General features: G+C 46.1%; 1 protein-coding gene across 1 annotated transcript; it reads left to right on the forward strand.

Annotated features, from left to right (window-relative positions):
• Positions 1–7,854: 7,854 nt before the first annotated feature.
• MASP1 (MBL associated serine protease 1) lies at positions 7,855–46,949 on the forward strand. The gene is made up of 10 exons (XM_061193290.1): positions 7,855–8,082; positions 25,968–26,145; positions 27,783–27,914; positions 30,089–30,285; positions 32,681–32,828; positions 34,144–34,262; positions 35,234–35,312; positions 41,553–41,690; positions 42,476–42,550; positions 46,066–46,949. Exons 1-10 carry the CDS (start codon positions 7,924–7,926, stop codon positions 46,947–46,949), a joined length of 2,109 nt encoding a protein of 702 aa, XP_061049273.1. The 5' UTR covers positions 7,855–7,923.
• Positions 46,950–64,646: the final 17,697 nt, after the last annotated feature.

Below are 64,646 nucleotides of genomic sequence, written 5' to 3' on the forward strand. Positions count from 1 at the left end.
TGTTTCTGATTCATTTGCACTTAAATCATTAAAATGTTGTGTGAGAGTTATTTGATGTTTGAGGAGCCTGTGAGTCTTCCTAATGGGACTTTTAAAGGGATTTTTTCTATCCTGCCTAACACAGAAATTTTTAGGCTGTTTTGCCAGAACGGTGCCTAGGTTCACACATATTCTCTCATCTCATATACTTGCACTCACATTATCAAACACAGCCTCTTAATAATGCCCAGATTAGCAAAGCTGACCTTTAAAAGTGATAGAATAGAGAAACTGGAGAGAAAATGGAGCCAGGAGAATTTCAGCAAGATGCAAGGCACTGTTCCCCAAAATGTGCCAAAGCAGTGTTATCAGAGGGTGGAGAATGCATGTGTTTGCCGCCTTGGTTAGAATGGGTGGGAGCCCTCTCCTGGGTACACTGAACAGCTAAAAAAAGGACAAGGGTAATTTCCTTTAAGTCTCAAAGCAACCCCCATTTTCCAGATGAGAAAACAGGATCAGAGATGTTAACAATTGGGCCCAAAGTGCACAGCCAGCTTGGATAGAAAGGGAAGATTATAGCCAACTCTGATGCTGAGTCTAATTGCTCTTTTCAAAATGCCCCAAATTGAGTTTCTTTGTGAATGTGGTGTGTATTTGAAATGCCATATGTACTATAATATTCTAGTGAGAAGCAGTACAATATTGTGGGTAAGAACTCAAATTCTTCCCCTATCACTTTCTAGCTGTGTGATCTTGGGTAACTTACTTAAACTCTCTGGGCAGTTTCCTCATCGGGAAAATGGGGATAATATTACTACCCAGATACACAAAATGTAAAGATGATCGAAAGCAATCAATACATTACTAGAACAGTACCTGACACACAGTGCTCAGTAAATGTTAACTGTTTGCGTTTACCGTGGTAGCAGTAAGGAGTAATAAAGGGCTGGATAATCCAGGCAAATTGTGTACCTCTCTATGCTTCAATTTTCTTATTTGTAAAATGAGTATAATAGTATGATCCTCACAGGTTTGTGGGAGTAACTGAGATGATGTTTGCACCTAGCCATGTGCCTAACACAGAAAAGGTTCTCAGTAAAATCTACTTTTTATACCCAGATGTCTCTCTCCCTATTCAGGACTGGTGGTCATTGTTGTGAAGAAAGGAATTTTCTTCTTATTCAGCTCGGCTTATATCTGATGCTGCTTTTCTCCACAAACTCCGGATCTAGCCACCTTTACAGGCCCAGACCTCTCTACAGCCATGGGATGAGGGGCTTTCTGTCTGTAGTGGGTCCTCCCCGGGCTGTATCAGGCCTCTGAATGCTCTGAGTTGGTAAACAGCACAAGCCTTGCTTTTAAGTGGTGAAGAACAACTAACCAACTGCAGCACTGACTGCTCCCTCACATACCGGGCCAGCCGCTCTGTTCACAGGAAAGCCTGTAGTTGTTTGCAGACAGACAAGCTTTGGGATTTGGATCTATTTTCTTGCCTAGTGTAGATGTTAGAATTGCCCTCTTAGTTGATCATCCTGTTTAATTGGTGTCCTTTACCAGTGTCCTGAACACGAGCAGAAAACTATAGCCATCTGGCAAGGGAGACGGAGAGATCAGACTTTGTCCCCCTCCACCCTCTACATACACACACACACACACACACACACACACATACACACACATATACACACACATACACACATACACACACATACACACACACACACACACGGTGATACAAATACCTATTTGAGCTGCTCAGTTATTCTCTCTCAGGAGCTGGAAGCAGCCGTATGGGATGAAGGAGGGACCTGGAGGAGCAGATCTTTTAAGGAAGAAGACAGATTCTGTTCTGTCAGGTTCCTCTGAGTGTGTGTACGAGCAAGTCAGAGAAGAGAGAGAGGAGAGAGAGAGGAAAAGGCAGAGGGAGAGAGGGGGAGAGGGGATCTGTTGCAGGCAGGGGAAGGCGTGACCTGAATGGAGAATGCCAGCCAATTCCAGAGACACACAGGGACCTCAGAACAAAGATAAGGCATCGCTGACACCACACCGGGGACGAGCTCGCAGACAAGTCAGGCCGGGGGGACCAGGCAGCCAGGAGCACCCAAGGCAGGAAAATGAGGTGAGTGCCAGGGCAGGAGTGGGCACAGGGGGTCCTTCCAGGGACCAGGTGCCAAGTAGCCCTGGAAGGTCTGACCTTGTCTCTGGGCCGACTCACCTGCGTGTCCTGCGGGTGGTTCAGGGGCTTTTCATCACTCCTTGGGGCTCTGAGAAAGGAGACAGGCTGGGGCCTTCCCTGGGACTCCGGAGACATGCAACTTGAAACGGGAGGCTGTGTGCAAATGCCCCTGACGCCGCTGGAACTCAGATTTCTCCCTCTGCCAGCGTAGGGTGCTGTCTGCTGGCCAATGTGACTTTTCATCTGGTGCCCACAAGGCTGAGTTTTTGTTTTCCTCCTTTGTAAAGAGCATTGCTTTATCTCTTCCAACACTTTGTGAGTTAGATATGTGTTTGTGTGTTTATTTGTTCTGACCGGAAAAGAAACCAGATTCCCGTAGCTCAGCTCTGTGGCTTCTTAAACCTTCAGAAGTTTGCTAGTTTAAAACCTCAATTTAGAAAACTAAAAACCTGTCCCCGTTTTACATTCCACTATAAATTTCTACATTTCTTACTGAAATCAGAGGCCGCCAGTGGCATGAATCAGGCTATGAGTTGCACCAAATGGCTCTTAAAGGAATATTACAAATTGAAAAAAAAAGAGTCTTTGGAGTTCTGAAACTAGGACTTTAAATTCTAATTGTTTCCAAGCTCTTCAATATTTCCCATTCCTCAGCCTATACTTAGAGTTACTTGATGCTTGTTACCAGACATTTCTTGTAAGTTTTTCTCTCCAAGTGTCAAAATCCGACCACCATAATTACTTTTACTACTTATAAGTGTTAATACTGTTAAAAATACAAAAAAGAAAAAAAAAAAAACACCCTGCAGATGTGTTAAGTCTCTAAACATCTTTTCCCGTTAATTTTCTTCTCATTGGAAAAGGGTTTCTATTTGTTTCTCTTCTGCAAAGTCACCTAGCAACTTTTCAGGGTCTGGGGCCAATGAGGGGCTTCGGGCTGTGTTAACTCTTTGAACTCAGATTACCTGTGGTTTAGAGAGATAATCAGGTCTTTAAGGTTAATCCAATCATTCTGTTCTTTTTAAATCCATTGTAATGTTAAACCTGCTATCTAACTTCATTTTCCTTTCTCCTAAAAGAGAGGAGATTTATGCCCATCTACATGGAATGACAGTTTGATTGATCTGTCCACTATTCAAATCTCACCCTACCACCCAGTGCCCCAGCCATACCAAACTACAAGGCCAATGATCAGTTCTGTATCTTTGTGTTTGCTGATCCCTTAAGCCAGAATAGCTCTCCCTCTTATTTCCCCTATTTCTAGAGGACCCGATTGTTCAAGCTGGCTCATACATCACCTCCTCTTCCCTGCCCAGTATCCCCAGAGTCAGCGTCTTCTCCTCTGTGATATCTCTGTCCTTGGGAGCTACCTTTCTTAATATCTCTTTGTTGAAATGCCCACCTCCTCTTCCAAGACTTGAGTGTTCCTTAAGGAATAGGATCTACGGCATGTTCATCTTTGTATGCCTAGTACCTAGCATAATGTCTGTTTCCTATTAGGCATGCAATAAATATTAGCTGAATTGAATTCAGTTGTTCAATAGCAAAACTACTACTGGAAAAGTGCTCCACTAGAAGTCTATAAAAGGTTTTCCCTCACATAGACACAACGCTTCAGAGTTTGCAAAGCCCTGTCATAGGCACTGTCTCATCTGGTCTTCAGATTTTGGATGAGGTAGGATTTATGGAGAAGTGAGGATAAAAGAGTTTAGCAACTTGCCCAAAGCCACACTGATGATCTTGAAAAAGCCCAGACCCAAATTTGGATCTTTAGGCTCCAAGTTCAGGATGTTTTTCTATTATATTTTGCCAGACTCTCAACCAAGTATATTATTCTACACCAGCGGCTCTCAATCCTAGCTGCACATTAGAACCATCTATGGTGCTTTAAAAAATGTCAGTGACCAGGCCTCACTCCAGACCAATTAAACCAAAATCTGCTGGGGAGGGGCTTTGGTATTAGTTTTTTTTTTTTTTTTAATTTTCACATAAAGCTACGGGTTTTGAAATTATTTTTCACAGGATTAATTGCTTTGGCCAGATGCCTGGGCATGATATGGGCATGGACCCAGCATCCTCTGTGAGCTTTTGTTATTCCCTTCTTCTGTTGAAGCTAATTCACCATATGGTATTGGGCATGACCTGTCACCTCTTGGGGTATCCTTTTCATCATCTGTCAAGTAAGGGTGTTGTCAAAGGGATCTATATAGTCTGTTTCAACTCTTCTACCCCAAAACAGTCTTGGTGTAGTGTAGGTTGAAGTGAGGAGTGAATGGAAAGGATAGAAAGTGCTACTCATTCCACAACCATGGATATATGCCGGCATTTTTTAAGGCATTCCTGAGAGCTTGCTCCTACAGTAGAGCTTAGGAACTCCTGGCGTTATATATTACTTTTGACATTTCAAGCAAATGTAATTAAACTTTTTGATTAGTTGGAGAATAGATAGCAGGTGTCAGAATTTGTACAGCCGGTGCCTGGTGGATAAGAAGCCAAAAACGTTCAGAGAGTGTGATGGGAAATGAAAGCCGCCACTTACATTCTTTAATTTGCAGCCCTGAAAGCAAGCAAGCAAGCATATGCTCAGGCTTATTATGTGAAAAGAGAGATTTGTTTCATATGTTTGAAACTGTTTTGAGATGCAAACAAAATAGAACAGAAAGCTTCACAGGCCTTCCTCCCACGATGACCAGTTGCCTACTACACATGGTCCTAGGCCTCTGAGGATAGATGGAGCCGTTAGCCTGGGCCAGCCCTTGACAGGAGCAGCATTAGGAAGCTCAGAGTCTCCTCCATGTGGTCTGGAAAAAGCAGATGTGGAGAAAGTTGACCATTCAGCCTTACATAATCTGGGTGTCGCTATTGCAGGGAAGTCCAGTTGGGGATCCAAAGCTCATTCCTAACCCCTGCTTTTCGGGAAGCAGCATGATGGAGTAATCATAACTAATGTTTGCCTAGGGCTGGACAGGTAACAAAGTACTTATTTTCCAATCTTCCTTCATTCTGATAGCAGCCCCGGGGGATGTCATTATTATCACCAATTAAAGAATGAAGAAACTGAGAGGGAGACCTTACGTGACTTCCCCAAGATGGGTCAGATAAATAAAGTCAAAGTCTGGACTTGAATCCAGCTCTTCCAACCTAAGACCAGTGCTCTCCCCTCCCCAAGCGGAACTGAACCAGAACTCCTAGCCCAGGTACTATCGGTATATTTCCTCACTTGAAAGTGGGGCTGCCTGAGCCCTGCAAGCCAGAGTTTCTAGACTCAAGCTTTCCTACTAGTTCGCGGGAGAGCTTGGACCTGTGCCTCCCCTTCTCTCTCCTCCACAGATTGGTTTATAAAAATATTGACCCTGGCAATTGGATTAAAACATTTTGTTTCCTTCGTTGCATCTCACATGTTGCTATTGCAGGGGCCTTGGAAAAAATTTAAATAACTCTATTTTTTTTTAATTGAAAAAATAGCACAAGGCCCTTCTAGACACATCTGAACATTTTATATACACAAAAGTAAAATTAAAAACACTCATATTACCACTTCAGAGATAACTACTGTTAATATCCTACTGACACCCTTCTAGGCCATTTTGCACTTAACGTATTTACCTTTTATGTAAATATTATATAAGACAGCTAGATAATCTCATTGTAGTTATTGTGTTTACACACTCAAAAATTCATATGTGTGCATATATAAACATATGTGCATCTGTTTACCGAGCAGGGTGGGGCGGCTTGGGGAGAAACAACTTCCTGATTAGCCAAATTGTAACTTAATCTTAAGACGTTGGTATAATTTCCCAGAAGTTACTTTTTAGGCTATATAAGACTCTGGCCCCACTTTCATGCTTCTGTTCATTCATTCATCATCTGTTATATACCAGGCTTTATATTAGGTTCTTCACATACATCATCTCCAACGTTCATGTGAGCTCTGTAAATTAGAGATTATAATCTTCATTTTACATTTGAGGAAACCTGAGCTCAGAGACTAATTACCCAAGGTTTCACAGCCAGTAAGTAAGAGAACTGGGATTTGAACCCAAATACACCTAACTTCAGGGGCTGTGCCTAAAGCAGTGCTCTACTTGGAAGCATGTACAGGGAGCTGGAATCTGGAGTGAAGGATACTCTGTGGTATCTTGGGAAGCTTTGAGCTGGATGGTGGAGGATAAATAAGACAACCAGGTGAGGAATGAGCAGGGCATGTACAATGGGACCAAGGCCTGGATGGGCATGGCATGCTCCCAGAATGATCTGCCTCAGCATGGCTGCTATGAGATGAAGCTGGACAGGTAAATCAGCACTAGATCAAAAAGGGCTTATCAGCCATCCCGGTAGCAGATGCTTTGCCCTGCAGGCACAGTGGAGCAGTGTGGACACGTCTGTGTTTTAGAAAATCAAATTTGGCGGAAGATTGCTGAATGGTATGAAATGGTGGCCAGGGAGATCAGTTAGGATGCAATAGCAACAGTCCAGATAAGAACATTTAAATTAATTGACTGGAGAGAAGCGGAGGGGTTCCCAAAACATAGGAAGCAGAACACATAGTATTTAACGGAGAAGTTGATGAGCCAGTTTTGGGATGTTTGAGTTCAAGGTCCTTGAGTCTCACAGGGGGAGCAATCTATTAGGTGCCTTGGTTGTGTTGTATACTGACCATTAGGTTTTTGACAAGCCTTGGACATTCTGCCTCATTATTGCATCAGCCACTTTGGGTGTATTCTGCAAGTTTTTTGTTGAATTTCCCGTGCCCCTTATGCAACTCTTTTCACAGTCCATCATCTCTCATTCCTGCAGCTGGAAATAAACTGTATGTTTTTGATCCTTTTATAAAAACACTTTTGCCAAAAAGAAAAAACTTGTTTTGCTCATTCCTTCTTAATTCAAAATTTTGCCTTTCTTGATTGATTTTGTTAAATTTGTTTTAGGTACTACAGATCCCATCATTAGGTATAAGTCTTATCTCAATATTACCATGTTACTATTACTTACTTTTTAGAAAATTGAATCAAAAGTTTATGATTCTTAAATGAAGCTGAGCTAAAGAAATGATATCAGCTTTTACCTAACTATGAAATTTATATTTTCAACCAAAAAATGATATGCCTCAGAGTCCCAAATATGGTATTTTCTGGGAAAGTTTAATACTATTATCAAATCTTTAAAAAGAGCACAACTGGAAGCAACCTTTATTTTTTTATTTTTTTTTTAATTAATTAATTTATTTTTATTTTTGGCTGTGTTGGGTCTTCGTTTCTGTGTGAGGGCTTTCTCTTGTTGCGGCAAGCGGGGGCCACTCTTCATCGCAGTGCGCGGGCCTCTCACTATCGCGGCCTCTCCTGTTGCGGAGCACAGGCTCCAGACGCGCAGGCTCAGTAGTTGTGGCTCACGGGCCTAGTTGCTCTGCGGCATGTGGGATCTTCCCAGACCAGGGCTCGAACCCGTGTCCCCTGCATTGGCAGGCAGATTCTCAACCACTGCGCCACCAGGGAAGCCCCCTGGAAGCAACCTTTAAAATCAAGTTACCACCCTCCAGTATTATAGGTTGGGTAAGCAAGACCCAAAAGGACAAAGTAATTACAGCAGGTCAGTGGCAGAGACATGCTGGGAACTTGGTCTCCTGGCTGTTGATTTAGCTAAATGGCAAGGACCAGTGTCTGTGAATGTAAATGAATCCATTCATGTCTTTCAGGTGGCTCCTTCTCTCTCATGCTCTGTGCTTCTCCTTGTTGAAGGCTTTGGCCCACATAGTGGAGCTTAACAATATGTTTGGCCAGATTCAGTCGCCTGGCTATCCAGACTCTTATCCAAGTGATTCAGAGGTGACGTGGAATATCACTGTCCCAGAGGGATTTCGGATCAAGCTTTACTTCATGCACTTCAACTTGGAATCCTCTTACCTTTGTGAATACGACTATGTGAAGGTGAGACCCCTGATGTTCCCTAACTGGGCCAGATTCTCTACGGGAGAATCTGCTGGGAGTTAGAGGAGCTTAGATGAATTAGATGCTGTGTTTACCACCCAGGCTGGCAGTCCAGTGAGGGAGACATACAATGTTATAACATTATGAAGGAGGGTTGGGGGTGGCATGCTAGGTGCAGGCTGAGTAGGAAGACCTAGAAAAGACCTTGAGGGAAACTGAAACTGGCAAAGTGTGACTCAGCCAGACACAACCTTGCCTTTTCCTTTCTGATCTCAAAGTCTTTAACGTTTCCACTAACCTCTACTTCCAATGTCACCTTTAATTCAACAAGCAGAAAAGGGCAGAGACCCCAGAGTCAGCATAAATCAGAGTTAGCTAGCATTATATCCAAAGCTGAGGCATTAGAAAGCATTGCCCTGTTCCCTAGGTAATGATCAAGTGTTTGGGAAGTGTAGAGTATGCCGCAGCGGAGAGTAGGAGGTGAAGTTGGAAGGTTGGATTGGGGTGAGATTCTGAAGCGCCTTGAATATGATGCTAAAGAGTTTGGATTTTATCAACAAAGAGTATGGGCAACAGTGGGGGGGTCACTACACAGATGGATGTAAAAAACAAATGAAAGAGGAGCAGAAAATGATTACAACATCAAAACAACATTTCCCAGAATTTAAGGAGAGCCCACAAACAATGCCATGGGTGGGAAGCTGTTCTCTTTTAAAAGTGGAGCTAAGAAATGTTAAAGTACTTCTGAGAGATGACACTTATTAAGGTTGTATCTGGTTCAAAAAGATGGGAGACCTAAGAACCTACTTTATAAGCTCTCTCTGGCTTCCTGGAGGAAGTTCTCATCAAACCACTCTAGAGTAGGCTTTCTATATTTTTGGTATTAGTATAGTCTCATTTTTCCACAGCCTGTAATTTAACAAGAGTTAACCTTGTATTTACCAGAATGTTTGATCAACAGCAAAGAAGTGAGTTGACAAGGTGATTTACACTTAAAATCTCATTCAACCTTTAAAACAATCCTATGAGACAGGTACTGCTATCCCATTTACAGGCAAAGAAACAACCCCAAGAAGGTGAAGCAACTCACCCAACGTTGTACAGCTAGTAAGTGATGGATCAAGATTCCAAACCCATGTCTTGTGACTTTCAATACCATGTTCTTTTGGCTCCACCAAACTGCTCACAAGCTGTACTCCACTGAGCCCTAGGATACTGCAAGGGCTGAAAAGAACAGTGGGATGGGGTGGGGTGGAGGCCTGGTAAGTGGGGCTGTGAACCCCTACCCTGATTAACTCATTTTAAATGGTGGGTGTTGCTAATTATATATGTTGGATATGCATCAAGTATCCCATTTAAAGCACATTTTCTGTGACTGAAAATTTTCTAAAATTGGTGCTCCATGACACAGTTTTTCAATTTTAGCACTATTGACGTTTTGAGCCAGACAATTATTTGCTGAAGAAAGCTGTTTTGCGAATTATAGGATCTTTAACAGCATCCCTGGCTTCTACTCATTAGATGCCAATAGCACTCCCACTCCAGTTGTGACAACCAAAAATGTCTCCAGCAGTTATCAATATCCCCAAGGGAGCAAAATCTCCCCACTTGAGAACCATTGCTCTCTCTATGTGATGCTGCCCATCTTTGAATGTCTTGTGCTAGAAACTGTGAGAATTTAAGGACACAAAAATCTAGTCCTGCTACATTTTTGTAGCGGAAAAAAATGATACTTTTCAAGGGCAACAATAGACTGTGAAGACCTCTTCTGACCCTGAATTAAGGACACTGAAATACATTTCTACCCAAAGTTTGGCCTTTCTGGTTGGAGAATATTTTGGAAATTGATTGATGGTTTCTATCTAGGGTGGTGAGATACCTTCCTGAAAGCCCAAGGAGATGGGACTGGGCCCTCTGGAAGGGCAACATCATCCTGGTTTCTTGACTGGGATTCAGGAAATGCCTGTTCTAGTCCCAGATCTGCCACTAACTCCCAAATGATCTGGAGTAGAAAAGACAATCTTTTAGCACTCTCTCTGCTCCAAAATTAGACTTGTGACCTCTGAGCATAGCAAAGAAACAGTCTGTGTGAGGCAACACGGAGACTGAGCTGCCTACCTGAAGTGCCCAACAGTCCTTGCTTCTCTGTTTCCAACACATTTTTCCAGTTCCTTTAGAAGAGGAGATTAACATATTGGACAGAGAGGTATTACTTTGCTTGGGCTTGCACAGCTCACTTCCTTCCAGAATGCCATCCCAGCACTAGCATTGGCCTCCCTGCAGAGGTTCTAGCAGCCATGGGGCCTGAGCAGGCCTTCCTTCACAGGATGCTGCACCCTGGTCAGCTGATGACTAGTGCTCACATGGAGACCGGCCCTGTGTCCTTGCCCACACGTGCCCGGCAGAGTTCCCCTCCTGGACTCAAGAACTCACAAGATGTCAGGCCACAGGGGCCCTCTGGAGACCCACCTAGTCCCATGTCATTGTTGTTTTTCAAATATTTTCTCCCTAGTGGACATTTTCTTCTTACAAATCTTCTAGTAGTCCTGATATAGGAAACAGAAGTGAGGCTGCTAGGGTTGAAGGTGGCTCAGAAGCTCACTCTGCTCACTCAACCTTCTTGGTCCCCCTGAAGGTCACACCTTGCAGGAATTACAGCTTGAATACTCCTTAAGTTCCCAATTCAGGGACAAGACTAGTACTCTCGCCTGTGAACCCTAAAACCCAGAAGCCTTCAACATATAGTCGAAACCCGTTGACTTTTTCTAATTGTGTTCTCTCCCTAACCCTCCACCCCCAGAATATGTGGCTTTCCTGGCTATGAATGAGAAGGAGGCTCTTCCCTTTTCATCTGAATGAAGCATGAGCATGCCAGCCATGTCACCCTTGGATAAGTCAATACCCCTCTACAAAATTCTGTCTTTTCATCTGTTCCATGAGGAGTAGAATGAGATGATCCCTAAGGTCCCTTAAATTCCAGAATTTTAATCTTCATTCTCCTTGCCAGAGCTTTCCAGATGACCCCCCCAAACCCTCATTATCCTAGTTAGGATAATGCCAGAAAATGGTAATAATATGTTACAGCGGCCACTTCTTGAAGTTCCATGGCCATAAGCACTCCATTAAGAGACTATAGTCTGCTGGAGTTGCCTTAGTGACATGTCATTTGAAGAAAACTTGTAAATATGTCATGCCAGTGCTGTCCTTTTCCAAGGAACTTGGAATACCACTCATTTCCGTCTGATGGGATAATATCCCCTGTTTTGAGGCTCTTTCATTCTGTGACTGAATTCCCCTGGCAGGCCTGGGACTGGGTTTAGAGGACTGTCCAGTTCACAGGAATCCTTTCAGCCCAGCCCCAGTCCACAGACTGCCCTTCCCACCCTGGCCCATCAGGGTGATGATGACAGAATTGCTGACACTGCACATCAGCAGCTTGAAGAAGGGCAGGACCCCAAGGCTGTGGTCTGGATGCTCTCATTTTATGAAAATTCCTCTCCAGCCTGACTTCCCGCAGTCTTTGGTCTTCAAGGCACATGCACATCTGCACGACAGGATTTGCTTCCTTGGAATGTGGCTGCAATGTGTGGATTCCTACAGTGCACAGATGAGACATACGAATCACAGCTGGTTAATGCTGTAGGCGAGGGGCAGAGCACAGACACTGGCCAGGAAACTGGAGGCCTAGATTCTTGTGGCCATTCTCTACTAACTAAGTAACCCTGGGCAAGTGATTGCTTTTAGAGTGGACTCTTTCCTCCTCTCTCAAATACAGGGAGTTGAACCAGATGTTCTCTAAGGTCCACCTAGCCCTGATATTCTATGTATCTAAGACCTCAGGAATCATGGTTCAACTTCATGGTCATCATGCTCAAGCCCTGGAAAGGGCAATCCATTGGCCAAGGTCACACTGGGACCAGAATTTATATCTCAAAACTCTCAGCCTTTTCTTTTCTTCTTTTAAAAATATTAAGTGACAGTGGAGTCCCCCATCTTATGGATGCTTAGGTTTTTAAGTGTAATGTAAGGCAAATATTGTCTATAGTCAAACTTACTGTCTTAAATATAGTAGAGCACTGTCTTTTAGAATGTCCAGAAGAGACTTTTTTCCCAGAAATGCAACAAATTATATAGTTCCTTTAGTTGAGCATCAGATGAAGTAGTTTGACTTGTGCTGAGAAATGAGCCCTGGAGCTATAGTTACTGAAAAAGGTACTCAGAAACCAGAACCACCAAGGGAACAGCAGATTCACACATCTTATTTTCAAGTTCACTTCATGGTATCTCTTCACTGGAAAAGGAGATAATAAAAACCTGCATTTGGCTTTTTTCTCTTTCTCTCTTTTCCCTTCTTTTATTGAGTGCATATAGTTCAACTGGCATCTGTTAAATGCTCATATGACATAACACCACTTTTCTCCTCTTAACTCTATATTCTTGATACATTCAACGTTTCTTCCATTCCCTCCACTTTAGCCCTTTAGTTCCAGTTCTTATTCCTCTCACCTAGTTTATTGCAATACCATCCTAAATGTCTACCAGCTGTGGGTCTCTCCCCAACCAGTCCACCCTCTACATGTGTCCAGAGAGATCTTCTTAAACATTGCTTTGATTGTGCAACTCTCAAAACCTTTCAATGGTTCTCCACTGTCTATGGAATGAAGTCCAATAATTTTATTGAATATCTACCATAAGCTGGGCACTGCACCAAAGACAGGCCCCATGAAGATGGGTAAGACAGTACCTGCCCTCCAAGAACTCATGATTTCATAGTGTGTCATAAGACAAGTATATAATTAATAAGCTAAAGCTGGTCAGAGTAACACAAGAGTATGGGGCAGTATGTAAGTTGTGGAGTGATCCTTTCTGTGTGTTCAAGAAAAGCTTTGGAAATAGTTAATGTTTGAGATAAGTCTTGAAGGGTAAAGAGGAATTTAACAGTGTAATTCCCTAAACTTCTTGATCTCCCTAAGCATCGGTTTTGTGATTGGTACCAAAAAAAAAAAAAAGACTCAATGATACAGTACCTTCCTTGCAGTTTATGCAAGGGTTTAAATGAAATGATGGCTATGAGTGGAATCAGTACTGCAAAAGGCAAACATGTTCAATGGTTTGGAGTTCAGGCTCTAGAGCCACTCAAACCTAGAGTCAGGTCCTGCCTCCACTATTTATTGTAAAATAGGGATAACAGTAATGCCCGTCTCTTGAGCTTATTGTGAATGTCAAGTGAGGTAAATGCTATATTGACATATGTCCAACACCTATGTAATTAGTTCAGTAAGCATTATTATAGTGGTAATGATGGCAAGGGTGTGAGCACTAAAGTGCCTGCTGGTATCACCAGATGCTCAATGAGTGTCAGTTTTCTCATCTGCTCTGACTTTACCACTAACTGGCTGTCTGTGACCTTGCACATATCACTCAGTTTTTGAGGCAATTTATGGAAAAGTACTCTGAAAGGACTAATCAAATGCAAGAGGTTGTTTATTTCTCCTGTGTATTCATTTGTCGTAACCCAAGGTCGTGGCACTTTCTGATCTATTGCCTCCTTTGATTCTCGTGGACTAGGGAGAGCCGGGATTACTGCACCTAATTTACAGGAAAGGACGCTGAGCATCAAGAGTTTAAGTGCATTTGTCCAGGGCTTTAGAGCAAATCCAAGTCTCAATCCTTGGTCTCCTTACTCCTAAGTCATGATTGTGTTTCTCCATTTGGCCCTTCTCAGAACAAGTTTTATCCTGGTAGGGATTTCAGGATTTTGATATGCTTCCTGGCTATAAGAGAAATTTAGTAAAATCTTGTAAAACTGAAGGACCTTGAGGGTCCCTGTGTTGTCTAGATTTTGTTAAAGAACTTTCTCTTTTATTCTGACTTTGAGAGGAAAAAAAAATTTTACAAAAATAATAAAAATGGAGTGTGAGCTATGAAGGTTGGGAAAGTGCTCAATTTATCTGTTTGTGGTACACAAGTCTAATGGTGAACTCAAGGACGTTGCACTAGACTGTCAGCCCCATGAGTTCAGGGCCTATGTCTGTGTTTATTTCTAGTAGTGAGCACAGCCCTGGGGGCAGAACAGGAAAAAGCAAAAATCTCCTGGTGGTAAGCATAAAGGAAAGGGCTCTGGTCTAGAGATCAGCCACTCCACTGACTCCTGTTGAGACATTGGGCAAGTCACCTGTCTGCTCTGGGCCTCAGTTTCTCCATCTGCCCCATGAGGAAATTGGACTGGCTGGCCTCTCTAAGCCCTTCCAGCCCTGATGCTCCCTTCCCAGGCCTTGCTGGGTCAGTCTGCATCCTGCTGTGTAATTGACAGATAAGTCCCTCCCATGGCCCTGCTCCAAGACTGACTCCTCTGACCCCCGGCTCCTAATTTCTGTGCAGTGCTCTGTGTTTACTCTGAACGTGCCCTCGACCTTCAACTACTGCCGAAGCTCTGTTCATTCTCTGGGAGTAGACAGGAGGCCTTGCCCCTGAAGGAAAAGAGGAATGGGTAAATGTTTCTCATGAATTTCAATTGTATTCCCTAGTGGAATTCTTCACTCCAGAGATACCAGGTTTCCAAATCCATTCTAGCTGATTCAGAAGAATCAGAAAGTGAAAATGAGCTTCAGAAAAAGTGTGACAAAATCTTATTTTATGAAGGAAGTACAAACAGCACAGGCTCTGGGGTGATGGAAAACAGAAGGAGGTCCCCAGCGCTGGGGCAGAGCACAGGCTCTGGGGCAAGTGTGGGTGAGTGTGAGGTGGGAGTGCTCTGGGGAATAGGTGCCCCGGTGTGCAAATCTGTGTGCTTATGTGTACACAGGCCGCCCTCAGACACACCTTGGTAAAAAGCAGGGCTTGAATTTGCTTTGATGTGCTCATAGGAGAAAAAGTAGGGAAGGGGAGGTATTCATTTATTCAACAAATATTCATTGAATGCCTACCATTTACTAGAGCTTGGGGTATAGCGGTAATCAAGACAGAAATGCCCGTCGGCTGGTGCTTACATGACACTGGGGGGAACAGACAATAAACACTAAACACAATCCACAGGTTAATTATATAATGAGTAGTAAGGTGATAGGCAAAGAAGTGAAACAGAGCAGGGTAAAGAGTGTCCACATGAGGTGGGGTGCATGTTAACACTGAAATATGTTGATCAAGGTGGTCCTTGTTGAAAGGGTGATATTTGAGCAAAGACTTGAAGAAGTTGAGAAAGTCAGCCATGTGGCTTTCTGGGGAAAAGCATCCCAACCAGAAAGAACAGCCAAGACCTTAGTGGGAAAGTGCCTGGTGTGTTTGAAGAACAGCAAGGATGGCAGTGTGGCTGGAGCAGGAGGGACAGGGATGGGAGATGACGACAGAGGTACAGGTGGGAGCCCCATCACCAGGGGGCCTGGGAAATAGGGTCCCTGCTAAATGCTCACAGGCAATGGCAGACTTTACAAGCTGCTTTCCCACCCATGTGTCATTTGACCTCCTGACTCTTAGAGGATAGAATTAAGGTCCACCTAGTATGTTTGTGAAAACTGAGGCTGAACCCAGTGGTGCACTTATCAATGATCAACAACCTGGTCTGGACTGGGGGATGGGTTGGGAGGGCAGAGAAGAGATACCTCAGTAGCTCTCTATTCACCACTCAGATATTCTAGACATTAGTAAACTCAAGTGCCGAGATAATAGTAAAATGATAGAATAGTTAGGAGATGATGAGTTTTTATATAATTTATTTCTTTTTAATATAATTTATTTAATTGTAAATTTATGAAACAGTTTTTCACGATGGCTGTGTTTAACAACAGCATCGCAAAAATCCCTGAAAAGTTGACAACTGGCCCCTGTAAGTTGGTAAGAGCCAGCTCCAGGGCACCAGTGCCTGGGGAGGTTAAAGTGACACATGTGAGTGGCAGGGCGGTGACCAGAAGTCAGGTCTTTTGGTCCCTATTCTAGCTCTCTTGAAAATTTTCCAAGATTTGAGGATGTGCATTCGGGCTGGGGCGGGCAGGGTCCTGGGCAGTGGCGGAGGGACATACCGGCTTGCACATTCCTGGAAAGTGCCTGGAGACGCTGGCCCGCGGCGGGTCCCTTCTCTCCGCTCAGCACTTACTTAATCACTGCTTTCACCCCGGTGCTGACTGTGACTGACCTGGAGCCAGGCTGCCTCTGCAGGAGAAGAACACAACAAGGCTTTGTTTTTGCCTGTCCCCAGGCTATTTTCCTGTCCTGAACCTTTTGGGGCTCAGCTTCCCGGTCCCACAGGGTATTTGCATGTGAATGGGCCTGGCTCTGAAGTCACAGAAGGGGTGGACGGGGAGTCTAAGCCATTCACGGGCCAATGAGAGTAAAGTCCTTCCTGGCCCCCCTTCCCAATCGTGATTCCCAGACGCTCCCACCCACACCCGCCAGCCCTGCCGCACTGAGATGCCAGGCGCCTCCAGTTTCCCACCTGCGGGATGCTTGCTTCCCAAGCTCGCGGCCACCCCTCCCCAGCCAGCTCTTTCTTCTCTCCATGCTCTGCTGCCTAGAGACCATCTCCCTTTCTGCCTGGAGCCCTCCTAGCGACTGGGGAATCCTCCTGGTAGCAGAGGGATGCGGGGACTCTAACACCTGCCAGCTGGGTCTCAGGTCCTCACACTGTTAATGGCATCTAGCATTTGCATGTACACGATACATACCTTCCTAGGGGCTTACCCAGCTCTGTTAGGAGGTTTTTACTCTGACTAACAAATGTATAAGAACACTTTGCTGGGACTATCAGTATATCTGGGCCCTGATGGTGGCTCTGACATTATCTGGCCATGTGACTTTCAACCAGTTACTTCACTTCTCTGAGCCTCAGTTTCCCCATCTAAGAGAGGAAAATGATAGGTAGCCTTTAATGTCCTTTCTATCTCTGATCTTCTGTGGTCTTGTAATTCCAGTTACTGAACAAGGCTGGAAGTCAGAACATCTGGATTTTTATCTCAGGTCAGCTACTCCTAGGCTATGTGACCTTGGAAATTCATGTCACCTCTCTGGTCGGGGAATCACAATGTCTACCTGAAGTGCATTCATTACAAGACTGCCATCAGAAGCAAATAAAATAAAGAAGGTGAAAACACCTTGTCAACTGGAAATTCCACATGGGGGGGGAGTGGGAATTATTACTATTACTACCACTACTACTACAATTATTATTATTATTGTTATTATTATCATCATTATTATTTTATGGCCAAACGACTTGATCCAGGACTGAAGCAACAACCTGCAGCCCCTCACAAATGTGGCCAACTTGAGTCTTAACCCCACCAGCTGTGCTATGTTTACTTACATGGCTTTCAAGAGCTTCTGAAATGCAATACACACATACACACACACACACACACACACACACACACACACACACAAGTCTCCTTTTTTTTCTAGACCCAGGTTCTTGTCTGGCATCTGGTACCTTTACTTTGCTCCTTCTCATGATCTTTAACTGCAGTTTGGGCACCTGGATAAAGTAGCAATTTGAGCTGTTAACCCCTGGCCTAGTCCCTGGAGGGTGACAGACTTGCGGTGAAGGCGACCACAGGAGCACAGAGCACTCACTTGTGAGGCAGGGGTCCTGGGCCCAGGGCTGTCACTGAATCATTGGCTTAAATTCACACACCTAGAGAAATCCTTTGAAACACAGGAAAGTAAAGGGATTCCTGGACTTGATATTATTCTCTTGTGGATGGAAGCTTTCAGAGATCCCTTAAATTACTCTGGTCCTCTCTTATAAAATTAGGATAATACCTTTTCCATGTCACCCACCTCCCAGGACTGATAGGAGGCTTGTAAAGTTCAGAGAGCCAAAGGGACCTAAGATGCCACCTGCCAAATGAGGAGGCCAGGTTGCAAGGTCTCCCTAGGTTCCCTGCCTGCCCCATCAGCCTCGGATCTGGGGGACTCATAAAAAGAGATGTCTGTGCTGATGACCCCAGTGAGATTAGGAATGAAAGAGTGGAACCAGGAAACAAGAGGGTATCCAGGGACGGTTTCAGTCTCTTAATTCTTCTTCAAATATGTGAAATTACCTATGCCCCACTTAGCTGGGAGTCCAGAAAGGTGTCACCTCAGTTGGCTGAATCTCAGTGGTCCTGTTTTTCTCACTGATTTACTGAGTGCTGACTATATTTCAGGTAACTTTCTAAATATTTTACATATATTAACTCATGTCATGTTCACAAAGTCCTATGATTTATAAATACTATTATTTTCACTATTTTACAAATGAGAAAAACCTATATACAGAGGGTATTCAGTTCCTAGGGCTGCCATAACAGATTGCCATTAACCTGGTGGTTTATGACAGCAGTTTCTTCTGTCACAGTTCTGGAGGCCAGAAGTCTGAAATCAAGGTGTCGGTGGGGCCATGCTTCCTCTGAAGTCTCTAGGGAAAGATCCTTCCTTGCCTCTTCTAGCTGCCTGGTGGTTGTTGCCAGTCCCTGGCATTCCTGGCTATGGCCGCATATCTCCAGTCTCTGCCTCTGTCTTCACACTTCCCTCTGTGTATGTCTCTGTGTCCAAGTTTCCCATTTCTTATAAGGACACCAGTCATTGGGTTAGGGTCCACCCTAATCCAGTATGATGTCATCTTAACATAATTTCATAGGCAAAGAACTATTTCCCTATAAAGTCAAGTCCAAGAGTTAGGACTTGAACATATCTTTTAGGGAATACAATTTAACCTAAAACACAGAGAATTTAAATAATTTTCCTAACATCTACTAATTGGTGAAGACTCATGTGCAACTTATATAAAAATGAGGTCCCACATGATCCAGTCTCAGTAAAGGGTTACATCCAAAAAAACAGAAAACTTACACAATTGAAAGCAATTCACAATTTGACTCACTCTCTTGAGAACCAAAAAAGGGCAGAGATGTTCTTATCACAAACATTCTTAAGTGTTCAATCCCCCATGCCGCCTCTCTCCCTCTCCTCTTCTTTCCCCTAAAGTCTTCGTGAATTTCACACCAAGGATCTCTTCTCTCTCCCCTCATACCTCCACTTACACCCCATCCTCTGGGTCCCTCTTGGACTTGACAATCACAAACACTGTTCCCTGACATGAGACCCTCCCTGCCATGTACTGCCATATGTGAATTTTAGTTGTTCCGAGTTTCTTGATTGTTTTCTCAGAATTTTATTTTTCACCGTATTGTTTGTGTGGAATTAAAGCAAAAATTTTCACCTCTTTTTCAGCTTTGTTGGGACCCAAGGGCTAGAAAAAAAATGAGAGAAGGAAGTGAGAGAGTGATGAGGGGTCTCCATACATGACCATGAGGAAGGGAAGACTCAGGTGGTTATAAGAGATGGAGAGACTGGAAACCAACCCTGAACTTCCAGGCTGGTTCAGCTGCCCCACCTGTGTGCTCCCTTTGTTGGTTGACCTGAACCAACTGATTTTATGCCATTGGGTAGAAGCTAGAGGGAAGTAGCTGTGGGCCCAAATTTCCTTTTAAAATACTTTTAAAATATAAAAACAGGAAAAAGAAAAATTACCTATCATTTCACTAGCCATTGTTGTTCGCTCTAATTCCTTCCACTTTTTATTTTCAATGTATACTTTCAACATAGTTATAATTACATCGAATATACAATTTGTCCTGCTTTTTCACTTAGTATAACCTACTAAGAATGTTTCCAGATCACTGAAAATTCTCCATTAATGCAATAATTAATAGCTGCTTAACTAAGCTAATGCTAATGCAACAGTTCCCCTAGAATTGGGTATTTACATTGTTTCCAGTTTTCTATTATTATATATAACTGCTAGAAACATCATTGTTCATAAGTTTTTTCCACAATTGGAATATCTTCCCCTAAATTATATTCCCAGATATGGGGCCAAGGAAGAACTTTCTAAGCCAAAGATAATCCAAAATGGCCTCATCTATCTTGGAAGGTAGTGAGTTTCTCATCTCAGCAACTGATCGTGAAAAGGTGGTGTGAATTTTTCAAGGGTGTGGTAGAAAAATAAGAGGTTAAATGAGGTAACTTTCAAGGCCCTAAGACCCCGTGAGACTGTAATTCTCAAAATTTCAGTTCACAAAGGTCAGTGTCTCTCTTTGTCCCAGATTACTTCCTTACTCCCTATAACATGTCTAGTGCTGTGTAACAAACCACTCCAAAATTTAGTAGCCAAAACAATATCCATTTTATTTGCTCATGATTCTGTGGTCAGAAGTTTAGGCTAGACTTGGCAGGATGGTCCTTTTGCTGGATTTGCCTGAAGTCATTCCTGTGGCTCCAGTCTGTATCAGTCAGAGTTCAGTCAGAAAAGCAGAGCCTCTGTGAGTATTGTGAGATAACAGCTATTTATGGGCATTAGAACTCATGTAATTATAGGAGAGGCTAGGAAAGTAAAGATCCCAGCTTCTCATAGACAGAGAGTTGGAGGACCACAGACAGTTCACTTATCCATTTTCGTAAAGCCCTGGCATGGGTGGAAATATTGGCATCTGCAGAGAAATCTGAGAATTCAAGCCTATTGAAGAAGCCAAAGTTGGGCCATGAAGGGGGAGCTCATGGAGAGAAGTCTATGAGAAGCTGTTGGCTCTGAGCAGCTACTACGTCTGTGGGGACACCTGCAAGCCTCTGGTGGGCCTGGGCCACTGTTAGTCATCAGAGCCGGAAGCAGGAAAGAAGAGCTGGATGCAGAGAGGAGGAGAGTGAAGACAATTAGAACCTATTGGCACATCTACATCTGTCCATCTCTGTATCTGATCATAAAACAACCTCCAGAGAGTAAGGACTATTGCCTTCCAAACTCATACAAGTTCCTCTTTTGGCCAACAGTAACCTGGAACTATAGAGAGAAGGAGATTCTGGGGAACATGGTTCCCAGGTTAACTAAATTGACAGCAGGACAATTCAGCACACTCCCTGAATGTCTGCCTAAATTAAATCTGAAAAGCTCTTCAAGGGCCCAGAGAAGATGTCAGTGGGGCTCCAGGATGAAGCTTGGGAACATCAACAAGCAAAGCTCTCAGGCATTTGGGCTTATAGGACGGCCTCTTTGTTTTTTTTAATTGAGCTATAGTTGATGTACAATATCATATAAGTTACAGGTGTACAACACAGTGATTCACAATTTTTAAAGGTTAAAATCCATTTATAGTTATTGTAAAATATTGGCTATATTCCCTGTGCTGTACATATATCCTTGTAGCTTATTTATTTATACATAATAGTTTGTACCTCTTAATCCCCTACTCCTATGTTGCCCCCCCTTCCCTCTCCCTACTGGTAACCACTAGTTTGTTCTCTGTATCTGTGAGCCTGTTTCTTTTCTGTTATACTCACTAGTTCATGTTATTTTTTAGATTCCTCATATAAGTGATATCATACAGTAGAGGACAGCATTTTTTGTTTGCCTCATGTCTTAAAGAAGCATGAGCATTATTGACTAGGGAATCAGGATGCTGCATTGTGAACGTGAAGCTACCACTCACTAGAAAATGACCTTGCTTGATTCATTTAAATCATCTGGGCTTCAAGTTTCTCATTGGGTGGCTGTCAGTGTATTGGTTAAGCTCTGGTGAGATAACCTTATGGACATGTGGAAAGCAGCCATAGCTGTCCTCCCACAGAAATTTGACCAAGTTTTCTGCTGCTCTGCCTTAGCTTTGCCTAGGAGGTTTGTGCTGTTTCTACTAAGGTAGAAAATTCATAGAAAACAGGCTTTGGCTTCTTTTCCTTAGATCTCTCTCCCATGCTCCCTGTCCTCAATAGAACCCCTTTCCTACATCAGTAGAACCCCATTCCTAGGTGGTGGTGGGAAGGGAGGGGCAGTTGAGACTCCTAATGCCCCTGGGACTTCGCTATTCCCTCTGCCTAGATGTCCTCCCCTCTGCCCCCCAAACCCTCCACCTACAATTTCTACCTGCCTAAATTCTACTCACCTTTCAGTCCCCAGATCAAAGAACATTTTCTTCTTCTTAAGTGTTCTCTGATTCCTCTCAGCTGGATGCAATATTTTCCCATCTTATAAGCCCAGGGGCTTCCTAGCTTTCATTGCAATAACTACAATCTGGTGATTCCCTAACACATACACATTTGAGTACTTATTCTCCTACTAAATTTTACATTACCAGCGGCAGGGGACTTCCTTATTAAGCACGTGCAACAAATAAGTAATTTTTGACATCCTTCACATTATAATGCAGACAGAACTTGCTATATAAATATTTGCTGAGTTGAGTTGAAAGAAAGCAAATTGAGGACATGCATCCATGTGTTGGTGCCCTAAATCACAATAGTCTGAAAGGACATGGCTGCCCATAATAAGAAGTAGAAAAATGAAGAGTCTGTGATCCCCAGCCAGATGGTTCTCTATTATTACGAATTTTGTGTTTTCATTTGATAAGGTATTTCCCTCCATCATGTTAATACGATGACCCTAGAAATGGGATAGTCTGAACAGAAGCCAGAGCTCAATCCTTCATCTGTACTCAGAAGTCAATGGTTTTTGTAGAATTTTACAATCATAGCAAGGGCTGAAGATATTAAGTAGGGCCAGTGACCCCTCTGTTTAGGTTATGGCCAGAGCTGTCACTGAGCCACATCCTCTCTGGGAGACAGTCCATGCACCCAAGATAAAGTTTCAAGAGGCCCTTGAGCCAGAAAAGTTGTTTGGCAAAGTGCCTATGTCTTTTGCCTTGACTCTCTGGGTTGGTGGGTTCCTTTCTCCAGGGTCAAAACAGTTCCAAAAACAAAACAGGTATCAGGAAATCATGATTATCTCTCTACTCTTGAGCAAGTCACTGCCCCTCTCTGGACCTCAGTTTCCTCTAGAAGGGTGGGGATTGAAACAGCTCTTAAGGGTCCCTCCTTCCACGCTCTGATATTCCAGGACTATTCGGAGCTGCAGGCTGAATTCCCAGGGCCCTGGGGCCTTTTCTTCCCTGCTTCTAAAGGTATATCTGGCTCAGATTTCCCCATGGGTCTCAGCTGGGGCACGCTTACCTGTCCTCTGGAATAGTGAGGCTCTGCAGGTGATGATCGTTTACCTGCCATCATAAACGGTCCTTAAGCCTGGAAGTTACAAGGAGGGAGGTTGTTTATCACAGACTTCCATTAGGTCTCTCCCTAATCCAAATTATCTCTGGCTGATTTCACTTGAAAGTGTCCATGCTACAGGTACTATAGAACCCCAGAGACCTTGGGAATACCGAATTAGGAAGGAAGCTGCTGTGCCTGGAAGTGTTAATGCTCAAGGCATGACTCTTCATTAGTAATTGATTCTGTATCACATGGTTATAGACCACAAACAAGTTCAAGTTCATCAAGTTCTTCAGCAGGAAGCAATGTGTGTGTTGAAATTCCTGCTCACCATCCTCTAGTTGGTTTATTTAATGTATGGATATGATGACTTGTTAGAATACTAGTATGTCAGGACTGGAAGAGAGTGTAGAGCTCAGCGAGTTGAAACCCCTAGTTTACCAGGTGGATAACTGAGAGCTACAGGAGTCAGCCATATAACAGTTTATGGTGGAGTCAGGAATAGGGCTCAGGACCTCTAAATGCCAGGTCCATACACTCCAAAGCAGAGGTCACCAAGATAGTGCACTCCAGCTCATGCAGTTACTCATAGAAGAAGCCTTCTCCCAGGCCCTCACTCTAAATCTATTTCGTCTTATTTTTATTAAGTTCTAATGATAGCAGCTTAACTGGTTTCTATTTTACAACATATTTCAGCTAATAAACTGATTTTAAAACAGTGAATAAAACATTACATAAAGAAGACACAAGAATTGCAAAGGCATAATAGTCTGGGGACCTTCAAAGCAGGGCAAGCAACATTACATAACTCAATACCCCTAAGATAGTTGATGTTCATAACAATGTCCCTGGATCACCAAGAAGGATTAGCATATTGTACCTGAGAAAGCAGGGATTTGAATAAAGCACTTTAAAAAGCATTATACCCCCCTACCCCGGAAAAAATTTTTTTAATCATAGCTAGGTAAAAACTTCAGCTACCTGGAAAACTCAGATCATCAAAACAGCAAACCAGCTGTGATGTTCAAGGAAGTGACATTTCAGCTGTGTGCAGATAGGCACGTTCTATAGCAATAAGGCTGGTGCGAGTTGGGCTAGTATCTGCAGAGAAGAGGAAAAAATAGCAAAGCTATGATCTCATCTTCTGTTTACACTTCAGTTCCCAAAGTTAGTGATTAATTGTCCTTGTGTTTTGTTGCCAGGGCAAATTGTTTTTCTTTAAAACTCCCACTTATATTAAATAAATAAATCATTAGTTTCAAAACAGAAGTGTCAAATGTTAAGATACTTCTGACATACTAAGCTAATGAACAAAACAATGAATTCATTAGAAGCTACTAGAGATAGGCAGCCTTTGAGAACTTTCCTTTGACTTTGAAAGGCAGCAGAAATCATTCTTGGTCAGAGATTTTTCTCATGCGTCTTGGTTAAAATACCAATCTAGAGGTTGCAAACAGAAACACTACCTTAAAAGGATCGCAGTAGGTATAAATGATAGAGTGGTAGGTAGGCCAAGTATTGGTAGTCAAATAAATATACCAACCAGCTCCAACACTGTGCTTCCCAAACCAAACACACAAATTCTGCTTTAGGCAATCAGTTTAGAATCTCTCCTTGGGTCTCTGAATTTACCCAGGGCCTCAGACTCTTGCAAAGAAGAGAATTCTTTAGCAAATAGGCAATATTTGCATCTGAGTCTTAACACAAATGCAACTATTTCTGGGTGACTCCAGTAGTTTCTGTATTATTAAGACTACCTATTAAATACAGTTCTGATTACGTCTTCCCTTTACTCACAGAATTGAGTCACTTGTTATTATGTCATTCAAGGTCAATTGTAATCTAGTTTCAACTTATTCCTCCAAATATATCTCCTCCTACAATCCCCACAGACTCCCTGGCATCTCATTGTTCTCAGAATAGGTCTTGCACTTTTAGTTCTTAATGACAAATATTTATTGGGTAACTGCTATGTTCTAGGTCTTGCGCCATGCACTGAAGATACATCTATAAAGAAAAGAATCTGAAAAAGAGTAGATGCATATATATGTATAACTGAATCACTTTGTTGTACACCTGAAAATAGCACATTATTAAGCAACTATACTTCAATAAAAATAATAATAAATAAAAAGCATATGCAATTTTTTTAAAACTTCCACTTCTGATACAGATATTGTATCATTTTATAAATAAAGCTCAGATATATCAATAAACAAGTAATTAATTAATTAAAGTCTCACTCTCTTGCAGCATACATTCTAATGGGGATCCTTCACCTCTCTCTGAGCTCATCCGCAATGAGACACTTGTCACACTGTGTGATAGCTCTGTCTCTGTCTGTTTTCCTCCGCCTGAACACTGCCTCCCCGTGACAGCTCTGTGTCTTACTCATCTCCCATCATCCCCACCCCACGCTTTGCTCTGTGGCAGGCACACACTGAATGTTCAATGAATGACTTATATTGTGTATAAACTTTCTTTTCCTGGAAATGTAAGTTCCTGTTGCGTATAGAATCTATCTGTGAGATTATCTAGCTCTTCTTATTTACTTACTCTATTATCCAATGTTAAAATTTATTTATTTTAACACTGAGTTATTTTTAACAAGTAAGCCATTTTGTTGTCAACAGGAATGACAAATGTCAAGCTACTTCTGATGGACCTAAACAAAATGAGTGAAACAGTGACTGGACGGCCACATTGACTTAACATGTAATGTGTCTTTCCTCAAATCCCAGAATTCCTAAACTCCTTTCTCTGGCTTTCCCAGGCTGCCTGGTCTACTTGTGGGCAGGCCCTCCGTCTTTTCTCCTGGAGACCAGCAGAGAAGCTAATTTGGGAAGCTGCTCATCTTGTTCCCTTTCTCTTTGACCCTAAAGGTAGAAACTGAAGACCAGGTGCTGGCAACCTTCTGTGGCAGGGAGACCACAGACACAGAACAGACCCCTGGCCAGGAAGTGGTCCTCTCCCCTGGCTCCTTCATGTCTATCACTTTCCGCTCAGATTTCTCCAATGAGGAGCGATTCACAGGCTTTGATGCCCACTACATGGCTGTGGGTAAGTTAGAGAAGTGGGTGGCTCATCCCCAGGTCTCCCTTTCTCTCTCAAGATTAAAAGTGCCTTGTGCTCTCTTCTTTAAAATGAACACCTTATACTCACCACATAGATTCTACCAGTAATGTCTTACTGCATTTGCTCTATCACTTATCTATCCATCTATCTATCCTCTATCCATTAATTCATCTTTTCTGATGCATTTCAAAATAAATTGCAGACATCAGTACTCTTCTTCCTAAATACTTTAGCATGCATATTGTTTATCTAATCTATTCACATTTTTTTCTTTTAATGTAAAATTTACATTCAATGAAATGCACAAATCTTAAGTACATTTAAGTTTTCAAAAATTTATATTTGTGTGTAACACAAACCCCTAAAAAGATGTTGAGCTTTATCATTAACCCAAAAAGTTCCCTTGTGCTCCTTCCCAATTGCAACCTACTCCCACCTCCTTTAGAGGCCACAACTGTCCTGATTTTTTTTCCACCATAGATTAGCTTTACCACTTGTAAAACTACATATAAATGAACACATACCGAATATATTTTGTGAGGTGAGGATTCTTTTACTCAGCATAAAGTTTTTGATATTCATTCATGTTGTTGCAATGCATCAGTAATTGTTTGTTTTCCTAGCAGAATAATTTTCCATTGTATGACTATATTGCAATCTATTTATCCATTCTCCTATTGATGGACACCTGGGTTCTATCCATTTTTTGGCTCTCATTAATAAAATTTCTATGAACATTTTTGTACAAGCCATTTTGTAAACATGTTTTCACTTCTGCTGGGTATATATCTAGGAGCAGAATTGCTGAGTCATAGGGTAGGTGTATGTTTAGTTCTATAAGAAATTGTCAAACTTTTTCCAAAGTGTTTGCACCATTTTGTATCTCTCCACCAATGTATGAGAGTTCTGGCTGCTCCTTATCCTCACCAACATTTGATGTTATCAATTAAAAAATGTTTAACCATTCCATGGGGTGTGTAGTGGTGCTTCATTATGGTTTTAATTTGCATTTCCCTGGTGCCTAGTGATGCTGAGCATCTTTTCATGTGCTTCGTGGCCATTCCTGTATCTTTTGGGAAGAAATGCATGTTCCAATTTTTAAACTGGGTTGAGAACATACATATTTTTATCCTTATATTTCCAATGCCTAGGATAGGGCTTGACCCCCATAGGGACTTAGAAAGAGAGAAGCAGCATGGAGGAGAGGTTAAGAGCCCGGATTCTAGAGCCAGCCCACCTTGATTTGAATGCTGACTCCACCACTGAACTCTTGGTGTGACTTGGAGTCAGTTCTTTAATGGCTCTAAGTCTCAGTTTCATCATCTATAGAAAGGGGATCATAATGGTCCTGCTTGCTTTTATCACAACTGTTAGAGAACAGTGGCACCACCAGGAGTCAGGTTGCCTGGGTTTGAACCAGGCTCTCTGTGATCTTGGGTAAGTCTCCTCATTTGTAAATGGAGATGATGGCTACTTATGGGCCTTCGGTGAGGCTTAAATGAGGGAATGCAGGAACAGCCCAACACAGTGAGTGGCCCATACTGAGTGCTCTGTAAATGTCGGCTGTTGTCTTCACCATCACACATGAACTGGTTGACTGAGAGGCTCTACCTGCCCCGCAGATGTGGACGAGTGCACGGAGCGGGAGGACGAGGAGCTGTCCTGCGACCACTACTGCCATAACTACATCGGCGGCTACTACTGCTCCTGCCGCTTCGGCTACATCCTCCACACAGACAACAGGACATGCCGAGGTGGGGCCCAGCAGTGATTCTGTGCATCACCATTATGCGCCATATTTTCCGATAAGATTAGGGGAGGCTCAGAGGAAGGACAGATGTGCAGTAGGAATGATTTAAAGTGAAATCAGAGAGCTGTGCCTCACATACCACAGGGATAAAGATGCTGAAATGCCCACCAGCCTGGAAGTCGGGTTCAGGTTCTCAGAGGACCGCATTTCAGAAACCCTAGCCTCTAGTCCATCTTTCTTCCTGGGCAGCAGGAATTTCTGCTCTTCAGTCCCTATTTCCCCTTCTACTGTAAGTAACTGGCCAAGTCAAGGGAAAACCCAGGTTTCCCAGTCCTGAACCATGAACTAGGCTTCACCCACCAGGTCCCTTTTTCCTGCTCTTTCATGGCCCCTCAAGTTCCTCTGTGATAGAGAGAACCTCAGTGCCAGGGAAAGAAGAGGGAAGAGAGAGGCAAAGACAGAGATGGCAAGAAAATGTCCCATTCCTTCTAGCTCCCTTTGCTTTCACCTCTCATCAATGTGCCTTCTCTGCCACAGTCTCCAGGCTGAGGCAGGGGTGGAGAAATAGGAGGACTCAACCACTTTCCATGAGGACCTCCTGGCTAGCAGGTAATAGCCACATAGGAAAATGGTAAAATGTAGTAAGTGCTGTAAAAGAAGTGTGGACATGGTACCATCAGACCTGAGTCTGCACAGAGAAGTGAGCAAGCACTTCTCAGAGATGGTGCCCCTGATGAAGGAGAAAGAACAAGGAAAGGAGGGCACTCCAGGCAGAGAGAACAGCTTCTGCAAACATTCAGAAGCATGACAGAATTTGGAATGTTTGGGGAATTGCCAGTAGATTAGTATGACTGCAGGGTAAGGATCTGTGTTTTAGAAAGATCACTTGGAAGCTGAGTGAGGGATCATTGGAGGAAGGAAAAGCTGGAAACAAGAAATTTTTTCCTTTCTCCTTCAAAAACTTCTACTTACTTCCAAATAAAACCCTATAGGACCCATCAGTACAAAGCAGGCACATACAGGAGTTTTCTTGAAGAAGGCTGTATTTTCCATGGTTTTCATTCAGTAAGTATTTATTGAGTATCTACTATGTGCTGAGTACAGAGGGGCTAAGAATGAGCAATGTTTCCCAATCCTGTTTTTCATTTTCACTTCTGCCCCCAGGAGCCTTTTTCAACGTTCTCTTCCTAATTGCCTCACCCATGAAATTTTAATACTACAGACATACTGTATACATGCTTATGCACTGTATGTCTATCTGTGTATTATGCATAAAAAGAGTAACAACTCCCCCTCCCAAAGAACCAGTTTTGGCCCCCTTAGGGGCGATATTCTCCCCATGAAAGTGGTTGGTGTAGAAAATGAAAGCTTCGGGATTCAGAAACGACTCTAAACCTTGTTCTGCAGCTCATAGCTGTGGGACTTCAGGTTAGTCACACCCCCTTTCTGGCCACAGTTTTCTCGTTTACAAATAAACAGGATAAACAAAGGCTTAGGAAGAATTGTCATGCCAGATCCAGGACGGGTTAGCCCAAGGACAATGGTTCGGTGGCAAACAACAGGGCCTTGGCAGGGCTCAGCCATGGCCAGGATCCAGGACCCTGGGTGCTGGGTTGCAGCTGTGGTGAGGAACAGAGCAGAATCCCTGAGCTCAGGGAACTTACAGTCTAGTGGAGACAGGAAAATCAACTGACAAATATATTTCATACTGGCAAGCAGTGGTCAGCAGCATGAAGAGAAACAAAGCAAGACCAGGGCCAGAGAGTGAGGGTACGTGTGAAGGTCCTGTGTTATATGAGGGATCAAGGAAGGCTTTGAGCAGAGACCCCATGGAGTCCTGGGCTGAGGGGAGAGCAGGACAAAAGAAGACCAGACTTTCTCCCGGACCACTCCATCTCAGACCCCTCCAGCCCCCCACGAACACCAGAGAATTTGACAAGAAAGCTTATCACACTCACTGCCTTTGAGTCTTGACTCTGCAAATTACTGGGTGTGTGACCTTGGTTAAATCACTTCCTCTCACTAAACTTCAGTTTCCCCATCTGTAAAATGGGGAGAATGACTCCTTCCCCACTTGCCTCTCAGGACCACTGGGAAACTTGTACAGTAGCAGATAAGAAAGGGGTTGCTGTGGCCGTGGGTGTGGTGTGCCACTTTGCTCCGGTGTGTTTCCCACAGTGGAGTGCAGTGACAACCTCTTCACGCAGAGGGCTGGCGTGATCACCAGCCCCGACTTCCCCAGCCCTTACCCTAAGAGCTCCGAATGCCTCTACACCATTGAGCTGGAGGAGGGTTTCATGATCAGCCTGCAGTTTGAGGACATTTTCGACATTGAGGACCATCCTGAGGTGTCCTGCCCCTATGACTACATCAAGGTAAGAAGACAGTGGGCATAAGCCCTGGGAATGCTGGAGAATCTTGGATGAATTGGGAAAATTGACATTCTTGGCCCTCCCTTCTTCCAGGATAGGGGGCCAAGCAGGTTTCTTCCTAAAAATAATTATTTAAAATAACATCTACCAGCTTAATTGGATCCAGTCTAGGAATCTTCCCTGATCCCAAACTAGCCCTTTGCCCACCTGCAAAATCCCTTCTGCCAGGTAACATAACATCATCATGAAGTAACACCAGGGTGAAGGTCATGGGGACCATCTTAGAACTCTGTCTACCACACATCATATCCTGGGAGCTATGCTATGAGCCTTATCCAGGCACATAACCTCTTGGGGCTTCACTTTTCCCCCTTGCCACAGTAAGGCTGACAAGATGAAGATGTACCCAGGATTATAGAATTCATCAAATGAGGGTTAAAGAGTGCTGGTCCTCAGAGGTGGAAGGAGAAAGAGTTAAAGGCATAGGCAGGACCAGGCCTGGGAGCTGGGAAATCTGGACCAGCCCAGAATGCGTCTTCCCTTCTCTCCATCCCCGATGCCTCCATCTGAGTCCAAACCCTGCTCTCTTCTGGTCAACTGCAAAGCTACCTGGTGGGTTTGCTGGCTTCCACTCTTGCTCTACACGGTCTGCTCTCTCATAGAATCCAGGGTAAACTCTGTGAAAGCCAGGTTACATCAAGATTGTATTTGGAGTAAACATAAATTCCTCAACACAATATGGCCCTTGCCTGCCTTTCCAACCTCAAGCTGGGCCATTCCCTCTGTTCCAGCCCCACTGGCTTACTTCCTGTTCTTTTATTTATTTATTTATTTTTAATTATTTTTAACATCTTTATTGGAGTATAATTGCTGTACATTTTTGTGTTAGTTTCTGCCTTATAACAAAGTGAATCATCTATATGTATATATATATCCCCATATCTCCTCCCTCTTGCGTCTCCCTCCCACCCTCCCTAACCCACCCCTCTAGGTGGACACAAAGCACCGAGCTGATCTCCCTGTGCTATGTGGCTGCTTCCCACTAGCTATCTATTTTACATTTGGTAGTGTATATATGTCCATGCCACTCTCTCACTTCGTCCCAGCTTACCCTTCCCCCTCCCCGTGTCCTCAAGTCTATTCTCTAGTAGGTCTGCGTCTTTATTTCTGTCCTGCCCCTAGGTTCTTCATGACCTTTTTTTTTTTTAGATTCCATATATATGTGTTAGCATATGGTATTTGTTCTTCTCCTTCTGACTTACTTCACTCTGTATGACAGACTCTAGGTCCATCCACCTCACTACAAATAACTCAATTTCATTTCTTTTTATGGCTGAGTAATATTCCATTGTATCTATGTGCCACATCTTCTTTATCCATTCATCTGTCGATGGACACTTAGGTTGCTTCCATGTCCTGGCTATTGTAAATAGAGCTGCAATGAACATTGTGGTACATGACTCTTTTTGAATTACAGTTTTCTCTGGGTATATGCCCAGTAGTGGGATTGCTGGCTCATATGGTAGTTCTATTTTTAGTTTTTTAAGGGACCTCCATACTGTTCTCCATAGTGGCTGTATCAATTTACATTCCCACCAACAGTGCAGGAGGGTTCCCTTTTCTCCACACCCTCTCTAGCATTTATTGTTTGTACAGATTGCCAACAAACACATGAAAGGATGCTCAGCATCACTAATCATTAGAGAAATGCAAATCCTTCCTGTTCTTGATACTTGCCAGGCTCTTTCCCAACTTTGGCCTCAACCTCCATATAAGTTGTTTTTGCTGCCTGGAAAGTATTCTTCCCTCCTCTTCCAATGACAAGCTCCTTCTCATCCTACGTATTTCAAATCCAATGTCACCTCCTCAAAGAGGCCTTCCCTGACTTCCTATTTAAAGTTATTATCTATTATATTAATGATGAATTATACAAACTACATAGATTTTACTACGTAAATCATAAACATATAGCATATATTTATACTATATATATACATCATCCTGATTATTTTTATAATGCTTACCACAGCCTGTAATTATTTTGTTTATTATCTATTAGTCTGCCCCAACTAGGCTGCAGGGTCTTTGCGAGCAAAGGTCTTTTCTGTCCTGTGCACCTGAACAGGGCTGTGCTCCTTTCTGAGCCATAATATATTCATCTATGAGCAGAGGATTATTAGCCTGCCTTGTCCACTTCCAGGGTCATTGTAAACTGTAAATGGGAGAGTGGAGATGGAACCCTTTGGTGAATGGTAATGCCCACTAGAAATGTGAGTGAACACCATGGGCTCACATCGAAGCTTCCAGAAAACCCCCGGGTGCAGTGTAGAGACAATCCCTGCAGCAGCCACTGCCACTCAGGTGTGACCCTGCTTTTTCTCTGTCTTGCCCCTCACAGATTAAAACCGGTCCAAAAGTTCTGGGGCCCTTCTGTGGAGAGAAAGCCCCAGAACCCATCAATACCCAGAGCCACAGCGTCCAGATCCTGTTCCGCAGTGACAACTCAGGCGAGAACCGGGGCTGGAGGCTGTTGTACAGGGCAACAGGTAACACGGCCTCTCCCCTCCTGGGTCACACTTGGCTCCCATGCTCAGCCCTCATGGGGCAGTGGCCAGGTGGTGACGGGGAGCAGGCCTGGGGCTCCTCCGGGGATGTGGCAGAACTTCCAACTCTGCCAGTGAGCAGCTTGGGACCGAGGCAAATTCTCTTTGCTGACTCAGTTTCCCATCTGTAAAATGGGTGCAAGGGTAGCAATGATGGTGGGTTTGTACTAGATGTAGATTTCAAAACTGGCTGCACTTCAGAATCACATGTGGAGATTTAAAAAAAAAAAAAATTGTTTCCTGAACTTCACCCCTTCACACTGTGATTCATTGGGCATGGGGAGGACCCCTCCAGTGCCAGCCCTCCTCACGTCTGGGGCAGGAATTTGGGTGAGAGTCTGTAGCTCAAAATGTTTCACCATGGCCGTTTGCCTCCATGTGTCCCCCAGACTGACAAAGCCCACAGGCCTCATTCCCCAGTACCTCAAGGCACCCAGTCCTGGTCCATACCCTGCTGGAGGTATTTGATCCAACGGGCCTGCAGTAACTCGAGGAAGAAGGGGGTAGACATCAGTGACAAGACCACAGCTGTGTGTGACTAATCCAGTTCAGAGACTATCCTGGCCTTGCCTGCATCATCACATTTAGTGCCTGCTTGTGGGGAGAGGCAGGAAGAGGATATTAACAAAGGAGACTTTGTCCAGGAAAGAGGAATCCTATCCAATTTAGCCTTTTGAAGAGAGGGCTCAGGGGCATATAATCACAGTCTCTCTAACACTTTGAAGTATGGTCTTGGGAAGAAAGAGTGGGGTCATCGTGCGTGGCCCAAAAGAGCAAACTATGCCCACTGAGTAAAAATTACAAGGGTATAAATTTCAGTTGAATATGAAAATTGTGTTCCTTTAATCAGAGGAGTCTAGTATGAAAGATACAGGTTGGGAAGTATCGCTCTCCCTGTCCCTGTAGGAATGCAAATAGATGTCTGAGGTCTACTATAGAAGATGTAAAGGAAACATTAGACAGGAGTTGCATTCAGTGACATTTAATGTCTTTTCCAACCCTGAGTTTTGATGAAATCATCTGGCCAACCACTTCATTTTACAAATGAGGAAATAGAGGTCCATGTTGGAAAGTGACCCGCTCAAGTTTCCAAAGTAAGCCTTCTTCAGGGCCTGGTAGGTCCAGGCCCCCATAGCCTTGGGGTATGTTTTTTGTGTGGCTTTTCCACCTTCATCAGGCCTTGCATTCTAGGGAATGGCCTCTCGTGACCAGACTTTTCTTTGTTTTCTCACCTTCTCCTTTCATTGTTCCCCACCAGGGAATGAGTGCCCCAAGCTGCAGCCTCCTGTCGATGGGAAAATCGAGCCCTTGCAAGCCAAGTACTTTTTCAAAGACCAGGTGCTCATCAGCTGTGACACAGGCTACAAAGTGCTGAAGGTACAGGGTCCTGCCGGGGGAGGGAGGTCATCTGGGCCAGAGAAATTCTCCAGAGCCTCCCAGGGCAGATGGGCTTCTAGAGCTTGTCCTGGTCCCACCACAGTATTTCCTAGCTTCTCCATAAACCTCCAAACTGCATCAGAAATTCCAGTCTTCTAAAAATTCAAAGTGTGTGTCCCAGACTCTCATTTCTGAAAGTGACACAAAAGTCAGAGCAAAACATCAAATCCATTCAGCCTGATAACCAGTACAAACAACATTAACAAAGTTTGTCAGGCTTTTGGGGGGAACCTGGGATAGAAGTAGAGATTTTAAAGGTGGCAGTGGGCATTGCTTGCTCTCTGAAACAGTCGTTCTCCTAGGAACCCCATGGTTAACTTAAAAACAACAACAACAACAACAAAAAATCACCTCCGAACCCCACTTGAGATCAATTCAAGCAGGATCTCTGGGGCGGGGCCCAGTGACTGTTCTCTGTTAAGTTGCCTGGGTGCGTCTGATGTGAGCCAAGCTAGTGGACCGCTGCTCTCGGGGAACGATAATCCAAGTGAGGACCCCATGGCATCAGCACATCACTTGTTAGAAATGCAAAGCTGTGGTCCCCAGGCCAGACCCACTGATTCAGAAGGGCCCAGGGACCTGTGCAAAAGCCCTCGGGGACTCAGGGGTGCTGCTGCCCACTCAGGTGTGAGAGCCGCTGCTCTGAAGGAGTCACGGGTCCAGGTTTCCCTTCAGGGACAGCCTCCCGGACCCCTTCTTGCACGCAGTCCTGGCCTATCTCCAGAGTAGGAGCGGGGGGATATGAATTCAGCATCTGTCTTCCCCTTAGCTTCAAGCCCTTGGAGGCCCACGGTTGGGAAAGCTCAGGGGAGGGCAGCCACCTTTGCTGTTCGAGCTGCTTTCACTGGGGAAAACCCACAAACCCCACCCCCTCCTCCTTCTTCCCATACCTTCTTCATGTTTCTTCTCAGGATAATGTGGAGATGGACACGTTCCAGATCGAGTGTCTGAAGGATGGGACATGGAGTAACAAGATTCCCACCTGTAAAAGTAAGAAAACACCATCGGTTGATTATAAGGATCATGAGCTCCCCAGCACGGGTGGGATCCGAGCAGAGCCCACACAAGGGGGGAATCCTGGCAGGTACACTCTGAGCGGGTTAGGGCAGGAATTCCACAGACACATCGGGGTTGGACAAAAGTTTATTAATGTTTCTTTCAGCAATAAGATGTTAGAATTCCAAAAGGACCTTGTGGGTCCCAGTTTGTTTTCTAAATACTAATTTTACCTCTGCCTGCAGGCAGGTTGCCAAATTTGCTAAAGGAATAGCTTGTTTCCCGGTTCGAAACTAGCTCTGGCAATTGCTAATTCAGGAAACTATTTTGGCACTGGTGCCCAGAGCCCAGTGACCTTGCCAGTCTTTATGTGGCCATCAGCTATATCCACTGTCTCCTGGGACAGCTCATGAGCTGGGGCTGTGCAGGAAGGGCTGTGTGGTCAACACAGTGAACCTACATGAAGCAGGGGGTCCAGTTCTGCACTGGTTCTTGGGACCCAGAGTTCTTGCCTTGGCTCTGCTCCTAACCCACGCTGTGACCAGGGACAAGATCCTTCACCTCAGCTATAAAGATTTTGGATTAGCTTTAACATTCTAGAATATATTCCACTGGTTCGGAAATAATGTAATCCATATAAATCACCTAGTGAGCTTTGTAAAAATACAAATCACCAGCCACCACGCCCTCTGCCTCTAACCAGGTGATTTCAGTGCAAGACTTGTAAGGACCACAATTTTAGAAAACTTATCTGCGGCAACGGTGATGAGAGGAGGCCTGGTGACAGAGAAGGAAGGAGAAAAGAGGGAGGGAGGGAAGGAGGATATATTTTCGAATGGAGAGGTGAGAAGTCAAGAATTAGGGTGGGTCCTGCCCAGCCCCATTTCATGACCTCATATAAACTTTAGAGTGTTGTCCTCTTCCCTTCTACTAAATGGCTCGGGTCCAGTAGGCAGGCAGATCCACTCCCACTGCCCCGAGGGGACACTGTCAGGGTGGTGCTCCCTTGAGGCAAATCCCAGGCATAATTTTGGAGCAGAAAGTGCTTGTTTTCAATTTTCTTTTCTATATGATGAAGAAGCTGGAGCCCAGTGTGGGAAATGGGTGCACTTTATGGCTGCAACAAAAGGTCTCAACAGACATTTACTGGACCCCTGTGCAGAGGTCCACAGGGACTTCAGATGGAAAAGACAAGGCCCAGGCATTGAAGAACTAAATGCCAACACACACGTCTGCCACCTCCTCCAACACGTGGCTCGTGTGTGGTGCTGTGACTAAGTTCTGTGTGAAGCACTTTGCAGAACAGGGCAAGGAGGCACTCTGAAGGACGAGGCAGAGGATGAGGGGTAGAGAGGACAGGATGTTGCTTTGGAGACAGGAAGTTCTAGATCAAATCCAGACTCCACCAGTTAAATAGGCGTGAGCAGTTGACTGAGACTCATTTGGCCTGAGTTTCCTGCCTTCTTGATTGTTCTGTGGACTGAGTTAATGTACGTATCACACCCATGGAGCACCAGAAATAAGTAAAAGCTCAGTAAAAGCTTGTTTCTTTCCCCTACCCAACCCCCTCATAGGAAGAGGTTTGGTTTCTCTCATTCATACTCTTGGAAAGTAGGAAACGTTGGTAATAATTTTTTGTCCCTGATGAAACACACACTTTTTATTGTCACGGAAGTATGGATAGAGTAAGGCACTAATGTATCTGCTGGTGCTCTTTTATGTGACGTATGCTAGTATACAAAGGTATGCTGTCATTTTGTACTAAAGAAAAGAGGAATTTTTCCTCCCTAATATGGCCTGGTTCTCCCAGCATAGCCTGAGTCAGGACTATTAGACTTCCCACTCAGACACACCCGGCATCTCTGCTTGTTCACTGAGTAGGTACTTATTGAGTACTTTTGTCCCAGGCATGTGCTGGGTCCTAGGCGAGATGCAAAAAAGACAAAAAAGACTGAGAAGTTGTGAGTCCCCAGGGACTGTGGGGAAAGGGGTTGGGAACAGACAGGAAGCGTGCGTGTGCAGTGAAGAAACTTGCACCAAAACAGGAAGTGGGAATTATGGGCTGTGGTTCTGGCCCTGCATCCACCTTGCTGGGTGACCCCAAACAAGTCCTGCTCCACTCTGATGCCATCTGCCAAATGAGGGTTTGGACCAGATGAATGCAAAGCTTGCTCCACGGGCAGAATGTTATCATTGCCATGAGCCAGGATTTATGACTGTGCAAATTCTCAGAATGGTACGCATTCCACAATCCCAAGCTGTCCTTCACACTGGCTGTACCTACACTATGCATTCTTAATCGATTCTGGTGGAGTGATTTCTGTATTTCCTGCAGAAACTGTTTCTGCTTTGCTTGCTAATTTTTCTTTCTCTTCTTTTTCTCTCTCCCTCCTTCTCTCTGCTTCCTTTCTCTTTACCTCCTGACCCCTCTTTGATCTTCATCATGGTGGCAGAAACGGAAATGGATGTGGAGAGCGAACCTGAGTCAGAGCAAGTGGCAGAGTGAATGGCGGGACCCCACACAGTGCAGACATCCAGGAATGGACCACTCACAAGACCCCTGGGTCCCAGAGCTCCTCCATCCCTCCCCATCCTGCCAACACTCCATTTCCCATTTCAGTGCGGATTAGAATGGATGCTGAACAAGGCAACACAGGCCTAAGCAGCTGAAACCGTGGCGTATATAACAACTCTCCTTTTGAGGGTTCACCCATCATACAAACATTATGCTGGAAAGATAATGAAAAGATAATGGGGGATTTTTTTTTTTAGCACTTCTATGTGGACTATACTCTTCTCAAAGGAAAAATGGCTTTCATTCTAGAGACATTCACATGGTCTTAGGTGGACCAGGTCAAAGTGGGCCCTGATTTCCACTCCACACTTCAAGTTTAAATGGGCCAGAATGCCTGTGACTTTATGACTTTAATATTTGTCCCCATTGCTACTTTCTTAACAACCATGAGTAGGTGAAGCTAACAATAACTCATATAGCATGGATTTTTAGGAAACCTAGACCTATTCTCATGCCCAAGAGTTTCTCTTCCACCTATACCTAACACAGGGCTGAAATTGCATCATCAGATCTTTCCTCTGGGGTTTACAAATTTTGCATTTCTGAAAATTCCCTAATTAAAGTTTTTCAAAAGATAGGTATCACGCCTGAAAGCAGCAGTCCTTAGCTCTGGTGCCATGGGACATCAATGGGTCATAAATAATGACACAGAAAGGGCTGTGGAGGGTGGGAATCTCTGCTTCAGCCTGAACAAAATCTGGGTAGACATATCAGAGCACCCCTGCATTACATTGTGACTGCTCAGTCTATTTGCTGATTGAATGGCCTCTTGATGAAGGCAGAATCCTGCAAAGTCGGACAATGAATGGTCCGGAGACTGCAGCACCATCCTAGGTCAAGGGTAGCCTTGAGAGAGGAGATGGGGCAATCACTAAAGATAAGCATCAGTTGAATCAATATTTTTAAGACCACAAAGTATAACAGGTCTTGTACTCAGTGTGAGAGAGGGGATCGTAATTTAGACAGAAGATATGATATAAACCCAAATAATTGCAGTACCAGGCAACTTAAGATACATGCCTCAGAGAGCAGTGAATAAAGGGCCATGCAAGGAGAAATGAGGAAGCAGCTCTATCCAATTAGAAGAATGAGAAAAGCCTTTCAAGAAGCAGCGATGTTCGATCAAGGCCTGGAGGGCGACCAGAGCATGAACCACAGGATTTCCTGTGTAGGGAAAGCAGCAGCACAGTGAGGGGTGTGTGACGCTGGAGTGCAAGGGCACCACAGGAGGGACGAAGATGAAAGTGGGGTGGGGCAGGTCAGGGGCATCCCTGGGACCTGAGGGCCTGGTGAGCTGATTGTGTGTGGTTCCCTAGGAAGCCCCAAGACTGTGTCAATGTATCCTCAGGGCGGCAGGTCAAGAAAGACATGTCTGAAGGAAAGCAAATGGCAGGAAGAGTGACAGTGGAGACAGGGTGTGGGTGGCACAACCCAACCCAGAGACTGATGAGAATGGGAGGCCAAAGGAAAGGGGAAAGAAAGAGCGTTTTGATCCCAGAGTGTGGAAATGGCCAGACACACTTTAGAGAAGATGATGAGACCCTTTCCCAAGCATAGAAGATGGACTAACTGAGGAAGCAGGGTCTGGATCTAGCATCTTGGATTGTGGCAGGCAGAACTCAAAGGGCCTTCCGAAAGGGAAGCTGTCTCTAGGTCCCAGAGACACATGGCTCTTTGCCTGCCACTGTAGACTTGGGGAAAAGGTTCACCTCTTCCCCACTCACTATACCCAAACTGAAATGACCCTCTATTTTCCACTATCTGTCACCCCCTGTGTCTGGTTGTAAAACCAGCTTCAACAGTGGGAAAAGTTACTTCTCTGGAGTAAAGTGAAAGCAGGCCCTCTGTCCAGACAATCTCTCTGCACTGGTGCTGGCTGCGTACAGGCTCTCAACGGCCTGACCACCTAGCTATGTCTACGACTGACCCTGGAATCCTCCACCCAGAACTAGGTATTAGGTCTTGAGGATAATTTGGGCAAAATAAATTGCTAGACCGAAGTTAAGGGACTCAAGAGTAATACAAAGATCCAGGCACTAATCAGTGGTATTTCCTAAAAAAGGAAGAAAAATCTGCTTAGAGACTCTGCAGGAAAATACTTTTAAAATTGTTGATAGCTTTAGATAGTAAATATTATTGCCTCTTGTTATCATAGTGCTGACCCTTACGTGCTTTCTCCTCAGAGTAGAAGGGTGTCTCTACCTTTGGGAGATCAAAACAAATGGGAGCGATTTGTCCAGGGGGATTGAAGGCCAGGAAACAACACTAACCAGTTCTCTTGGCGTTTGCCTTCCTTGTAGACAGGAGGTACCTACCTGCTTTTACTCCCATGCTTCATCCCTCTCCTCCACCCTGAAGGGTCTTAGAATCATCTGTATTTTCAGTTAGATAACTCTCTGTTCAATCAAAAATATAAATTTGGAGTCCTAAAGTTAAAAATCACAATTTCTGAATAGCATCTCAGAGGTAAATTGCCCCTATCTCTGTTTCCCAAGGTGACCAGGTAAAATTCAGGAGGAGGGAAACTCTGCCTTTAGAATGTGATCCTCTGAAATTATCAGAAGATGGACAACTAATGTCCACCATTACCCAGCTAATATTGATTACAGGCCGCTTTCACTAGAAAACAGATCCTAAGGACCATGAGTCTGGTTTACTTAAAAAAACACTGAGTTTAAGGTCAGGTCTAGTTCTCTGACTGTAACTCACTCTGTGACCTTAGACCAGTCAAGTCTCCCCCCTGGGCTCATCTGTAGGTAAAGATGATGTTCTAGGTTGCTTGACTTCAGGTTCCTTTCCACCTGCGAAGTTCTCAGTCCTCTGGGATTCTTCAATTCTGGCAGAGGCTGTTTGAACTAAGATGAGGATTTCCTTAGAAATGAGCACCATCTTCTAACAAAGGCCCCTGAAGAGACCTAGACAAATTGGGTCCTCAGCCCCCGACCTGGCTCCTGGCAGACTCGTGCCAGCACCTCCCCTGAGACTTGGCTGGGCTGGCAAGCTCTCCTAAGACCACCTCCGAGGAGCAGGCGTCTTTGCTCTTGCCCTACAGCCAGCCCCAACGTCCAGCCACCGACAACCAGAGAAAATGAGTAGGTGAAGACTAAAAGTTGGTCCCTCCTGACCCCCTTCTGCCTTCTGTGCCTGCAGAGAGCCAGCAGGGTGCGGCTGTGTACTCATGCAGGAGCTGGGTTTCTTTTTGTTTGTTTGTTTTTATGCCAAGCTCCAAAGTGAGCACAATAATTGCTCTTACTCAGCATGTGGTTGGGTCTGGAAGAACTGAAGGTTCTTTGGTTCATGTGAGCCAGAATTTTCTCACTGAGACATGGGCTTCATGCTTGGACAGAAGAGGATAAGAGGATTGCACAATAGAACTGGAAGTCAAGGAAAGGGCCCTGGTGGGGAGAAGACGGGGATCTGCTTGAATCTCAGCAGACCTGCCCCTGCCCTGGAATTGACACCAGGCCAGGTGAGTTGACCACACAGTACTCATAGATGGGAGAGACCCCAAATGCAGGGCCACCATTTGCATAGCCTATAACGTTGCTCTCTGGAGTTGTGTGCAGTGTACAAGCTGCACATTGTATGAGACATGCACCAGATGGCCCCAAGAAGAAGAGGAAGGGGTGATTGAGGGGTCTCACTCTCTTCTCTCTCAGTTGTGGACTGTGGAGCCCCGGCAGAGCTGGAAAACGGGCTGGTCACATTTTCCACCAGAAACAACCTTACCACATACAAATCTGAGATCAGATACTCCTGCCAGCAGCCCTACTACAAGATGCTGCACAGTATCACAGGTGAGCCTTCCACGCTAAACCAGCCCACTCCCTCCTCGCACGCTCCAGGTCTCAGGGTTAGTCCGGGGGCTGAAACAATGGTCATGATTTGGGAGGAATTGGGAAGAGAAACCCTTGGAGACATGCCTCACCTCTCCCTGCCTCAGGCCTGCACCCTGAGTTAAGCTGCATGACATCCCCGTACCCACACAGACATACAGCCTCTGGCAGAGAAGGAACCCTCAAGGAGATGTGAAGGCCAGTCAGTTCTGCTTCCACCACAGACTAGCACTAAGAAAATTCTCCTAATTTCTCAAAGCCTCCAAGTCCTCCTTCCAGAAGGGGAATAGTGGTAGCATTCACAGAGCTAGCGTAAGCCTCATGAGATGGTGGGCACAAGTGTGGTTTATGAAAGGGTTTGTTAAGTGGAGAAGCGGGGGCAGGGTAAGTGCGCCACAGAGAGCTGTGTGACTAATGATGAGAGGTGCCTTCCAGGGGCTGGGCGGGGCCCTGACAGGCAGGAGTCAGATTGCTCAGAGCCTTGGACACCATACTGAAGAGCATCCTGTTTATTTTTGAGGCCAGTGGGGAGCTATTGTGATTTTGAGCAGAAATGAAACGATTCCCAGTTTAGAAAGATGCTTCAAGTTGCAGACAGGACTGGCTCAGAGAGAACGGCATCAGAAAGACTCTTTGGAAGACTTGCAATGATCCACAACAGAGGAGTTAAAAACCTGGATCTATTTTCCATGTGCTATAAATCACCTATGTTCTCCTTCTTCTTCAACCTTTTCTCCCTCTCCCAGATGTATATACGTGTTCTGCCCAAGGAGTCTGGATGAATGAAGTCCTGGGGAGAAGCCAGCCCACCTGCCTGCCAGGTACCTCACCCTCAAGTTCTCTGCCTTAAGGCCAGGCCCTCGGGCCACAGGTGCTCTGGCTGTTAATGGAGTAAGGGGTGGGGGGGTCATGATGCTTCGATTGATTTTTAAGAGATAACGTCAGAAGGTCAAAGGTCAGAAAAGCCTAGCCTCACATCTTCTCAAACCAACCAGCCTCTATGTTCAACCTGTTCTGTCACACCAGGAGCCTTCTTGCCTCTTGTCTCTGCAGTTCTGCACCCTTCCCACCAGGTTTTTCATCCCACACAGTTGGTGTTTGCACTGGCTGTGCACCAGGAAAAGTGAGAAAGTAGACACCTCGTCCTCAAGCACTCACTGTGTTTCAGAGGAGGTGGAAATCAGACAAATACCAAATGACCATAGGACAGAGCAACAAGTTCTTCCAAAGAGCAACGCGCTCAAGTCTTAGTGACTGCTACCTCCTCCAAGCCTGTCTACTGACCCCACTTTAAAACGAACAAAGAACGTTGTGGTAATAGGAAATGTCCCTGACCATCACAGCTGCTACGAGTTCCCAGAGAAGGAAGAAATTCCTGCATGTAGTTGTCTGGGAGTAAAGGGATGGGGACTGGTTAGGAAGACTTCACTTAAGAGGGCTTTAAGTCTAAGAAAGAACGCAAAGAATTCGTGAGGAGCTGAAACAGGGGAAAGGCCAACCCGTCCACACTCCACTGATCCCCATCATCTCAGGTAGGCTTAGCCAGGAGCATACCCAGGGGCCACGGCTGGAGAAGCCTCAGAGAAGATGGGGAATGGTGGAGCTCTGGCAAACTGGAGGCCAAACCCCCATTTTGCTAAAATACTAGGGGGGCCAAAGAAGATGGCACTGCAGGTGGATTCCATCCCGGGCAGCCATGTTGCGGTGTCTAGAAGGGGAGGAGGCACTGAGCTGGGAGTCATGGGCCCGGGTCTTGGTCCCGCTGTTGTCTTTTCCTAATTGCAAGCTTTGGTAGGTAACCTCACCTCTCTGGGGCTAGGATTTCATACCTCAGAAGTGAGGGAGCAGGACCAGGTGATCCCTGACATTCTATGACTCTTAATGGTCCTCGTCCTCTAGATTCATACAAAGCATCTTGGATACAATGAGTCATGAAATTCTTTTAACACCTGGTATTGAGCAGAACATCGTGTATCATTGGACCAGGCCAGAGAATTCTAAATTCTCCCCCCTAAAACACTGAGATTGAACCCAAAGGCAAGCCAGAATGGAGAAAGCCATTTCATCTGGCATCATAATATCCCACCTTTCCAAGGAAACTGTTAAGAAAATATTATTTGCCCCTTATTTTACACATGAGAAAACTAAGGATCAGGGAGGTGTAATGATTCATCCAGGGTTACCTACAAAAAGTTAGAGGCAGAACTGGAAGATGGACCCAAGACTTTTGATGTCGACACAAGCAATGCTGAGCCATTCGTGACTCTGCCATCCTCATGAACCCAGAATTCTCGAATATCACATTTCTGCTTTTAGGGCCCTCCCTCAGTACCTCCAGTCTTCTAGAGCCCAAATCTGACTTCAGCACAGCTGAAGCTCTAGTATTTCAAGGTGAATCCTTTGCCTCAGGAAAGACTGGATGGAGAACGGTAGCAGCCTAAAAGAATGGCCCCATTTCAATGAGCACTCTCAAAGGCTTGCTGCATCATTCAACCTCTTAAAAGGACAAGAGCATATCAAGAAGAAAAACAGACTTTAGTGGAAAAAAATGAAGCCAGAGTCCAAAGAAACAGGCTCCATTTCTGGCTCTGCCACTAATGACTTTGAGTATGTCACTTGCCTTCTTTGAACCTCAAGTTTTCCATCTGTAAATTAGCTGTTCTCCAAGCTTCCCCCGCTCAGACACTCTGACCTGGAGTATGCCACTGGCACCTTGGTGGGAAAAAGGCGCCATTCAGTGCTGGCTTTGCTGTGACCATGGACTGAGCCACAGACATGTCCCTCACCAGATGAGGGCCTATGAGCACTCAATGAGCTGTTTTGCAGGGCCAGTCACAGACCTGCCTGGAGAAGTCACTTTGTAGGCTGCTGCTTATAATTGGGAGTCTGGCCTTCAGCTCTGAAAGGCCTGCCACAGACAGTTAGCAAAACCCAGCTCACGTCTGGCCTGGGGTGAACAGCAGGGTGCCTCAGGATCACGTAAGAAGCATTTGGCATACAGAAGAAGAGCATCTGAAAAGCATTAGGTTGCTGGAAGCCTGACCTCTCAGAGTTGCCAAGAAAACTCAAATGCTCCTTGGTCTTTAAAGGACTGCTGAAAGTATTCCAGGCCAAGGGGTGTAGCCTGGCAATTTGCAACCAAGAGGAGGTCCACGCTCATACCAGGCTTAGCCCCCAGACCTAAGCACCCTGCTGGGAGGGGCCCTTGGGAGCTTGTTCTTAGGCAGCGGGGGGCTGGTTCTGAAGACCCTCTGCTCATGGGCCAAAGGCGTTTGGCTACAGGAGGCTGGTGGTGCATGTGCATGCTCGGGGTACAACTCGGTAGAACGAAGTTTGATCAGAGCTTTCTTCTTCCCCTGAAGGTACTACGGGGTTCCTGGGTGCAATGATGGGTAGAGCAGAGCCTATGCATCATTGCTTGTAGATTATGCCACCTTTCCCTAACGTTGGATGCCCTGGGCATCCCTTCACATCATGTGTCCTTTAGGCCAGAGAAGAAAATCTTTATATGTAATGAGGCACTGTGGGATACAGGGATAAGACATTCATCTTAGAGTCTAGTTAAGCCCCTGCTACTCAACTTAATAGCAATGTGACTTTGGGCTAGTCATTTAACCTCTGGAGAGTGCTACTCACCTATAAAATGGGGGTGAGCAGGGCAAATGAAATAAAAATCAAAGGAATTTGGAATTTAAAGGATCCTTGGAGATCATCTTGACCAAACTGCCTTATTTAGCAGATCAAAAATTGAAATCCAGAGAAGGAAATTTCATTACCCAGAGTCACACAGGACAGAGGAGAGAAAAGCCAGTTCAAGGCCCCAGGTGTCTCAGTTCCCGGTCCAGTGTTTGCTGTGACCTGCTAGACAGTATTTTAATTTCCTTCCATCTCTCAAAGCCATTGACCTGTGGTTTTCAGAAGTTTTCTAAGTACCTACAGCATGGACCACATCTGGGTTCTGAGATGCCTTTCTAGGGAAGAAAGGGGCAAAGTGACCACTGCTAGAGATAGTCTTGGCTAAAGATGATCCAGGCCACAAGTGATCTTGGCTGGAATGGTTCAGAATGTTGAAGGCCCACATATAAAATGGTCTGGTCCCTAGATGGCCCTGGCTACAGAAGGGTCCAACTACAGATGGGCCAGACTAGAAAGACTTAGGCCAAAGATGACCCCACTCGGAGCTTTCCCAGGCTAGCATGGCTCTGTGATGTAGAGTAGGGTCCGTGGTGGCATAATCTACAGTGGGTGAGATGTGCATTTCTTTCAGAGGGTCTTTCCACCTGGCTGACCTGACCCGTCTCTGTCTCTTGTCCCCGCCCCCTCCTTCTCCTTACAGTGTGTGGTCAGCCCTCCCGCTCCCTGCCAAACCTGGTCAAGCGGATCATCGGGGGCCGGAATGCTGAGCCCGGCCTCTTCCCATGGCAGGCCCTGATCGTGGTGGAGGACACCTCAAGGGTGCCCAATGACAAGTGGTTTGGGAGCGGGGCCTTGCTCTCTGAGTCCTGGATCCTCACGGCAGCCCACGTGCTGCGCTCCCAGCGCCGAGACAACACGGTGACACCGGTCTCCAAGGAACACGTCACCGTCTACCTGGGCCTGCATGACGTGCGGGACAAATCGGGGGCTGTCAACAGCTCGGCCGCCCGAGTGGTGCTCCACCCGGACTTCGACATCCAGAACTACAACCACGACATCGCTCTGGTGCAGCTGCGGGAGCCCGTGCCCCTGGGGCCTCACATCATGCCCGTGTGCCTGCCGCAGCCCGAGCCCGAAGGCCCGGCACCCCACATGCTGGGGCTGGTAGCTGGTTGGGGCATCTCCAATCCTAACGTGACGGTGGACGAGATCATCAGCAGTGGCACGCGGACCTTGTCAGACGTCCTGCAGTACGTCAAGTTACCCGTGGTGCCGCACGCCGAGTGCAAGACCAGCTACGAGTCCCGGTCAGGCAACTACAGCGTCACAGAGAACATGTTCTGTGCCGGCTACTACGAGGGTGGCAAGGACACGTGCCTGGGGGACAGCGGCGGCGCCTTTGTCGTCCTCGACGACTCGAGCCAGCGCTGGGTGGCCCAAGGCCTGGTGTCCTGGGGGGGCCCCGAAGAATGTGGCAGCAAGCAGGTGTATGGGGTCTACACCAAGGTCTCCAACTACGTGGACTGGGTGTGGGAGCAGATAGGCTCCCCGCGGGGCCTGGGGGAGCTCCAGGTGGAGCGGTGAGCTGCCTGACGTCCTCGGGGCGCCTGCCCTGGCCAGCCCGAGCGAGGCTGCACCGCACGCTCCCAAAGACGGCACGCTCCACGTTACTCATGTGACCAGTGGGATGGACCACGCCGCTCCCACCCTCCCAAGACAGCCCCTGGGTCCCTGAGAGGCAGCAGTGTGGTACAGGAAAAAGGCCCTGCACAGGAGACCTGGGTCGCTGGCCCTGGGCGAGTCCCCTCCCCTCTCCAGGCCTCCTTCTCCCCACAGTACAGTGAGGGAGCTAGACTGGGGCCAGTACCCCCCTACTCCTCTCCCGAGTGCTTACCCCAGGGGCCTCGTTCACTCCTAGTCATTTGTCAAACCCAGTGGCCCTGGTCTCACTCTTGGCGTAACTGAGCTTGGACCTGACTGTTAGAAAATGTTTCCTTGCCTTGAGCTAAGTCCGTGTATTCTCCCAGCTTTGCCCTCTGGGTACATTCTAGCAGAAAACTCCTCAGGTTTGGGGAGACAGGGATGACACCCCGAGGCCCCTCTCTCGGAGTGTAATGCCTTGTAGTACTTTTGTCCCTGGGTTTTCTCTCCCAAAACTTCTTGCAGTCCAAGCCTTATCCCTTCTGTTCCCTGTTAAAGGAATTTCAAAGGACAAAGAGAAAGCTGGGGAGCTCTGTGGTGACTGGGGGGAGGAGAAGAGCAGCGGGAGACTCCCCAACCCCGTTAAATTCCTACCAACAACTCCGAACACATCATTGGGACCCATACATCACTCCCGAATACCAGCTGACCACATGGGTGTCCACACCTGACACTCCAGACAAGCACGAAGCAACCTTCCAGCCTTGAAATGTGTCATCTGAAAAGGCTACCTGAGCCTCAGCCTCGGGCGTGGAGACTCAACTGGATTGTTTGGAGAAAGAGAAGGCTCACACCATCCTCCGCTGTGCCTCTGGACAGGGAAACAGGAGAAGGAGGGCTCAGGACATAGGAGTGACCCAATCCCACCAGACTGCCCAGCGTGTCTGCGGTCTGAGCTCTACAGAGAACACACCCAGCATGGATGTCCAGAGGGATCCAGTCCTCCAGTTTCCAGGAGCCAGAGCCAAGAGAAGCAGGGACTTGCCCGTGAAAGACAGTGAGAAGAGAGGGAGAGCCCAGAGTCCTGGGTTCTAGCCCCAGCTCTGCCCCCAACTGGCTGTGTAACCTTTGACAAATCACTTTCCTTCTCTGGGCCTCAGTTTCCCCATCTGTAAAAGGAAGGCATCAGATCCCCCTCAGGGTCCTTCCAGCTCCAACGTTCGGTGCTTCCAATGCCAACAGCCTCTCCCTGGCCCTCACAGGGCTGATCATCCTCCTTCTCCCCTGGGGACTCTCCATCAGAGAAAGAAGAAGCCCTGAGAGGGATTCCAAGGGAGCAATTGGGAAGCGTCCACTTTTCCAATCGGGTCCTGGAAGCACACTCCTATGTGTATGAACAGTGCATGTAGAGGATACTGTATTTTGTATATTTTATATCACAAGCTTCACTCCTCTGTAAGTTTCCTCTGCACTCCGTTTCTCCCATCAGGGGACTAAAGTGGAAATAAACCCTCTGTGGATAACCAACAGCCTTTGTTTTGGGGTTCGGTTATTGTTGATGTTTGTTTGTTTTGACTTTTTGAAGAAAACCTGGCCCCTCATTAAGCCAAAATCTCTCCCATTGCAGAAAAAGTACAATTTTTGTCACCTGGACATCTTCCAAGAAAGGGGGATGAGGAATGGAGTCGGTTATGGACATGTGTCCTCTCGAAGGCTGCCCGTTCCATCACAGAAGTGCCTGCCATTTAATTCCTTGAGTTCAAAGAGCTCGAATGAGCATGCAAGGCAAGACCGTGTGCACCTAGGTCTCACACAGGCAAAGGGAATTAACGGCATTAGAGGAGTGGAGATTGCAGTACTTCGGGAGCTTAAGGAGGGGGAGGTTCATACAGCTGAAGAGGATCTGGATAGCTTTCCAGAGAGGTTACAAAGAACGCACTGGGAGATGGGAGAGAAGGGGAGAGGGGACAAAGATCAAGCAGGAAAGTGTGCCCTGGGTAGAGTGGGGGCAGAGGGGATGAGGGGAAGGTGGACAGAGCCTCGAAGGTCATTCTGTGTTTGTGCTCTGTCCTGTAACCAGTGATTCTCTAGTTTGGGGTATATCAGTATCACCTGGGCTGCTTGTTAGGAATGCAGATTCCTGGGTCTCACCCATGGGAAATTCTGAATCAGCAGGTTGGGGCGTCAGCAGCAGGCTGTGAAGAGTGGAGGGGTGGGGGAAGGACCGAGCTAGAGAGAGCGGTTGGGAAACTGCAGCAACCATTCTGGAGAGAGGTGGTGAAAACCCCCCGGGCCTAGGGCGTGACACTGCAGATGTGGGCGTGACACTGCAGATGTGGGCGTGACACTGCAGATGTGGGCATGACACTGCAGATGTGGGCGTGAGGGAGTTTGAAAACATCTAAGTAGTGTATTGGGCAGGGCTTGGTGTAGAGGCATCGTGTGAAATAGTGCAGACACAGAGGTGTGGAGTGACACAAGCTAATCTGTCAGTGAGGGCTCTCCATACAATGCGCTCCTAGTTTGCCTTTGTTTGGGGTTTGTATCATAATGAAACTGTCATGCTTTTTACACTATTGAGAGCTAAAGGAATCTTACATTATGCCTTATACTTTATATGTAGCTGATTTCAAAGATTATCATGTCTTGTATTCTATTACATTTCAGAGTTTTACTTTCCTCTAGATATTTGGACTTTATGTTGTGACATATTGAGACACAGGTGTCATGAGGTTGCATGGAGAGCACATTGTGACATTACTCTCTGCTTCTTCTGGTGACTTTTTTTTACCAGTTTAGTGGCTGATTAAATACGGGTGTTGAAGAAGAGGGAGGCAACGAGGATGCAGTCCGTGCAGACATTAACAGACATCTGGAATAACAAAGGGGAGACAGATGGGTGGTGAAGGGTGGAGACCAGGACTTGGGTTTTCTGTGCTTGAGGAGTTTATGTGCAATCCAGCTGGAGATGTAAGGATCAGTTCAGAGGAAAGGGCAGATTAGAGACACTGATCTGAAATTCATCAGGGTCTAAATGGTATGACGGCATGGGAGGAGATGGCATTATCTACTGGAAGAGAAAAGAAAAGGGGGCTGAGGACTCAAAAAGGGAAACACGAGCATGGACGGCATGGAGAGGAGAAGAGAAACCCCAAGAAAGAGACAAGAAAGAGGAATCAGAAACACAGGAAGAGAGGAGCTTCAGAAGCCAAGGAGGGAACGTGTCAAGAAGGATAAAGTGATCAACAGTGCAAATGACCCAGGACAGTCCAGAGGATGCTTCCAGGCTAGACTTTCCTGGGTGCTGGGACCCGGTCTCTACTGTCAACTCTGAGAGAGGATCCAGGGAGCAGGCCCGCGCTCATGCTGAAGTCCTTAACCCTCCCTCCCTCTTACTTTATCCTCCTCGTCCTTAATCCTCCTCCTCTTCCTCCTCCACCACCTCTTTCTTCTCCTGCTTCTTTCCCTCTTCTCTCTCTCTCTCTTTCCCCCTCCCTCCCACACCCTCCCTCCTTCTCTTTCTCTCTCCAGGCTTCCCCTAGGTTTTTATCTCTTTCCTGAGATAGCACACTGCCCTTACATCCTCCCTTCTCTGTGGTTTATATGCTCAGTTCTCCAGGTTTTGCTTCCTTGAAACCTACAAATCTTTTATTCTTACCACAGAGTCTGACTCTTCAAATGGGTTTGTATTTCCAGACTTTGGCTTCTGCTTTGCTCTTCCAAAAGTCAAAGCTGTATCCAGCCTCACCTAAAATAACAGATGCTCCAACTTTAACAGTGGGCAGCCACAAGGCAATGAGATTTCCTAGAGATGAAGAATACGTGAGATAAAATTTCAGAAATAGTGTTCTCCTATACATGTAAATATCATCTTTGAAGTTCCAGTTATGGGCCCAGAGTCATTCTATCTCCATCTATGATTACAGATCTATTAAATATTCAAATGGCCACTTTATGTCCAAGTTTGTGTGGAGCATGGCACTTTCTTCTTTTGAATCCACCTCCAAAGGACAGGGAAGGATGTGGATACTGGGTGTCAACTCCTCTTTCCAGAAGCTTGACTATGGAAGCGAGGAGAGGGAGACACTGTGGAATGAATGAGAATCAGGGAAAATGGAAATTTGATTTTTAGGATGAGAGGTCTTGATCATGTTTTGGAGGCATAGACAAAGGAGAGATGCAAGACAGAGGAGAGGGGTGCGAATCCTCAAAGCCAGGTCCCCGAAAGTTTGGAAGCGAGGAGATCCAAAGCCCAGAATTAGTTCTGAAGAGAAGAGAGTTTACAGAGGGAGCAGGTGGAGAGGAGGATGTCTTTTGGTTTGGTTTGGTTTTTCCATTAGTAGCAAGTTTTTCTACAAACTTTCCATGAAGTGATCTTTGGCAAATCTGGGCTTATAGCCAGCAGCTTAGCAACCCCAGCAGAGAAGGACCTTCTAGCAAAATTCCCAAGGTAGGCTTTCATTGGCCTGGTCAGGGTTACATTCCCATCTCTGAGCAATCGCTGTGACCAGAGTATAAGAGGCTTTCATTAGTCAGGTCTGGGTCACATTCCTACCCCTAGAACCAGAGTTAAGATCATTGCAACTCAGGCTATATGGACAAGAAATGGGGGAAGAGTGGGCCCCAGAGGAAAATTGGGGTGCTGTTACTGAAAGGAGCAATGGATGCTGGGAAATCAAAAATAACAGATGTTCCTAACAGAGGGTGATGTGCTAGTAGCTCTGGCAAAGGGCAAGATGGAACCCAGAGTGTGATCTGTCCTCCCTCCCTTGGCTGCAGTGTGTGGGATCCCCAAGTTCTCCCGGAATCTGATGGCCAGGATCTTCAATGGACGCCCAGCCCAGAAGGGCACCACCCCATGGATTGCCATGCTGTCGCACCTGAATGGGCAGCCCTTCTGCGGGGGCTCCCTTTTAGGTAAGGAGAAGGTGGAAGGGGTGGGGAACCCAGGATTAGAGGGTAGGGTAGAAGGAAAGGGACCTGACCCTCTTCCTCGAGACTGACAAGATTTCTTCACTGAGAATCTTCCACAGTAGTAGCGGGACCCAGAAGTACAAAGTGGTAGAAAGAAACCTTAGCTGGAGCCAGGAGACATGTGTTCTGTTCTAGCTGGCTCCTTCAGCCAACAACACTTCCCGAGCCCTGGTCACTCTCTGGCACTGAGAAGGGTGAGGGAGTCAGACCCTTAAACATGGATTACAACACAAGGCACTTACATGCGGCTCAAAGTGAGGGTGTGCCAGCGCCGTGGGACCAGGGGGAACCAGGAAACCCACCCTAGAGGAGTCAGAGAAGGGAGATTTACAAAGCCTTGAATGCCATGCTTGGGAATTTAGATCTTATCTTGAATGCTGCTCCAGGTTTATAAGCATGTTCTGGAAAGTTCTCTCCTGAGACAGCATGGATTGAAAGAAGGGTGAATCTGGAAGCCAAGAGTCCAGTGAGGCAGCTATAGTGCAACAGTGGGGAGGGAAGTCATTAGCCCCAGAAAAAGGACAGGGGATGAGGAATAGAAACGAGGCAGATTCAAAGCCATTGAGAAATAGGATTGTCAGAATTTTGTAATGGACTGAACGTAATTGGGAGTGGCAGCAAAGGCAGGGAAGAAATGATTGATGGCTCTTCCTGCCAGTTTAGTCCAAATGATCTAAGGTCCACCCCAGCTCTGACATCATAATAAAAATTAACAGCAATCTAGAGTCCCTCTGACCCTATCACAGAGGAAGAAGGCATGGATGGGTCCACTTCTGCCTGGGCAGCTCTGGGGCTGCCGGTCTCGCCTCGCCCTGACCCACCCTCCTCCTCCAGGGTACACTCAGGTGAGGACAGCTCCCTGACCAGGATCCCCGAGGGGAGGTGCAGACTCTGGTGAGACTGCAGCCTGGACATCCCAAGATAAGTGAAATGGTGACCCAGCAGAGGGTTTGATCCTTATATTCCCACAAACACAAAGATGAGTGGTCTCACCCTATGGGGCCTCCCAAAAGGGCACAGAGAGTGAGCACAGGTTAAAGGGGAGCCCAGTGGCGAGCAGGCAGGGGAGAGGACGAAGAATGAGAAGGGGCAGAGAGACAGAGAGAGGGGTTAGAAGGACAAGGACAAAGACAGAGAAAGAGACAGAGAGACAGAGGGCGTATGAGAGAACTAGAGAGGGAAGGGAAGAGAAATTAAGGGGAAAATGAAAGGAAGCAAATACAACCAGGGGAAGAGAAACTGGTGGGGCATGAGACGAGACAGAGAGAGAGAGAGAATTGTGAAAGGCATAGAAAAGCAGGGAGGACCCAGAAAAGAAAGCATCAGAAGAGAAGCAGAGAGAGGGGAGGAGCCGGCAGGGAGAGCAGAAGGGAGCAAAGACATTTCTGGTTTTTTTAGAATGTAAGTAAATAGATGGATTACTGCCCACGGTTTTAGGAGTTAGATTCGTTTTCTGAAGCCTTGAGTGTTTAAGTTCAATGATGTTCAGCACTCACTCGTGTCTACTGAGTGTTTATTCCCACTTCTCTACCCTCAGCCAAGCTACAAGATCTGACTTACTCAGCCCTCCCCACAGCTCTCCTTGTCTAGAATCTCTCTCCTCCTCTGTTGTCTAGTTTTGTAGAGGGAGGGAAAGACAGGAGAGGGCAGAGGAAGCAGGGAAGGAGCTGAGGGACAGACAGAAAGCTCCCGCTCAGTGCCCACCCTAAAGCCTGGGTTCTGGCTCAGGGACTCAGTATTTGCGGAGCTGCGAGGCAAAGCCATGTCTTTGGACTCACCACTGCATACCCTAGGTTCATCTAAATGGCCCAGAGCCCCGCTTCAAGGCAGGCTCCCTAATCTGGGTACCTCATCGCACTTTACCTACCTGGAAAATTAGTCCACAGGCCCTGGCTGTGGACAGGTATCAAAAATGCCACCAGGGAAAAGCGGGTGGCCTGTGCGGAGCTCTATCCAGAAGCCAGTTGCCAGAGAACATCGCTGCTCCTGAGAGGGCCAAGTGGAGCCTGGGACCTGCTCCAGAAAGGGACTCTGCCCTGGACTCTGTACTTGGCCCTGATACCCCACCCCAAAGCCCTGGTGCCTTTCTTTCTGCTTGGCTCAACCCAGCATGTCTCTGGGCTCAGCTATTTATGGGTTTATCATCTGTTCCACCTTAAGGATGAACCGAAGCCTGACCCCATATTGAGCAAAGGGCAGGAACCTGTCCATCAAGGGAAAGAGACAGCCAAGATGCAAGAGATGTGCTCAGCTGACCATCAGGAGACCCAGGGTCTGGCCCTGGCCCTGCCACCAACCTGCAGAGTTGCCCTAGACATCCTTGCTCTCCTCCAGGCCTCAGAATCCATGTCTATAAAATGAGAGGTTTGGATCAGAGCAGTGGTTCTCAGCCCTGGGGGCAGGAGAATCATCGGGGGGCACTTTTAAAGTGTATTTGTACCTGTGCCTCACTCCCACGACATAGATGCTCTGGCTTCGGGCCCAGGTACTATTTTTGGGGATTTATTTGCTTGTTTGTTTTTAATTCCCCAGGTGATTCTAAATGTGCACCCGAAGTTGAGAAGAACCACGTACAACAGTGCTTTCCAAACTTGAATATGCATAGAAATTACTTGGAGATCTTATTAAAATCCTCAGATTTTACTACTGAATGCAGATGCTGATTCAGTAGACGTATGGTGGGGCCTCAGAGTCTGCATTTCCAAGAAGCTCCCAGGGGAGGCTGAGGCTACTGGTCCAGGGGCCACACCTTGAGCAGCAAGGCCTGAGGGGCAGCCAGTGAGCAAGAAGTTTTTTGTGGACACCTTGGGCTGTCTGGAGCTCGCCAACCCCATGGGTTTACGGGATACCTGAAATCATTTTTAAAACATTCAGTTTTGGCCTAGGTTGGATAAGGCAGATGAAATCACAGATTCAACTCCCCATTTTCAGATTAGGATCATATGAGTTTCTGCCTTGGGGCTGTGAAATGCAAGGGAGAGGAGTGCCATGGAGAGGAGGGGTCTGAAAGCCCTCAGCTTGAGGCTGTGGGAAGCAGGATGGGGCCGTGAGGACAGAGTGTGTGTACAATTCTGTTCTCAGGCTCCAAATGGATTGTGACCGCGGCTCACTGCCTTCACCAATTGCTGGATTCAGAGGACGCAACCCTACATGGCTTGGACTTGCTCAGCCCCTCTGCCTTCAAAATCATCATGGGTGAGTGCGGAGCAAGGTGATTCCTGCAGCCAGCTGTGGTTCGGGGGATGGGGTGTGTCCACTCACTCACTCAATCATCAGGGAAGGTGCCTGGGATGAAGGACGAGTCAGGACTGGAGGCCAGGGACCTGCATCTAAGCCCAAGGCTGTGATTCTCAGGTGGTGGGACCATGAGCAGGTCACTGAAGGTGAAGCCTCAGTTTTTATAATAAAAAGCCCCATCTGGATAATTTCCAGAAATGCTTCAGGCTTCTGTGAATCCGTGGTTTCAAGTGGATCATACACAAACAATCCAAGCTTCCCCTCTCCTTTGTAACATCAAGACCACCAGCTGATTCAGTTTAGTTCACCACATATTTTATGTCCTGACACTATGCCAGGATCTAACTACACAAGTTCCTGCCCACAGGGACTTAGAGTCTAATAAAGGAATAGAATATGAGCACAGAGACCTCGAATATAAAGTAGGAAGCAGTAAGTTCTATAGGAGAGGAACAGATAAAGGGCATGGGAGTTCGTAGGGAAGAGATTTCTAATTGAAGAATCTAACTCAAGACTCTGAGAGGTTTCATGGAGGGAGGCAACACATGACCCAGGCAAGGAAGGCTTGGACATATGGCAATGGGCACTGGAATGAGTATTATAAGGCAATGGGATCAGGTCATGAAGAAAGACAGAGGTCAGAGCCATGAGAATATGTGGAGAAGGGCAGGTAGGATAGGATGCCTTGAAAAAGGTAGATGATGGGCAGTATAAGGGTTAAGGCTGGAAACATGGGCTGAATGGGACAGGGGCTGACAGAGAACAAGGTGTGACCTTATCCTCTAAGCTTGCATTGCCCTCATGCCTGACATGCCTTCTTCTTGCCCAGGCAAGCATTGGAGGTACCGGTCAGATGAGAATGAACAGAGTCTCAACGTCAAACAGATCTTCCTCCATCCCCTGTATAACCCCAACACATTTGAGAATGACGTGGCTCTGGTGGAGCTGTCGAAGAGGCCGGTGCTGAATGACTTCGTGATGCCCATCTGTCTGCCCCAGGGGCCACCGCAGGAAGGTACCACCCCCACCTGTGATTCCACCTCTGCAGAGCACCTGGTGCCTCCATAGAGCCTTCTTCTCCAGCATTGCTCGGGCTCTGGTGCCAACTGAGCCAACTGACCATGTCTGTGTGATTCCTCAGCTGCCTCCCCTAAAACAGCTGAGTCAAAACTGGTTCCAAGGTAAACAGGCAGGCTTGATCAGTACTGCAAGCACTATATCAGTCAGGGTCCAGATAGGAAAACAGAAACCAGACCAGTTATTATATCAGAGAGAATTTAATATAGGGTATTGGAGGACTGGAGAAGTAAAGGGGGATGCTGAGATAATAGAGATAGCACTTGCAGGAAGAAACCACCACTCCTGGGGCTGGAGGAACAAAGAGAAGAAGTTGGAGATATAGAACCTAGAAGCTTGACAGGGGCCTGTGAAGCAGGAACTCAGACGCTGCAAAAGAGGCCCTGTGCTGATGGTGCCAGGGAGAACAGCTGGAACAAACCGCCACTGCTGGGGTGAGGAACCATTGCTAGGGTTATGCCAACAGGAATGGCAAGCCTTCCTGGAAGCGCCCCCTATTTTCAGGAACGCCCCTGACAAAGCAGATCTGCCATTTCAGAGTCTCATTCGCAGCATCACAAAGCAGAGTGTAGAAGGGTACGTTTGGAGCTGAGAGACAATAGCTTAATCACCAGCACAGGCTCAAATCCCCATGCTGCCATTTCCTAGTTGGGTGACCTTGAGGAAGTTGCCGAACCTCAAGCCCCTTCCCTCTACACTGGGGATAATATCCCGTGGGTGGTTGTGATGTTTAAATGAAATAATAATCAAACATATCCAACATAGAGTGAGAGTCCAACCCAGGGCAGTTGGCTTTTGTTTCACCCTGTTCTAAATTCAGTGGTACCATGTCACAGATAACCTCCTTTAGTTCAAAGAAGTTATTTTTAAAAATGGCTGAATGGAACCTGAGAAGTATTCAGGGGAAGTAAGCCAACAGGAAAGGCACAGGTATGGCTCTGATTCATCAGATGCCATGTGCCTACCATGTGCCACTTGAGTTACATTAATTAATTTATGTACTACTTATAAAAGCCTTGTGAGGTGGTATTGTCCCATTTTCCAGATGAGAAAACTGAGGCTCAGCAATATACAGTGACTTACCCAAGATTCAGCTCGTAAGAAGTAGATCTGGGGATAGAATTCATATCTTCCAACTTAAAGCCCAATGTTGTTTTCAGTATCCAGGCTCTTTTACAATGAAGAGATAAGTGTTCTATCAGTGCTCAACCCACTTCCACACTGCCTCGAGATCTGCCAACTTCATAGACTTCTAGAATATCAGAGCTGGGAGGGGTTTTAGAGAATACCAAGTCCAGCCTCTTCATTTTATGGATGGAGAAACTGAGGCTCAGAAGGGGAGGGAACATAGCATATTGTGGGCTAAGCTGGACTTTGTATTTATTCAGTTATTGATTGAGCACCTACTATGTGTCAGCACTGCTGTAGGCATGGAGATACAGCGCTGAATAAGATAGATGAGATTACTGCTCTCATGGAGTCTAGGTTCCAAGCTAGTTGGGAGTGGGAGAGAACAGGCAACTAAACAAATAAACCAGCTAACGTCTCATAGAAACAAATGCCTAAACCTCTGTCGTGGGTAACCTCCAACCCAGCGGTCTTCCTCCCCACCATGCTGCCATTCTCTGAGGGCGCAAACTCAGCCCTTCCTCCACAGGCAGAGGATGATGGGGTTGCAAGATGCCACCCTCTGAAAACCCCACAGACAGCCTCTCTGCTCTCACTGTGTCTTCTCTCCTCCAGGGGCCATGGTCATCGTCAGTGGCTGGGGGAAGCAGTTCTTGCACAGGTTCCCAGAGACCCTGATGGAGGTGAAGTTCAATTTATACCCTTCAGAGGGTGACACCTCTGCCCTACATTGGACCTTTCTGCACCATAGTGCCCCTTAGGGGGTTAGAGGCTTTGGCAGGGGGTGGGTGAGAGAGGTACCAGGGGCCCAACCTCACCTTCAAAGTTAAATGAGACTGAATCCCAACTAGTTTGATCTGTTTGTTCTACATGTCATAGGGCTCTAGTCTCTAAACATTGCTTAATGTTTCTATAACTTATTAAAGTCTCAATTTATGGAAATTCTTCCAGAAAACAGCCGGCTTGGACACCCCCAAAGGTGATCCATCTATATACATCATGAAGATTCACATAACAGAGTAACCAAGAATGGGCCAAGGAATGGGCCTTGAGAGCTGCAGTCCTTGCAGCAATGAACTTGACTGTTGCATTTAGAAGTTTACATTCTTGTCATATCAGAAAAGAACACTGAACCAGGAGTAAGGAGCCATGGCTCCAAGTCCTGGCTCCTAGTAACCTGCTGCGAGATCTTAAACGAGTCATCTTGCCTCTCTAGACCTCAGTGTAGTATCTCAAGCTGCAAAGTCAGGGGCAACACTAGATGTCCTCCAGGAGCTGCCTGGCTCGGACATTACCAGGTTCTACGACTGCCACAGCTAGTCTCTAAACCCTTCAACGTGCATTATTTTAGCGTACTTTAAAATTCTGGATTGGCAACAACAATTTAGCCCTTCAATCATTAACTCTAGAGTGTTTATTCGGTGCCTCCTGTGTACCAGACATTGTATTAACTACTAGGTATGCTGGGAGGTAAGAGGACAGATCTGACCCCTGGCCTCCTTGGGCTTACAGTCAAGTGAGATAGACAGAAAGTAGTTATCAGTGTGATCAATGGAATGAGGAAGAGGTGCAGGATGCTCCAGAATGTACAGCAGGGGCTCTGACCTTGTCTTAGGGGTACAGAAGGGCTTCCCAGAGGAAGTGACACTTAAATAATGCATGAGCGATGGATAGAGGTCAGTCAGGCACTCAACAGTTTGCCGAGGACATGTGCTCATGACCACCCTGCCTGACTTACTCTCCCCACTTCTCTGGGAAAGCCATGGCCCCAAAGAGACCTGAATGCCTCTGGTCCCCTCCCAGCAAAGGCCAACAGGAGTTGTGCTTTTGTGTGTGGGGGGGGTGACCCATTCAGTTCTTGGTTTGGCTGAATGAGACTCATATGTTTCCTCTTTTTATTCTAGACATCCATTCCAATGTTTACCCTCAAGCTGAATCAAGGGCAATAATAATCACAATACCTTACTTTATGTATCAATGTATCACCTCAATTCAAAATAACATTTCCTGAGTACTGACCATGTTCCAAGCTATGTGAGATAGAGATATAGAGAAATGGACAACATACAGACCGAGTGTCTGGAAGCTCACACTGTGGTGGGGGAGAACGTAAGTGAATGCTTGCTGCAAGGTGAGCCTCACTAACCCTACACCACCTACTATTTATGCAGTGTTTGTAGTTTACAGAATATCTGCTCATTCGTCTCCTCTTTGCACATCAACTCTATGCGATTAGTGTGTCAAATATTGTGACTCCCATTATTCAGATAAGGAAACAGAGTCTCAGAGATCTGAGAAAACAATGATGAAGGCTACGTGTCCCAGGTCCCACAACCAATAATGGGAAGAGTGGGGAAAAGAAGACTGCCCATAGGTTTTGCATACACTGCCATATTTGAGATAATGCATGTGCTAGGCAAGTATTATTATCTCCATTTTACTGATGAGAAAACTGAGGCCCAGAAAGGGCGAATGACCTGCGCAAGGTCACACAGCAAGTTCATGACTAAGACTGTACCAGAACATGGATCTCCTGATTCTGCATTCAGTGTTCCTTCACCTGTACCATAGGTAGTTTGTGAGGCCAGGTCTAAGGCAGACCCAGGCTCATCCAGGAAGGGGATGGGGATGAGTCAGCTCTAGAGGTGTCAGAACAGCAGGGCTCCTCAGCCAGGGGTGGGGACTGACAGAGGCCTTGTGTTCCAGATCGAAATCCCAGTTGTTGACCACCGCATCTGCCAGGAGGCCTATACCCCACTGAAGAAGAAAGTGACCAGAGACATGATCTGTGCTGGGGAGAAGGAAGGTAAGTCAAGAGGCCGGCGTACAACAGGGCACCACCAGCCAGGGAGGGGAGCCGAGCCTGGCAGTGGAAGGACTGGAGACCTTGGAGCTGGCAGGTTGAGTAGCGGCGTAAAGGGAGGAGTGAGGCGGAGGAGAGGGAGGACGGTCATGAGAGGAAGGATTCCACTGAAGAAGCTGCGTCGGAGAGAAGGGGGCTAAGTGAGGAATTTCCATAATTCCCTTCTCCCAGCCCAGCTTTTCCCTTATGAAATGAGAGAGTCCTAACCTGCACTTTCTAAAATCACTGAGGTCTGAGGAGGTCTGACCCACAACAGCTGAGAGTCCAGGTCTGGGTCCTATGGTCTACTGCGCCCCCTGGTGCCTGATTCTCTGAACTACAAGGCAGTTGTGGAGAGAAGGAGGCTTCTCTGGATTTGGGGCTAGGGAAGGAGACACTTTAACCTGCCTCACTTCTTCCTCTAGGCGGGAAGGATGCCTGTGCGGGTGACTCTGGAGGGCCCATGGTGACCTTGGATATAGAGAGAGGCCAATGGTACCTAGTGGGCACAGTGTCCTGGGGTGTGGACTGCGGAAAGAAGGACCGTTACGGAGTGTATTCCTACATCTTCCACAACAAGGACTGGATACAGAGGGTCACCGGGATGAGGAATTGAATTCGGTTCCTCACCTTCTGTCCATGGTCAGTCAGCAGCAGAGGATAGTTATCTGATGCAAGATGCCCCTTGCCCTACACGCACCTCATTCGGCGCATCTATTACTGGCCAATAAAGGGGGCATCTCAGCCCCCTTCTCACTCTCTTTAAAGAAGCAGAGTAGCAGGGTGGTCGAATCCAGGTTGTATCACCTACTAGCTTTGTAACACTGGGCAGGTGACTTCACCTCTTGGAGCCTCAGTTTCTTTGTCCATATTATGGAAATGGCATACCTTACCTACCTCATAAAAGTCTGATGAGGATCAAATTTAGTTAATATACATATAGCACGTAGCACAGTGCAGGCATAAACTAAGTGCTCAATAAATATGACTTAGCAGAAGGCCAGTGTGTCTACCAGGCACATTACGTTCTCTTACAAATCCTGGCTGGGCCTTAGGGCTGATCAGTGTGCCCCGCTCCCCTCAACCTTGACCATCTCCTTAACCTGCCCCCGAATGCTCCACGCTTCTTTGCTACCATGCATTTCCCAACCCCAATCCCCACCCCTCCCCATAAAAAGGTAAAAGAGACAATGTTCTTAGTCTATGGCATGTCCCATAGTGATGCACTTATGACCATGAGCTGGATACCAAACTGTGAGAGTGCCTGAGAGAAGCAGACACTCTCACAGGGTGGGGAGACTGGGAATGGTGAATTAGGAAGTCAGACACCAGGTTCTAGAACCAACTCTGCCCCCAGCTCCCTGTGACTCTATGCAACTCCCTTCCCCTCATCCCAAAGGACCCTCCCAGCTCTGACAATCTAGGATCCAATGAAGCCATTTCTCCCTGAAGAGATGAGTTAAAGCCAAAATAACCGAAAGGCAAAAATGGCCTTAGGTTCAACAGAGCTTTGTTGCAGACCAAACACTGCTGCTGCTGCAACACCCACCCCTGTGCACCACACCCTAGTTCCCAAGGACGTAGCCCTGGTGAAGTGCTAGCCAAGGGGCCTTTCCTTATTCCTAAGCAGAGCCTCTGCTCTAGGGACCGGCCTCCTTTTCTTCCTGGGAACCTGAGTTGCACAAGGTAGGCCCTGGGAGGCTAGACTCAGGCCCCTGCACTCTCCCTCCCTGTGTCCACAGCTGACCCCAAGCCACCATTCCCCTGGTTCCTCACCCCTGTTCCTCACCCTGAACACCCCAGCCCTGCAGGGTCATAAGTGCTTCCCTAGCAGAATGCCTCTCCTCTCCGAGAGCCACCTCCTCTCTCAGGAAGCTTCCAGGGACCTCCTCCCCTCCAGAGCTCTGAGATTTAAGCCCTTCAAGGGATCAGAAGCCCCAAGTCCCTGGCTTCTGTTCTATCAAAATTGGTCTTCATGCGAGACTTCATTTCTCGACCTGCACTGCAGCTGCTGGAGTCGTTCAGGGTCTCTTGTTGAAGGAAGATGATACTGAGGAATGAGAACTTATGGACACTAAGCCCTAAGCTCACCACTCAGGGACGGCAATTCACAGCCTGCTTTTGATTCTCTGAGGAAGTCATTCTACCTCTCTGTGCCCTGCTGTTTATTCTGTAAACGGAAGATGGCAATCATACTTAATCCCACCAGACATTTGTCAAGCAAACTGGAGCTCTATTTCAGACACCAGAGAAGAACTGCAATGCAAAGTTTTGGAACTACCCTAAGGCATTCCAAACACCATGACTTCCAATTTCACAGCACTGCCTGGGTGCCCCCATGTGCCAGGCTATGCTGACTGCTATGCGGACCACCAAGGTGAGGGGAACATGATTCATACCTTCCAGAAGCTCCTACAGGAAGAGCTGACACATACACAAGTGTCTATCATGAACAGAATGAACCCCACCAAGTGCTATGTGTCAGAACAGCACAGAGGTGAAAGAAAGGCCATTCTAGTATGGAGACGTTGGAGGAGGGGGCATCAGGAAGGCTTCCCAGAGGAGATGGTGTTGGAGCTGAGCCTTGAAGAGGGTGGGCATTTCCACAGGTAAGACAGAGGGAGGCCTTCCAAGTAGAAGGACAACAAGAGTCCATGTCCACTCAGGCTTTCCTCAGATTATACTCTCTTCCCTCACAAAAAGGACATGTCCAGCAGACCAGTGCTCTGACCCCGGGATCAGAGCCAACATCTAAAAGAAACTTTCTCCTTAAAATCAGACAACCCTGAGACTTGAAGCAGCCTCAGAATTTGTGTACAAATACTGACTTCTGGCTGGACCCAGTTTATCCTGTTTATTCCCCCAATTGCAATTTCATCCTGATTCTAAGGGATGTCTAGATGTGCTGCTGGACTTGGGCTTACCCTTGATCTACAAACATTTACTAGATATAACAGCCCCCGCACTGATGCTAAGGTCCAAGAAAACCAAATGTCTCACAGAGTCATAGAAGCAGAGGGTTGGAGTGTCTGTTAGGACCATATTGTCTAACTCTATGACCTCGTTCTTGAACATATCTAAAGATGGGAAACTCACTACCTCCAAATATAGCCAATTTCAACTTCAAAACGTGCTCTTAGAAAGATCTCTTCTATACAACCAAAATCCACCTCCCAGAATATACTTAGCATATCTAAAGCTATGATTCCGTACCATGAATGTTGTTATCAGCAATAATGATCATGCCCGATTTCATTAGAAACAGAAGCTGTTGCTCTACAACATGTGTAGCTGTAACTACACATTACTTCCAATAAACATCTGTATTGAGTCAAAGCATCCTGTTTGGCTTGTATGTTTTTCACGTACTGATAGTTCTGGTGAGCTGTGTTTTCGTTTATCAACATTTCTCTGTATCCAATTAGGATCCCTGAACCATGAAGAGAGAGAGAGAGATTATGATGGGAAGATCAAATTATCGATACAAAAGCACTTCTTAGGCTTTTCAGGTCAGTTCTGATTAAATACCTTGTTCCATTGTTCCTGTAAGTTATCAAAATATCCCAGGATGCCAATCTTTCAATATCCAAATTGTATTTCTTGATTGTCACCCACACCTAGAATAGAAAAAACATTTTTTTTCGGATCATGTGTTCAATTGTTTGGTTCAGAAAATATGGCACCAGGCCTATGAGTGGCCTGTTCTGAATTGGAGTATGTACTTTCCTTCTGCCATGAGTTAACCTTATTCCCAGGTGGCAGGAATCAAAGAATCAGCAACACTAAGAAGTCCTTCAAGTAAAGGTAGGCAACAATCTTGGAAGGAAAATCTATACCCCTCATGCAGCAGAGACAGTGGCAAATCTGGGTCTAGTATGGGACTTGAAATCAAGAGACCTAGGTTCTAATGCAAGCGTATGTTGACTTCTTTATCCACTTAATTTCTCCATCTATAAACTGGCAGAAAAATCTTTGCCCTACCCCTGTCTGAGGGTTGTTGAATCAGATGAATTAGCGTATAGGACAGAACTTTGGAAACTAAATTAGCTCAAAATAAAAAGGTCTATGGGAAATAATCACTAAAATACTTTTGAGTATTTACCGTATGATTGAGACCACACTAAGCTCTTACACAATTCTCTAATTTTGTCCTCATAATAACCTATGACAAAAGTACTATTATTATCCCCATTTTACAGCTGAGCAAACTGAAGCACGGTGAGGTTAAAAATGTGGCTCTACCTAGACACAACAACACCCCAGTAGCAATGAGCACACGTACTGTCCAGATTTTGGCTTCTAATACTATTCTCCAATAAAAGAAATAAGGGCTCCTTGAAGACATGGCTGATTCTAGGACCAGGGCAGGAAATATACAAGAT

The sequence above is a fragment of the Eubalaena glacialis genome, chromosome 6 (genome assembly GCF_028564815.1).
Source record: "Eubalaena glacialis isolate mEubGla1 chromosome 6, mEubGla1.1.hap2.+ XY, whole genome shotgun sequence".
In the NCBI taxonomy this organism is placed as follows: domain Eukaryota; kingdom Metazoa; phylum Chordata; class Mammalia; order Artiodactyla; family Balaenidae; genus Eubalaena; species Eubalaena glacialis.

What these genes read in the sequence shown, in the direction of transcription:
- MASP1 (XM_061193290.1), top strand. Translation starts at nt 7,924, where the DNA reads ATGTTTGGCCAGATTCAGTCGCCTGGCTATCCAGACTCTTATCCAAGT. An exon ending in GCTGTTGTACAGGGCAACAG is followed by an intron (nt 32,829 to 34,143) that starts GTAACACGGCCT and finishes GTTCCCCACCAG; the next exon opens with GGAATGAGTGCCCCAAGCTG. An exon ending in CAGGCTACAAAGTGCTGAAG is followed by an intron (nt 34,263 to 35,233) that starts GTACAGGGTCCT and finishes GTTTCTTCTCAG; the next exon opens with GATAATGTGGAGATGGACAC.